This window comes from Varroa jacobsoni, unplaced genomic scaffold (genome assembly GCF_002532875.2).
Source record: "Varroa jacobsoni isolate VJ856 unplaced genomic scaffold, vjacob_1.0 scaffold_328, whole genome shotgun sequence".
Lineage (NCBI taxonomy): Eukaryota > Metazoa > Arthropoda > Arachnida > Mesostigmata > Varroidae > Varroa > Varroa jacobsoni.
Window position 1 is genome coordinate 134,688 of NW_019213230.1, and position 71,659 is coordinate 206,346.

At 39.5% G+C, this 71,659-nt stretch overlaps 5 protein-coding genes, 2 long non-coding RNA genes and 1 pseudogene across 16 annotated transcripts in view; 3 read left to right on the plus strand and 5 right to left on the minus strand.

Moving 5' to 3' along the window:
- Atac1 (Ada2a-containing complex component 1) overlaps positions 1-1,464 on the plus strand; it is a 3,936-nt gene extending 2,472 nt beyond the window's left edge. For all 4 annotated transcript variants that reach the window (XM_022831391.2, XM_022831386.2, XM_022831390.2 and 1 more), the window contains one exon: positions 1-1,464. This exon is cut by the window's left edge and continues 1,173 nt beyond it. In XM_022831391.2, the coding sequence (XP_022687126.1) occupies positions 1-281 (281 nt within the window). In that variant the 3' untranslated portion in view covers positions 282-1,464.
- A 2,170-nt stretch (positions 1,465-3,634) lies between these two features.
- Positions 3,635-9,395, minus strand: LOC111259403 (uncharacterized). 2 transcript variants are annotated; one of them, XR_015310577.1, is made up of 3 exons: positions 8,458-9,395; positions 5,396-5,523; positions 3,635-4,959 (listed from the first exon to the last, which is right to left on the minus strand). It is a non-coding gene; the product is annotated as an uncharacterized LOC111259403 (long non-coding RNA). The 2 variants fall into 2 exon arrangements; XR_002679623.2 differs by lacking the exon at positions 3,635-4,959 and adding an exon at positions 5,032-5,063.
- Positions 9,396-14,342: 4,947 nt separating this feature from the next.
- On the minus strand, positions 14,343-26,990 carry LOC111259391 (sialin). 6 transcript variants are annotated; one of them, XM_022831362.2, is made up of 12 exons: positions 26,898-26,990; positions 25,898-26,016; positions 25,176-25,338; positions 23,386-23,735; positions 22,584-22,862; positions 21,856-22,030; positions 21,201-21,337; positions 20,963-21,103; positions 20,522-20,651; positions 19,941-20,182; positions 19,585-19,747; positions 14,343-14,960 (listed from the first exon to the last, which is right to left on the minus strand). In XM_022831362.2, the coding sequence occupies exons 4-11, from the start codon at positions 23,548-23,550 to the stop codon at positions 19,592-19,594; spliced, it is 1,425 nt and encodes a 474-aa protein (XP_022687097.1). In that variant the 5' UTR covers positions 23,551-23,735; positions 25,176-25,338; positions 25,898-26,016; positions 26,898-26,990; the 3' UTR covers positions 14,343-14,960; positions 19,585-19,591. The 6 variants fall into 6 exon arrangements, with proteins under 6 accessions (XP_022687097.1, XP_022687096.1, XP_022687095.1 ...); XM_022831361.2 differs by having other exon boundaries at positions 25,855-26,016; XM_022831360.2 differs by having other exon boundaries at positions 25,802-26,016.
- Positions 26,991-27,045: 55 nt separating this feature from the next.
- On the plus strand, positions 27,046-34,278 carry LOC111259388 (uncharacterized). The gene is made up of 12 exons (XM_022831358.1): positions 27,046-27,560; positions 28,276-28,406; positions 28,549-28,650; positions 28,894-29,082; positions 29,337-29,508; positions 30,044-30,321; positions 30,796-30,942; positions 31,158-31,252; positions 31,812-31,941; positions 32,320-32,517; positions 32,747-32,860; positions 33,503-34,278. Exons 2-12 carry the CDS (start codon positions 28,317-28,319, stop codon positions 33,524-33,526), a joined length of 1,539 nt encoding a protein of 512 aa, XP_022687093.1. The 5' UTR covers positions 27,046-27,560; positions 28,276-28,316; the 3' UTR covers positions 33,527-34,278.
- Positions 34,279-35,218: 940 nt separating this feature from the next.
- Positions 35,219-52,969, minus strand: LOC111259387 (sialin). Its single transcript, XM_022831357.2, has 10 exons — positions 52,682-52,969; positions 50,534-50,599; positions 43,561-43,745; positions 42,315-42,545; positions 40,409-40,586; positions 39,767-39,903; positions 39,399-39,539; positions 38,877-39,055; positions 37,968-38,163; positions 35,219-37,776 (listed from the first exon to the last, which is right to left on the minus strand). The coding sequence occupies exons 1-10, from the start codon at positions 52,830-52,832 to the stop codon at positions 37,627-37,629; spliced, it is 1,614 nt and encodes a 537-aa protein (XP_022687092.1). The 5' UTR covers positions 52,833-52,969; the 3' UTR covers positions 35,219-37,626.
- LOC111259389 (uncharacterized) lies at positions 46,568-57,086 on the plus strand. Its single transcript, XR_002679615.2, has 5 exons — positions 46,568-46,700; positions 47,551-47,816; positions 50,558-51,348; positions 53,878-54,017; positions 56,539-57,086. It is a non-coding gene; the product is annotated as an uncharacterized LOC111259389 (long non-coding RNA).
- On the minus strand, positions 55,315-56,546 carry LOC147753642 (uncharacterized; annotated as a pseudogene).
- Positions 57,087-63,601: 6,515 nt separating the features above from the next.
- The window catches only part of LOC111259392 (uncharacterized), a gene marked incomplete at its 5' end in the record, with an annotated part of 9,093 nt that continues 1,035 nt past the window's right edge, over positions 63,602-71,659 (minus strand). The window contains 6 exon segments of the mRNA XM_022831365.2: positions 63,602-65,896; positions 66,315-67,055; positions 68,369-68,560; positions 68,787-69,647; positions 69,834-70,428; positions 70,780-71,552. Of these exon segments, the coding sequence (XP_022687100.1) occupies positions 64,703-65,896; positions 66,315-67,055; positions 68,369-68,560; positions 68,787-69,647; positions 69,834-70,428; positions 70,780-71,552 (4,356 nt within the window).

A 71,659-nucleotide genomic window follows, 5' to 3' on the forward strand; every position in this document is an offset into this window, starting at 1 on the left:
AAAGCCCTGTAGTACTCTCGAATCATAACCAGTCGAAAGACAACAAATCCTCTCAGGCCGAAATCCATTGCGGTGTGTGCCTGAAAAAGTTGGACAGCAGCCTGCGGTTTCAATGCGTGGAATGCAATGTGAATTTGTGCGTAGATGGAACGTGTCGACAAAAGTCGTCGTGTGTGATCGCGGGCCATGTTGTACAAATGGTTGCGGACACGCAGGTTGACAGCGACTACGTGATCAATGACCACTACCTTGATCCCAACTATCTCCCGTCGACCAGCTGATTAGTACGTTGACAGTAGGATATAAACAAAAGAACCAACCATTTTCGACAATCAGGTACCTAAGGCCTAGGCAAATGGTCTTGTTCTAATGTTCAGTACTTCAGTCATTTGGAAAATGAAAGTAGCGGAACACACGAGAAATATCGTGGTAATGATGTATGTTCCCCAAATATTGATAAGCATAATAAGATATTTGATTGATCACTATTTTATTTCATGAAGTTGATCGTAACGTTACATCGCTTGTTGGGATAAATCAATCCGAGTTCTCCATAGACTATGTAGAAGAACAGCCGTTTCGTCAGGTGGGAACCTAAAATCTAGAGAAAGAAAAACAGAGATCTTTCTCTATCAAAATCTTGCAAACTTTTTTCGATGACAAGTATAAATTTCACCCATGTTACGCACGGCGCGGATCAAAATTGCTAAAATTTACATAACTTTCGAGGAAGCCGGTAACATGAAAAATTCTACATTTGTAGATATAATCACTTTGTATAGAACATTTCTTTATTGTATAGTGTAAATGTTTCGTAGTAAAGATGCTAGTGACGCAACAGTATCTAATAAAAGCTGTTGATTGTTTGTTACCTCCTTCAGATTAGGAAGCAAGTCTAATTTCGTCAACGACTTTATGTAAATAATTGTTACACTTGCTGATATTTCCTGGGTCAATATCGCTGTGCTATAGTTAAAGTTATACAGAACTGTAGCAGAAGCAGGGTATTATTGTACGCACATTGGCTCGAACGTTGTGGGACCATTTTTTGACTGCAGTCTTCCCAGGACGCGAAAGCTCATCACTGAAAAATATGCTGCCGGCAATTTTCTCAGTTGGTTGAAAAATGCCTTTCGATTTTTAAAGTGTGGGTACAGCTGAATTAGTAAGGTAAACTGTCAGAAGCTATGAATGTTTTGCTAGAGGCAGAAGTGCACTTCCCGACGATGCGTGTTTGTAGTGTAAGCGCTATCGCCAGTCTATACATACTGCATAACAAACGATTGTGCCAACCAACTTCCGCTGTTTTTGACTTAATGTAATATAGAAAAAAAAAAATAACAATAGCTTCAGAGTTGAGGTAGATTTTCTAAACGTAAAGTATGTGTGTATATGTAACAATAAATTGAAATTATGCACAGGCCAAAAAAGTAACTAAATACAATATTATTAATATACGCTATATTACTCGTGTCTTCCTTGGAGGTGTTGATAGGTTATGACATCAGTAACAGCTTATGACGGTTAAAAAATAGGAATGATTGATGCATACTCCATTTGAATGGGCCATTTTTCAGGCTATAAGCGCTACCATATGAACATATGCAGAATATATATTATGCCTCTATAGGTATTAGTATGTGTTTTAGTTCACTTGTATTTTGGCAGTTATTAACTCCTATTATTCTCTATCATTATCATATTATTATACTCCAATAGGCCTGCGAGCTCGCGACAGCAACTAGTTCGGCCACTATCCATGCACACACAAAAGACGGCCGATAGTGTCACGCTATCACGTCTATTTGCTCTTTGTTCTTTTTCAATCTTCTTTTATTACAAGGTAGAGCAAATTATCTAGACCAGTTGAAACGTACATGCTGCACGCAATAATTAACTGACTAATTCAAAGTAACTTTGTGGAGTCTAGGTAATAGCGAAATTTTCTGGCTAGCAGTTGAAACACTCCGCAAGTAGGCACCTTTCAATAAGTGCAATCAAGCCCGTGGGTAGTACTGGTGTACATACAAATCCCGTCGGTCCAGTTTCCTTCAGTAAGAACTGGCCCACGGAGCCCTTTCGAGTGCTGTCTCTCATTCGGATCCATGGCGGTTTCACCTCATCCCGAATTTAATTATCTCTCTATACCCATCTTTCTAGTCCTGCTCGTTTACTTGGTATATCCAGAACAGCTAGAAGGTATGAACAAGGAAAAAGGAACCCGTTCTTCCCCGAAGCGGGCACTATTTGGGACAGCATATGTGTACACAGAGACTTGCGGTGAGAACATGTGTGATACGGTTTTCGGGCCCTGTACCACCAAGGAGACGCTTAGACCTGCTTGAACATCTACCCATATAAATATGGTTGGGTATTAAATAAATACCGCAATACCAGATAAAAAAAAATGACACGCTTCTCTTTTAAGCTAAATCTATACGTGTAAAGCTGATTGTTGGGCTACGGGTTACTGTCGGTCGTTTTTTGATACGAACATAGCGAGACTGTCATAGGGGCATAAAGCAGAAAGTTTAGTTAGGTTTCTACGGAACACGTACATACGTTTTCTAGTTTAAAATCATGATACACGTCTACTGAACCTGTACTTTCTTTAGTAAAAGGAAAATCGTTTAATGCAAGGGTATAAGTGTTTTTACGAATGTTTTCATTAAGTGTGGTAAACGAGGTCATCCTTATTGAAACTGACACAAAAACGTTTGAGACGGACAAGAATCGCGCATCTAATACGGCTGTGCTAATGGTCAAATTTGGTCATTAGTATTTGTGTACCCATAATAGTAGTGAAGTGTGTGCCTACTGAACTGAATATTTGAGTTGTTTAGGCACAAAATCGGGTATCGAAACATTTCGTGTTAGGGTCAGCTATTTGAAGTATCGCTTAATGGAAGTGTCGGACTAAAATTAAGAGAGCTTATTTGGTCTATATATATATATATATATATATATATTACACTTTGTTGCCCTGCAGAAAATAGACGATTTCCGTCCCACGTGGCTAAATGATATTTATTCATTCTCCTGTACTGGTTCAGAAATACCGTCAACGAAAACGTTTCAGATCGATGACTTTTTTCTATACAAGGGTCCGTCCCGCGGCATCGGTTGAGCGACAAATGTCTAGTTTATGAGATAATAATTTATCTAAGTTTTCTGTTTTGTAAGATTAGTGGTTGCAAATGCTTTAGGGAATATCAGCGCGAGATTACGTATCTTGACTAACATTTTGTTGGAATATTAGTTAATTACACTTAGTGGCTCAGTTGATGGCGGATGAGGACATTCCACAATCCGATCAGACGTACTTTAGATGAAAGATAGGTGACAAACGTGAAGCCTGTCAACTATTACGGCGCTAGATAACACAGCCAACCAACTTTATATTTATACATTATAGGTGAATAAAGTAGGTCGATTATGGTAGTACACCTCCCAGAATTATTTATCGTTATACACTACTATACGATGCTACGCCTCGAGCAGACTAATTTAGTCTATTCGACTATGAGAATTGACGGCTGCGATTACTTAGAAACAGTTAGATGTTAATCACTGGTAAGAAAAAGCTTCTCAGCTGCTGAAGAAAATGCTCAAGATTGAATAGGCGCTTGTTTAATCAGTGGTTAAAGAGCACTAGAGAACGAAAATTTGCTACCGAAAAATGCATGAATTCACAGGAGGCTTTCTATATACCTATTGCGATACAAGATTTGTTTAATGTGGCATTAATTACAGCATCATAAATTAATCGTATTGCTTACATATTCAATAGCATTGATTATATACGCTTGGTTGCATCGCGAAGCTTTACAATGGCCTCTACGAGAATTCCTCAGCTGTACTTACTGTTTTTACACTGCGTACACGTCAAAGTCTCGAGTGACTGGTAGGTGACGTTCCCCTAATCTGTGAATTGCCGTAGGGAGTCGTTTTGACAAGGAGGGATTTACCTTGTATGGTCGCTCCTTAAAAATCGGATCTACTCAGTTGCTATTCATCCGACGACTACTCGCCGTTCGGCGGCAGACTTTTGCGGGTAGAAAGGAGAACAACAAAAATAGAATGAAAGTGATGGGAGTAGTACGGTCTGTTCAAGCAAAGTCGAGCCTATTTTGTGATTTTTCCACCCCACCTCTCTGATCTCTTATCGCGTGCTCTACATACACCGTTATTGAGTGTGAGCGACGCTCGAACGAACAATGACGAATTCCTGCTAACGCCCTGTGCTTGGTCATGGTGATGTCGATCGCCACCGACAACGTGCTGAAGGGCGATGTCCTGTGAGAAATCTGAAAAAAAATCGTAGCTGAGGATGACGATCCGATGTGATTGGGGGCGGAAAGATGTTCGACGACGAAGACTGGTTATGACGTCGGGGCGGGAGACTGATCTGTCAAGTTCACAGTGGGTGGGGAAATTTCGATGGCGATCAGAGTTTGAGACCAATATAGACTGTACAGGGGTCAACGAGAAAAAGGGAGACAAGCGTCACTAGCGTTGGCTGGCTGCAGGCAAAATAGGACGCTATGAGTTGCCTCTATCTTAACGTCACCGCACGACGTCAAGGAAACGAAGCATTTGGAAGGTGTCGGTACTGAAGACGCAGAGGCCGAGAGGTGGGCAAGGCAAGGGCCTCCTATGTGGATATTTAGTGTATGGTTGGTATGTCCCACTTTGGGAAACACTAACTAGATATAGATGTGAATACGGACAGGAAAACCAAGAGTTTGGTGAGAAAAGGGTAACTCGATCATCAATAAATATTCAGGTATATCATACAATTATATATATTATAAATAGTATACTACTTAAACATAAATATACAAAAAAAAAGGAGTACATTGGTAAGATGCGATTGGAGAGAGTTCTCCCGTAGATTCATGTTGTTATTGATCCATTGATAGGCCCATGCTAACAAGTCCTATGTAGTGCATCGTATTCCTAACGGTGAAAACAAAAAGGGAATGCTTTATATGGCTACCTTAGTTGAAATTAAATACTGTGGAGGAAGGTGTATAATTGAATTTATTATATGTGCGCAATCGCTGCAACAGGAAGGAAGAGATAGAAATTTCCGTAAGGGTACAATCGAATACTATCGAGTGCTATACTATAATACACATTATATATATATATATTATTAGATGGTTCCAATACGTTGTGTCAGTGTGTACCTACTGGCTATGACAATTGTTTCTCACAGCATCGACAGCGTTGTCAACTTCCACCGCCTACTAAATGGACAACGCTAGTTGTAATGTTAGTGTAAAAACAGTAGCTGAAATAGTTGAAGCTGTCTAACTATCCAATGGCCCTTGGGCAATTCCAAGCGGACCTGCCAATAACAGCAAACGTATACACGGAAAGGGTATATTACCTATTGGCCGATTCTCGTCGTGATCATCATTAGAATCACTATCATGAGTATGAAGGCGCTGCTGTTGCGTTCGTGTCTGTATATACGCCCACATGAATTCGTATCTGTATGACGCCACTGTGCTGTTTCTGTAACATATAGACTTCAGAAGTTATTAATTAGAAAATGTGATGCTGTTCGGCTAGCTAGACAACTGACATTACTAGAAGTTCGATTTTGCAAGAGTTTGTTCGATCGCCGGCGTCCTTCGCAAAACTCAGAAAAAGACATGGAAAGAAATATTAAGCCAAGAAACAAAACGAACAAGACTGAATCCTTCAGTGCGAGAACTCGCAAGAGTTTAGAACCATAACTATTAGTGGTGTTCATCAGTAATATATGCAAATATATAAGTATGTTATCGAAGATACCGTTGTACAAAATAGTTGGAGGGAAATTTATCCATTGCGCAAAGCGCTGGCCTATGTAAAGCGAAAATAACTCGCGACGCAATCAGTGAGCAATCGAAATCAAGAAGCTGGGTATTGTCCGAGCTGTTCAAAGTCAAGCTGCACGCCCAAATAATCAGCTGCTACTGCATGACGTGGTAGGCCAACACGAGCATCATGTATAACTTCTTGTTAGTTAGATAAGCTGAGTATTGTTTGGTCGGACCAATTGGATGATTGCTTGCCTAGGCTTTTATTCCTCATCAAAACTATTGTGGCCGTTTGCTTCTCCAGCCAATTAACATACTTGCTAGCCAATGGCTAATGACTGACGTTTCCGAGTTCTTCTCAACAGGGACTGCACGGCGTGTCCGCATCTTTTATATTTACACACATAATAATAAAGAATCGTAGCAGACACTGGTGAGAAGAATGAACCCATCAGCAGGCTAAGGAATAAGTAAATGGGGAAGCCAAAGAGCAGGAAAGAATATAACAAGGGCGTCACGCGCAGACGAAATACCGACAAAGTCCTAATCGTGCGAGACCTGTTGTTCTTACTGGCGTTTGTAAAAACGATGACACTAACATATCTCTTAGTCGGAGAGGTATGGACCTGTGGCAGACATGCAATTTGGGTACACATACGTTGACTGAGCCCCGATCAGATGCCAGTTAGCCATCGGGATATGGCCGTGACCTTGCCGAGCGTCTAAAGGTCTAAAAATGTCTCTGATATAGTATTACAGTTACATACATGTGTGTCTTTTATACTTTTCTATTGGCGACTGTTGTGAATCGTAATCGTTTATCAATATGTGACAAGTGACGAGCGCATTCTTTATAATAAGAAAAATAGCTACGGGGTTTTTCCAGCCGGTATCAGTGGCGCTGATTTTCAGAAACGGCAAAGTTTCTCCATTGACCACAGGACGCCTACGGAAAGCATTTAGTCACGCCAGAGGAATACTAAATTCGTTTTTAGTATATCTCTAACTCCATGGGTGTCCCTATTTCTCAATCGGTCAGAACTCTGCATACAAAGCTGCGCATACGTGCCGCCACGCAAGCGCACATCGCACAGATCTATTGGGGGATGACTGAATGCTGCTAGTATCGACGGGTAACCTAAGCAAAGACCTATGTTTGAGTTATTTGACGTACAATCCTTTTCAGAGGAAATTCCGTCGAGTTCTGTTGTGTGAGAAAAATGCAATAGGACAAGCCAGGAACTCAATTATGAGCCTTTTTGTGAACGAAGTCTCATCTCTATTCCATGTAGGTGCATTTGCTTAAAAATGTTCACAAAATTCATTTGAGGTAAGAACACAATTTGAAGCGTATCGCTGTCATCAAACGAATGTACGTATTATAAGAGACTACGACATCAGAAGAGAAATCCTGGAGATTCGGCTAAAAGACAAAATCGTTTTATTGTCTTTATAACAGGTGAGGATGTTGGTTTTGTTAACGTCAGCTTTAATAGCAGTCTGTGATTTCAGTAGTCGACGTTGGTTACCCTCGACCGAATGCTTATAATAATGGTTATGTACGACCGCGTGTCGACGTTCACAAGTTACCAACGCATTATTGCCAACCTTTCGTAATCTTGTAATGTACATAACTAACAAATCTATGAGAATCAGTTCTATTAAATTATAGAGTCACGCATAACGGACAAATAACTAAGCAAGTCTATAAAACGATGCACGCGAACACACAAGCCTCGAGTACACGGCATCGACCTCAACTGCACGAATAATACGTTTTTGATCAGCAGTTTCATAGTATTCCGGCAACGAAGAAATAAAAAAATTGGACACAAAAAAAAGCTTAAACCAACAACCGAATGATGGCAGTAGCTGAAACCATCGGATTCCAACAACGACTTGTACTATCACTTATCATATTTTGGTAGAGACTGAGATGGTTCCAGTGGTGTTGCATGACACGATCAACACCGCATTTATGCTAGGATACGTCCTGATTCGGAGTGTTGATTTGACAACAGGCATAGTTAGAGCGCTCGACTGATTCCTGCATGTTCTCATTGTGAGCTGCGTATAGTAAATGTTCAGCCATGTTCTGTTTTCGTGCTGACATTACGACCAGTTGTAGCATTCAATATGTCGATTTGTGCTGTTTGTTCTGGGCCACCAAGAATCAGTCACCCGATCTGACAAACCCATGTGACTCTGCTTCTTCGCTCTCGCAATGACATTATATATACATATATTGCATAAAGCATATGAGAACGCACTAGAACCGGTTTCCACTTGATTCCTCTATCTATTTCTCTAACGTCTATTCTGATGTTTTCTAGACTCTTTCCGTCCAAAGCCTGCTGATGCGCTTGTCCTATCTAGAGAAGCTCTCGATATTGTTCAACCGAAGCTGTCACTTATCACTATCACTAGGCACCCGCATCATCGCTATTCAGGTGCTATCAGATGCCTGATTCATTTCTATGGCCGCATCAATGCTACTACATGCACCTCTACCCCAGTAACCAATGAGGCAAAGGAATCAAGCCTCGTATCTACTGCATGCATCTAGTCCCCTATTTTATTGCATACAGACATCCAAATTCGTACGACAGGGATGAAGGTGCAAAGAAAATGAAGAATAACTCACCTGTCATCCTGGATCCGATCCGATCGTCTGTTTCGTCAGAATCCATCAGAGGAACGTCAGAAATGGGCATTAGCATCACATAGATCCGTTGTCATAGCTGACATTCTGACATCGTTATCACATGTCAACACCATTCAACTATATAGAAATGGTGATGAGCAGTTGAACTGTATGGAGATGTCAGCGGGAGATGTCGGCGAGAATGATGCTACATGCTGATGAATGAAGATGTGAGCTTGGAAATTAAACAAGCAGGAGATGTATCGACTTGCTTATCACGGGTCATAGGGAGATCAGTCATGGTCATCAATAACTACCGTTCATCTGTTATGAATACTACAAGTTACTAAGAACACTCATGAAACAGCAACGGCTCGTCAAATATAGAGGTTCTACTGTTTTCACATTCGTACGCCCTTTGAGGGAACTTCAGAATATGAACAGACACTGCGTTGCACCTTCCAGGCTAGAGCCCGCGTCGCAATTTTTCTTTGGCTCGTAGGACTAAAGTGACAAGCACTGAGAGTATTCTTAAGTTCCTTTGAACACTTAATATAAGTGATAGCAATACAAAGACATCTCTATTTTACTTATACTTTATATTTACAGTGGAGATATTCTACTGAACTTTTCATAACAAAAACAAAATAGTTCAGTGCTATCTGCAAAACTGTCATTTCACCGTTTGCTAAGATCATAATAGACGAACGAACAGACGGACAGGCGCACAGACAGACAGACGGACAGATCACACTGATGCTCAAAGAGACAACAAGCAGCTTCCTTCATCCTCCGGAGATAGGGTTCTATGCAGTCGTCTTTTTCTCTCATCAATCTGCGTGAATCCGGACAAGAAGTAGACATAGTGTATAGTATATCAGCATGATGAAGCCCTAAGCAGTGACTGTCAGGAAGTTGTTCTTCGCGCGCGCGCCCTACTGACGGGACTTGATTGACAGGTGACAGAAAATAGTGTTAAGTGTGGCTGTGTATGACTGGGTGAGTGCGCGAGCGCGCAAGCGTGCCTCTCTCTCTGTCTGTTCGAACAAAACGGGCATCATTAACATGAGTAGAAGTGCTGCTGTCCTGCACTATCCAAATGTCATAGTGATAGCTGCCAGGACAAAGAGGTAGCAGCAACAGCCAGCCAGACCTGACACCGGTCGTTGTTGGTGTTGTTGAAGTGTGGTTGGTACTACTATGAGACACCTTATTCAATGGATGCCCCTATTTGACTAGCAGGCGTGTAACTGGCAGCTCGATCAGTTTTGTTCGTCGTTGTAAATGATTTATTCAGTTGTTAATGATGAGCTTGTGCTCTGTCATGGATTGTCTGATCGAGAAATATAAGAGGAAACAAAATGTATTGTTAGCTAAACTAGATCCATAGACATAATATTAAAATTAAACGTATTGCTTAATTGTAATATTACTTATGACTGTTTGAGAATAATAATAATATTATTATTATTATCCTATCATAATATAAAATTTAAAAAAGTCTTTATCTAGGCATAAATATGTATATAGCATCTATTGTGAATCGCAACCTCAGTCTGTTAAGGAATCCAAAAAGTAACATACACGGTTTGCCATACCTAAAGTGATTAGCATATGATCGGCCGAATCTTCACGATCCATACGCAATATTTAATGGTTTCCGTATACATATGAGATCGGCTGTGAAGCGTTTATCTGGTTCCTTAGTTGGAAATGGGTCGGTTTGAAGTGGTGGCAGCACCTCACATAAATTGATAGAGACGCTGCGCGGGTGGCAGAGATTACACTTGCCTTGCGGCGTATTTGCTAGGTCAGTCGGCTTAAGCAGGCGTCTTTCTCTCGCTGTGTCTGTCGTTGAACGCTTCAGTATTTATAACGGCGAGCACGACAGTGACGGAATTGGCAGCGGTTTTGACACTCTGTGAAAATGACGTTGAACAGCATAGAGTTCGGCGGACAGGCCAAGCTCTCGTTGACTGTGAAGAAATGCCTGTGCCGAAGATAAGTCCTGGTTGATCATTCGCCTCTTCTGACTTGTGAGGTCGAACGCTGTTTATCAAGCTGTTCTTTTGTTACCAAACGGACATTTGTGGGACAAGACAGATAGCTCCAGGAGTAGAACAGACAGTTTAGCATACGCATGACAGAAACTGTAGACAGTCATAAAGCAGGAAATAGCGTTGCTCATTGTCAGAACGCGGCAGCTGAACCGAAAGTATTTTGGATTATAATAATAATAATATTAGTTTAATTTAAAATAGCACGGCGGCCATCAAATCGTAGATATTCTAGAACACCTGTTCCTTCCATGACGAAACGAGAAACTCGTCATAACCGAGCCAAAAAGTTTGCCTTTTTTATATGACATTCTAGTCACCTAGTGCTAAAAATTTCGAGCCAGAAATACTGTACCTGATTTGTTGTTTATCCAGAATCGACAGTAAACCCCGTTACTCGATACCATGAGATGTCGAAAGAACGAAGTCAGCGACGCCCAGCATATTTATGACCCATCAGGCTGTTAGGTACCTTGGTTGGATAGACAGTTTGCCCGACTTCAGCTTTACCTTCTTATAGGTGAATGCATACAGACTATAATGTGAACTTTTTTACAAAACAAAAGAAGGTACATGTATCGAGGCGTACAAGTAGAACGTTGCTAGTGTCATTTCCGATTTTAAAAAGAAATACGCAAGGCGAGGATTACTATGGGCAATCTTCAGTTCTTCAGGAAGACCTCATATCAAAAATTGCCTCAGATTTTCTAAGAAAATTTTGACACTGAGTTGTGCTTCCTTTCTTGTAATAACTGTTTATGTTTCTTTATTTACTTGCAGCTGTCATGTAGTAGTATATCGTTTGTAAGGTTTAAATCAGCAGCTACAGTTGTAATTGTGTAAATATATTCGGGACAATGAACATGAAATTATCGTATTTAGGAAGAGGTTGCAGCGGCCATGAAATAGTTCCTACCATTAGTTGAATCTGTTTATAAGGAAGAAATTTTTGGTTTTTACTTTCATCGAGTGAAGTAACAAACGTATGGCATAAAGAGGCTCAAACTAATAGTTTCTCAAGTTCACAATAGACTTTGCTTTTTGAAATCAAGTGACAACATCCTGAATTCAATTTTGTCTAACTTGACGATTCATACGTACGCTATAATCATAAGATTCAAAGCCACTAGGCAACTATAGACAACGTTCATTTTTGTATTGATTGTCTCTCAATTTTAATCGCTCGCCGACAATTCTCGTTGATCAGTTTGGAGTCCGCATGTGAATGCCCAATCTAGCTGCTAATACCAAATTAGAAGCGATCATTTATCATCCTCCTTCGATAGCACGACCTTCGTCACACGTTGTGTAATGAGTTCCTGCATTTGGTTATAGCAATCTCTTGGTGCGGAATCACGTAACGTCTTTGCCTAGCTACAAGCTCGCAAAAGGTTCCCATTTTCTTCTGCTCTATATCCTCTACAGCGCCATATATGCATATAATACCAATCATCGCATCTCCCAAAAGAAGATTCCATACGCATCCTGCTACATGACGTATTCAATCAAAGAGATAGTAGGATAAGGAACGCACAGATATACGCCGAGATGCGACAGCTCCGATATGTTCTCAGCAGAGGGCAGATACAGACGATCCACTCCGAATATTGATAAAAAATTTGTAACCGATTAGATAATAACTAGCGGTTAGAAAAACGATAAATTGGGAAACCAACTGTTATTTACGTTGATAAACAAATACCTATTTCCTCGTGGATCGAGAGTCATAGAGATTAACGTATTTCATTGTATAACTGCTAGGTAGAACTTGCTTTTGAACTACAAATACATATAGTCGGCCTATCTTGTACTATTATCACGTCCGCTGCCTTCATAGTTATTTAAAAAGAAGCTTGTGATGTTCGCACATCCGGTCGACAGCCTTTGCGTTGGTCATTGAGTAGCCATCATTATTGAAACGAGATCACTGGCGCACCATTAGTCAAGCAGCATTGGCGGAAGTTATCACCAATGGCAATGCGCAACCCGTCGGACTGCTCCCGGCAGAACCGCCCAGTAATCTATACTGAGGAGCTCAGTCTATCCGAGAGGCTCATGGAGCATTCATGCACGTGTTTTTACTCGGTTCCAACAGAGCGATAACCTTGTCTGTCTGCCTACTCGATCTCTGCCGATTTTTGGTTTCGACTCAGAGGTTCCCGACCTCGTGACTTACGACGCTGCAGAGCATCGCTCCTCACCCGTCTGAAGAAACGCGTTCGCATTCTGCTTCGGAGATGTGCCTCTTCTCTCTTTCCCACTTAGGGAACATACCACAGACCGGCTGCATTGATGCGTGTGGTGCCACCCCCAAATCACACTGGATAAATCGAGATGGGCTCCAGCATACAAGCATCAATTCAGAGAGTTTGTTCGTCATTTGCAGTGCAAAACCAGTGTTAGAGCACTTACTTTGTGCACCGTATGCACTTTCGCTATAGAACGAAAGCCGCGTAGGTAGACACACCTATAAACATATACGGGATCGAAGCCAGGATGAATCGGCTAACGGCCCGACTTGGCCAGGTAGAGTTGAAGCAAACTTCTTCAGCAGTTCGCAGACTTCGCAGGAAATCCAAGGTGCACGCGTGGGCACCTAACGCTGCGAACGAGAAGATGCTCGAAGATGGATCGAGTCGCGGCTACACGTGTGAACGAAGCGACGGAATCAAAGAAGGAGAGCCTCCGGCAAATGATGCCAGTGGCAAAATGGAAGTGGGGTCAGTTGACACGTGACTCAACCGCGAGTCCTGAACATCGAACATCGAGAATTGAAGATCGCGAAGACACCTCACGAACACAAGGAACCCCAAGAGTTGACCCCCGTGCATAAGCAGTTAGATTCCTAAGAGTCTCTCCGATAGGCCATAGGACACGACATGCGATAGATGGATAAGCAGAGAACAGATGAAGGTGTACTATATTTAGACGGTATCGCGTGTAAAGGAAGAAGGATCACCGGACAATAATTCTCGGCCTGGTAGATACCCTGGAAGGGTATGTCGTTATGTAATATTACCTATCGGCCTGCAGATTTGCTTATTCATGGTTACCAAATAAAGCTTGATTTTGTCCTATAACAATGTGTAGGTTTCCTTGAATTGTCATTGAGTCTTCGTATCGAAATGGAGAAAATTTGATAATTTTTTTAATACAATTCCTCATAATTTTAAATTGTATACGCGAATATAAATATTAAAAATAATTTACAAATTTGCTGAATTAGGACATATCAGGAAATTACCAAGGCATGTTGAGCAGCAAGTCTTTGCTCAAGCATCTACTTCTACTGCAGACCGTTTTACGTAATGTCGTTTTATCTTTCCTATTTGTTTGCCTTGACACTCGCTCCGCGCACAGCTTAGTCCTCGGAGTCAAGTCGAAACAGGTTTCAAGACAAATTTTTGCTTCTAGTGTTCATTCTACTTTCTTACGGCTCCCTGGCAGTCGTGGAAGATGTGGGCGCTCTTCAGATGTTATACACCTTTACGCTCACACAAACTTGAGCAACTCAACTAACTCCCAACGATATACACATATTACGCTCATCGTCTTTCAGTGCTTAAACTTTTGGCTAAATTAATAGAGGGTGCTACGGATAATAACATTATAATAACACGCTGAAAAGGCGAGCTTATTCTTTCTATGTCTGCTTTTTTACGTCTGTTTCCGCCGTTGGGTAGTCTATCAGGTGGACGGTTGGTTTTCAGCCAGCAGGAAACGAAGTCTGTCTGTCTATGCCCGGGTTCGAACGTACGCCCCAACGTATCCTAAAAATAACGTTACCCACTAATCTACCACGGGTTATTCCAAGAACGAAACTCGAAGTAGAAATATCAACAATCAATTTTAATCAACAAACAATATTGTCTAACGGTGTGTGTTAGTTAAGAACACAATATCTTTACTATAATTTTTTTAACTGAGCTCGAGTAACGAAATAATTAATAATAGTAATAATATAAATAAGAGTACTAACAACAGAGATGATTTATAGAAACCTCTATGGATTTATGGAAAAGGGAAAATGAAAAGATATTCTAGCTTAATCTGAACGTCTAGAAATATTCCTTCATGCTCTTCGCTGTGAGTTTAGTTAGTTCGATAAAGTTCCTTGATAACGTCAATTCGTTGCACTCTCAATAGTGTTAATCGATAATCAACTCGTTTAGATAACATTTTGAAAAATAGCGCCGCTTTCCTCCACCCTCCAATATGTTCTCGGCTTTTTCTCTCGTATTCGTCCCGAGATCGGTTGAGTACCTCTGCTGCTGCCACAGCGGTGCCATTTGTGTGCGCGAGTATTTTCACGGACCAGCGGCCTGTGTATGATGATAGCAAAATCGATGATGACGTTAATGCTGGGTGACGCTATCAGGCGCTGCTTAACCACTTCAAGATGGGCGATCCAGTTTGTCCCAATCAGTGATTGGGCAGATGATTTTGCTATGGATAGAAGGAATAATAGAAACGCGAACGCCATTGAAATTTTAGAGCATAGAGAGTTCTTCGAATCGTCAGGACTTGTAAACGTTTAATCTGCAAAAACTGGCGTGCCTTTTACTGCCTTTCAAAAATACCTTTAATGTAATGCCGTATTATGTTAGGTTAAACAATGAGCTGCAAACGAACAACTGTCGTAGACACTGAGTCGTAACGGTGGATTTCTTTTTTAACGCTAAGGCGATTATCGACAATGGCAAACAGTCGAAGAGCAGCTTGTTTGAGCGTTACATAGCAGATATACTGTAAATGAGAAAAGTGAGTATATACTCTAAGATCATTACGGGCAGGTCGTTCTACGAAAATACGAAAGTTTGTTAGTGCCGCATTCACTGCACAGCTGCTGTTTACAATAAACAATTGACGACAAGAGGTGGCTAACGGTAGCGTTGTCACGATTGATCTTCGAAACACTTATTGTCTGAATAATCAAGACAAATTGCTGATAACGAAAAAATTAGAGACAGTGGAGTGGGCATTTTCCCTGAGAAATCGCCGTTTAAATACTGACCATTCAACTCATATCAATAGCTGCTCATTTTCGGGGGAATAATTGTATGGCCTTCTTTTGCCAAAAAGTGTCAAAGGCTTATTGTAAAGCTTCGAGGATAACAACCGTTCCCCTAGAGGTGATGGCCTTACTGTCTTAATTGTTCAGTTAATGAATGGAACAGGAAGATCTGTTGTATTTAGACGCCAACTCGTGTTGAGCATTTTGTTAATGAGTGAGACCTAGTGCTATTCTTTTTCAAATAATTATAATAATAGTTCCACTTTTCAAATGCTCCTCAACCTAGCCTTTAAGCTTAGCGGAACCTCCTATGCACTTTCTAATGGAAAGAGCTGTTCCTTGAGCTTGTTTCACAAATGCTAAATCTTCGGTTTACACAGTAGGTTAGCCCGCAATCAGCATTCATATTAACGGTCCCCACATAAATGTCCGCGGCATGGTGTACCTCACGCCTATCTTGCTCGTTGCGCCTCATTAAGTTTAGCTGCCTTCGAATAAAAATTTTCTATTCATGTCTGGGCTAGGATCCTTGTAAGTATTGCTTTAACAGTGGAATTGTGACGCTCATTTGCGCATTTCCGGTGTGCCTATCAGCGTCCTTTGTGAGACGCAGGAAACAGCTTTAGGATTTCAAATCGCACTAAAGTAACACCAAGAACGGATAGAAGAAACAAAACACGCCGACGCTTGGTACCTTACTAGCGTTATAATGGGAACAAACAGCCAAACACATTACACAGTATGTTAATAACACAATAGAAACACGATTGTAAATGACGGTAAAGGCATTCAGAATTTCTTAGAGTTTGCTCGCCACTGGTAAAAAGAAACCGATTTCGTGATCGGTTGTTGAGCTCCTTCCATGCTCGAGTTGTTCAAAACAATGTAAATGCAAATTGTCAATACCCATTAAGCTGTCAATACCATTAAATCTCGAAAATTCTCCCAAATTTCAATTAGGATTCGAAATATCTCTTTATCCTCTCCATCATTTCTTGTCACGGTGGCACACCTATCTCTTTCGCCAGCCAGAACTACACTCACTGCAACACAGACCCATTACTTCTGCTTCAGCATTGTGAGTTTGCCGAGTTGAGAAATGGCTCGGCACCGATACGTAGTGATTGCTGTGAACATGTATAAGCACTAATCGATCTTTGATTAGCTCGAAAGATCAAGTCGTTAAGCGCCGTGGAACTTGGGTCGTATCTAATACAGCAACATGAAGTTTCGAAAATGGCTGACGACTGCTGTAGACGGAGGAACTACTGAGGTGTTCTTCAAAAGCGGACGAACTACAAGAAATCCATCGGGTGGGTTGCCAAAAAGAACTATGCGCTCACACATCAGCAGTCTTGCTAAGGAACGAACGGGACCCATACAGCTCAACGTCCAGCAACGCCGTCCATAGTGGGAAAACAGGGCAAAGCTGTGTTGCATGTATCGAGCATTGCGGTACCCTAACCATAATCGCCATGTAACGATTACTAAATTGCTTTGCGTTGTTTCGCGCAGCGATATCCTACCCCGTCGAATTAGTAGGCTTGGACTAGACAAACAGTAATGGCAAGTGATGTTCGAAAGTTTGAATTTCTTTGTTAGCTGCTTTGGTTATTTGTATTGAGCTAGCTTATGACGATGCAGTTGTTTAGGGAAGAAGTCCGATTGCAACACTTCTCTCACAACTCGCAATGGTGGCCTAAGTAAATCAACACTATGTGAATACTAACATACATTACAGAAGGCTGGAACAAACTGGCTGTGCACTGTTCAGCTAGATACACTCAGTAATGTGAGAAAAATGTTTTGACAATCAGAAATTTCACAAGAATGGTAATCATTTAGTATATTCTGCGGACTCGTATGCATAAAGCTTTATTCAAACCCGTGAACGGTTTGAATAAAGTTGTTAGCTTGGGAACCTTATAACCAGGTTACGGTATCAATTCTTTTAGATGAATGTTGAAAGTTGGTTTTTGAAAGGAAAACAGATGCTGACTAAATAAGAATAATTCGATTACCTTGTTTGGGTGAGAACGATTTACTTTGATTGTTACTGGTGATAGAATGTTCGAAGTCAATGCCATATATGGCACTGACTAAAGATTAACGATATGTAATAGCTGAGATTCTTAGCATAATGTATAACAAGAAATACCTGTATTTTACGTTAATGGGAGTAGAGGCTTCTTGTGATAGTCGGGCAAATTGACTAATAACCGGTTGAATGAGGCCTTTTATTAGACAGATGCAACTCTAAAGAAAAGCCGCAGCTGTTCGTTCGCCCTAATTCATTAGCAGTGTTTATTTCTCTTCTCTTTTTTTCTTATAAATGACAGCAGTCTTATTTTCATGACATTGAATCGCTGTAAATCGTTTGTTTCGTTGTTGTAAAGATTTGTTTTCATTTCAGTCAGGTGCTCACATGATAATAATATGAACCCTTCTTTCCCTACGTATTTACATGTATGCATTTTGTGTCATAGTTCCATGCATCACATGGTTATTTTTGTTAATACGTGAACACCTATGAAATTGAATAGAATCTTAGTAGATGCTAAAGATACTTCCGAGCCTATTCTCAACAAAGCCTTTTAAACTATTAAATATAAACTTAGTTTTGATTAACCCTCGTTTTCCCAAAAGTATCGTGTTAGGCATATTGAATCTACTGACCTCGCTTCATATACATAAACTAGTAATAGCAAATAAACTGTAGACATATTTCCCTTAATAAGTAAATGGGAATGACACTCCAGTAAAATAATTCTTCGGTTGAGTGGTTGTATATATATCTCTATTAATGTTATATCACATTATAATAACAATAGTAGTAGTCCATAATTTTAACTATTTAGCCGTTTGTTATAACATCTTCGGACATTTAGAATGTATAATGTTTGATTGTGCGCAATGCGATGCGGTGAATGAAAATCTTACTCCAACTGAAAAGGTATATTGTGAGTATTAATACCATCTGACGGGATCTAAGTCTAGTAAATGTGGATGTACATTCGGTTCATTTGAGTGTATAATTTTCTTTTTCTAATTCGCATTTAGCAAATGATTACAATGTAGGAAATTATTACATCCGTTGACCAAGTACCAATAGGTTTCACTAGGCTCGTTCTATAAAATATAACTGTTGAATAAAGTTTCCCTCATTATCAATGTATTTGTCTATCAGAAAATAATACTTTTGTACAATACATGTGTATACAAGAGGCAAACAGCTGATCAGCGAATGCTAATACCCGAATGTACTGTCATCAAACCTATCTAGTTTCATGATTGGTGGGAGGTGCAAAAAATGAATCGGGCTAAGATTGGCGCCGTCATGTATAAAAGCCATGCACTAATTAATTTTAGTGCTCTGACATGCACTATACTCATTTATTATATATTAGTGATTATATCTAATTTATGGCGGTAAGAAATGGCGGATCTAATAACTATTTAAGCCAAAATTAAACAATACATTAGGATCATTGCGCTATAATAATAATAATTCTTAGTCGCGTATTATATTGACATAATATATGAATATTTTTGACGAAACAAGAGCTTCTATGTTAACCTAATATAGAACCCTAATCTACCTTGTTGTTAGAACTAACAAGCTACTGGAATGTTTCAAAATCTTATAATTCACTTCATTAACTTGTATCGGTCAACTATTTAGTTTTTTCTTTTAATATTTTTTAATAATAACTATAAATAAAAATGCTGTTACCCTTGAGTTCTGTACTGGCTGGTAAAATTCCGGCGCATGCTGATTTCGAATTTTTTTTATGCTAAACCACAGTAAGTACACAAGTAACAAAGTAAGTAACAAAAGGATTCTTCGCGATGATCAGCAACCTTCAGTTGGCACAATGGTAAGAACATCGTTTCTGCCTCGAGCGCCGGATACAGATACGACATAACTACTCAAGGGAATTACCGTAAGAAGAAGTTTTCAATAAGCAGAACATTTTATGCTGTTTACTGTAAAACATCAATTTCGCTATCACAGCTGCATCCGTAATAGTAAACGCGTTAAAAAATACGCCTTACCAAATTTCTACAATGGATCAACGAGCAAAGGCGCTGCTTCATCCTCTGAAGAGGTGGGCCAGTTCTGTCTTGAAGCTGAGCCTAACACGAGGAAGATGCCGGCACCCAGCATCGCAGTGAAGGCTCCTGTTTCGAAAATCACGTTCCAACGGAAAAAGTTCTCCTAAAAAATGGGTTATGTACCGCAGTCAATTAAACTTTTGGTTTATCAATCATGCAAGAAAGACAAAAAATTGTCCCCTTACCACCCGCTGACTCGACTAGTTTACGCACGTTGCGATAATCATAAATATGTGGACTCTGAATAGTACACAAATATCTGCGAGACTTAAATAAGTATATTAGTTAGCACGAACCTGGTCTGCGAGGAACCACCCGACGATGATTGGAGTCAAAACAGCAGCGAGATTGGCGTAAGTGTTTACTACGGCGCTCACAGCCCCTGAGAACTCCGCCGTGAGATCAATTGGCAGGGCAGGGTCACTGCCTCCATACAGACCCCAGAGAGTACTAGCAAAAATGATTAGACCTGCCACTAAGCGGACATCGGCTTCCAACTGAGCTAGGAGAAGCATAATAGAAGCGGGAAGCATCAGCGCTGCCGTAGGTGTTCCAGATTATAGGTCAAAAGAGTCGGGGAAAATTAAGAGAAACAAACATGAGATACAAAGAGCCATATATGAACTCGTACAATGCATTAGCTTGTACTTATATTAGAAACGCCGTATTTGAGCTTGGATATACGAGGTGATTTTTTCCAACGCTACCATATGAAAACTGTACTGCCATAGCTCGTCGAGGGTAGTAAAATCAAATCGTACGAGGTACTAAACACTGCTGAATACGTTTCGCGTATTGATTCCACGGAAAAATTAGCGTCGCCTTTAAGCTACCTTACGCATAGAATTTTACTTTGTATTAATGAAGCAAAACTTACATAAAGTTGAAAATGTCTTCCGTACTTTGTTAATTGAGTAACCGCTTTGAAGGAGGCGATCAGCCACAATCGAACAAATGAGTGCAACGATAGCCGACAACATGTTCGATATACCGTTGATCCATCCATTCTACAAGTAAAATGTGTACTTATATAAAATGTAACACAAATAATTGAAATAAACGCAAAGGTAGCAAAAAATACCGCTATTTCACATTATCTACATATCTAATATGATAAGAAACAATAAATGCACACAAGTATTATTGCTTGTATTGGTTTGGGTAATAAGATATACCACTAAATATAATGAAACAATCATGAATAAGCAGGGTAAAGGTCTTCAAGATCAATTCATGCGTAAAGCATAGCGAAGTGGCTAACTAGTGGAATACCCACACGGGAGAAGTTTCACAATGCCAACGAACGAAAATCGTTTACCACTGTGAGGTCTATGTTGTACATGTGGTCGAGGAAAATTGGCGTATACGTTGAGAAGATTGTACCGAATACCATACTACAAAACGTCCGAATGCAAAACACCATGGTGGGGCCAGATGTCAAAATCGCCTTCCAAGGAATCTGCGAAACAGTAATATATGAAATAATTGATATATATATATATATATATATATATATATATATATATATATATATATATAGGACCGTAGTCACTCACGTGACGATTCTGGTCAAAATTGCCGTCTCTATTGGCTAGTGTCATTACTCTCTCTTCTTCAGAAATCCAACGATGTTTCTCTGGAGAACTTGCAACACAAACATACCACAACAAAGACCAAATGACACCGCACGCACCTATAAAATCAATCAAATGGACAACAATTAGCCATTCTCTACGTATACGATGCTTACATATGTTCCACAAGCTTTCTAGAATTTGCCCTTAGCTTAGAGTCACTAATTGAAGGTCGAGCCAAGTATGCATATGCCCAGCAGATGTCAGTGAAACAAGACTCACAAGGTAAATCCTAGATGGTTCCTTATCATTTTCTACACTTCCCAGATTGTCCATCGTCTCATTACCCATCATCGATACCGTGTTACCAGCTACATTCTCACTTACTGGATCAGAAAAAATGGACATACAAACAGCGATTCTCTACAGATGTGCGTTCATAGATTTTTGCTCATGTTCGAAATAGGCTTCGAAGATTAGTCGGCCATTATTTAAATACGGCCAAGTATAGCGTCATATTTCCCTTATCGTAGAAGCTAATTATTGCAGTTAACTGCGCAAATGTTAAGAGGTTTCAACCACTGTTTCACAGGGGAAAACCAAGTCCATGTCTGCAAATTTTTACAAGGCTTCATACCAAAAAAATAGAATACAGATGCCCAACCAAAATGTTTGCACAGCGGGCCAGCTATAAACATTGTCACAGTAGCTCCAACACCGTAACCCAACGTGGCCAGCGTAATTAGTAAGGTACGTTCGTGTACCGGACTCCATCGTGACATCAAAGCGTTGGCACTTGGAAAAGCTGAACCCTGCAATACAAAAGACAAACCCATAACAGACACCGAACAAATACCGTAACAAAAGCCTAATAGTAATGTGTAACAGTACCTGTTGTCGTTAATTTATACTCTGCCATTGATATTTATTGTGCATTGTGTGCATAATAATTCAAAATTATGTCAGTTGAAGTTCAATTTTGAAAGGTTAATTCTACTAAAATTAACTAAACTTTTTATTATCTAGATATATTAGTCACTTATATTTTCTCTATGAAGTGAACTCATTATTACAACTGCAATTTTTAGGGTATAGCAGTTTAGTCATAAAGCCAAGCATCGATGCACTTGACTGTGCGCCCTGGCCAAGCCACTCATTTATTGCTGCGAGCAAACTTTTCATCCCGGCGTAATTTCGTTTGCATGTACTAACATTCTGTCAAATTAGGTAACTATACTCGAACACGAGTGCGGAAAATTTTCGTTTCGTCTGCCTCTTACGGCTTATCATTAGACATGCGTAGAGGTTTACCAAGGCTACTAATGACCCAAGTAATAACATTCTATTGAAGCAAATACTACTTACGATGCATAGGCCTGCAACGATTCGGAGTGCAACAAACGCCCAAACACTCCAAGAGATGACTAGAGGCGATACAAACTGGAGTAATGACATAAAGAAAACACCGTAACCTAAAACCCATTTCAGGGAAAATGATTCCACTAGGTGGCCAGCTGGTAACTGTGAAAAAAGAATTCCAATGTAGACCGAATTCAGAACCCAGCCTTGGGTGGTTGTGTTCCAATTACGTGGGTCACCGAGAGAAGTTCTGTTTTGTGGGTACCTCGCTGACTCAAAGAATTTCTGCAAGAGACGTATGTGAGACGAATATATTTATCAATGCGCTTTGTTACCAGATAAAAAATAATGCTTATTAAATAACTATCGCTCTTTTTGTACCCACTTGATTCGTGTGAACTCATACAATTTTAAATAACAAGGTAATGCAAACTTATTGCTTAAATTGAAATAAATAAGCGTAATTTAATACTGCATATACGTAGATATCTCGGAACATCATTTACCAAACGCTACTTCATCCTTACAGGATGCTCTACGCAGATATGACATCTTGAAAAAACCCGACAGAGCGCGACCACACCGAATCAGAGTAAAAGTCCTAATCAATAATCAAACGATGATTTATCGTTACTTGGCGGAAACAGTCAACGACTGTTAGCCGTCCAAACGCCGCCTTGTCGAAGGAGATGCTATTTCGACGTAATAATAAAGCGTACTTAGATGCTCGTTTTAGGATTGGCTGAAGGAACGTACATTAGTATGTGCGATATGATAAAAACGAATTATTCCGTTAGTCTATCTATACCATGTGTGTAACTGGGCCATGGAACAGAGGTTGTGCACCATGCGTCCGATTCACCATGACGAGTACTGTGATGCTCAAGCAGGAACGCAGGGCTTGGTCTAGCACGAATGCGAAGAACACCATTAGCGAAACCAGGTAACGAATTGGAATACAACATTCGGCCATTTCGACAGAATGTTCTGTTGCTTAAAAAGCGCTTTTGATGTTTTCGATTTTTCGTCGTGTCTAATGTATGATATAATAGCACCCCGGCTTTGATCTTATAAATTCGATAAAATTCGATCTGAAGACAGAATAAACAACAATCCCGTTCACGGACGACGGACGGATCACTTGCTGGAAGAAGCAACCTGAAATAACACATTATTTTGTCGTTGTAAGAGATAGCTTCTTTATTTGTAAACAAAGGCATAGTATATGTATAGGTGGGATGACGATACGAAAAAGTGTAAGTATCGGTAATATCTGCATGCAAATGTGATGCAGCGAAATGAAAAACGCTCGCTACCATCAGGACAGATCTTACACACCTTTAAATTGGTCTTCCCAAAAAAGTATATATAATGCAGCTGAAATTAGAATCAGCGTACTAGGAGGTCAAACAATAAATGGTCCCAAGAGAGGCCTTCGCCATTTCATATAAACCCCAAAGAATAAGACACTGTGTACGTATACTAGATCATACCTATCTTTACTACAGTAAGTATATATCCTCGAAGTGCTCGTAATTTATCAGCGTAGGCTCTTCTTTCATAAAAAAACACTGAGTAATTGCTTCGGTATATATAAATAACGAGTTCCTATGAAGTACAGGAAAGTGACTATATTTAACCACACGGTATCACTAGCATAAAACACGCCACATATGGAACAGCGTAGCCTGGGTGACTAATGGCATAATAACCATGACTAACTAGCATACTGCCACACCGGTTCAAATCTCAGCATTGAAAAAAATATAATCAGAACTCCATAACTAAGAAAAATAAGGAGTCAAGAAAAATAATTAATGATTATTAAAGGTTATTAGATATACAACTCCATTTCATAGGTCTGTTGGGCAAACGCCAGATATGTCGGGTAGTGCTAAGCACGGTAACTCCCAGTGGGCGCAAGGCTTCTGCACTATAATTAAAAAAAGGTGATTACGAGGACTTGTACACATAAAGGAAATAACTAAAAATTTAAAAAAAAAGACAAACCCATAATAAAACAGCTCTTGAAAAAGTAACTTTCCGGGTCTTGACGTGACGTGCTGACACTAGACAACTAAACAAAGGCGCAACTTTATATCAATGACAGGGTGGCTATTGCACCGCTTGCGATTAGTGAGCCATAGTATAAAATATTTATTGCGACTGCAAGCACTTACTGCAATTTGACAGACGATAACTATCAACGATCCAATTTTTATCAACAAAGAGTAATCGTTAATTTATACGGGTTGGCTGACACCAGACCCCAGCAAAGCAAATCTAGGATATTTCAACCCATGGTTCTCTAAACCATAAAAACCAGGTCGGAAATATCAAACATTTCCTACTCCTAATACTATTCGATTTTAACTATACCTTATATTGAACACGTTACACAGCACAACAGGTTTCACGTTGAGTTCGTACCACCACCATCAGGACACCATTCTAGTACAACCACGAAAATGTAACAGTAGAAGCAACGAAAATAATAATGTAGGCAGTAATGCAGTCCGCAAAGGGTGAAATGAACACCGATGCACATATTCAGGTTGGATAAGCTTCGATTTTATCTTTATTAGGCGATCTACATACCGTGTCGCGCGCTGCATTCACGATCGGGACTTCTTTCTGAGCTTTGTGTTCACAAATCCTTTTCTGTCATTCCATGGGGCTACGTAGATCACAATGAATCAGAAGTGATATTTTTTTAGGGCCATCGAAGACGGATCATAACATAAATAGAGGAAACGACCACCTAGAATTATATTCAGATTGATAGTTTTTAAATGCTCGTTTTTCCTGTTCTGGCAATAAACAGGTTAGATGGATACCCAGTTGTTTGTCAAGAACACTTTAAAATACAACAAAATGTACTGTGTTAAGGGGCTCGAACGACCTAGCTATAGCCGCTGTTACTTTGAAAACTTTGGAAAACTAATCTAATCAAAGTCAGCCAGATTCACTGTACGCTTCAACATATAATATTTTAATGAAAATTTTATTGCATAATCGCGTACTCTCCGTTATTCATGAACTTGAACTTCCTGACCGTCCAGGATGTTTACCTCAATATAGCCTGGGAAACTATTAGCATGAGCTCACTGACTGCAGAAGTTGTTTCATAGTAGTTGCTTCTATGCGACGTCATTACACAGACATTCGCCTATACGGATCAAGCAACCTTAATTGAATCTTCCTATAAGCAAGTTAGTTCTTACGGGCTTTTTTGCCGTCGATCTTTTGTTTTATTTCGCCATAATCGCTTACGCACGAAAGTAAAGTTTCATCGTGTGTGTAAATTTGCTAGCCATAACCTCTGTTGCAACCAGTGGGAAGACTCTCGTCATCAAGTTGGCAGCGTCAGACAGCAATTTAAGACGTAGATCCAGTAAAGACCCGACAGTGAGGGAGCGAGAGGGACCACCTGTTCACCCTAAAAAGCGATGCAGTTATGTAGTTAGCATACGGTCAATAATCATTATCAGAAAGAGTGTATACTTGGCGTTGTTAAACTCTCGATCCATAAAACGGGACTAGCAACGCCATCTAGTGACATAAAACAGAAGCCTGCGCAAGTGAAAAACAGGATTTAGAGAATATAACATTAATTGAAAAATGTTTATAGGAAGTACAAAAAGTATGCGTTACGGCAAACATATTTCAGAAATTCAATATCCTCTTACTAAATAAAATTTCGTATGTAGACAATACATTTTTAGTAGATAGCATAATTCTGCATTTCGATTTGCGGCGACTAAATGAATTCCTCAACCAAAGCTGAAACGTCTCAACCGAGTTACATATGTTATGCTTCATGAAATTCAATTAGTCCGATCGCAGACGGGGATACAGATGGATAGTAGGCCTATATATAATAACTAAATAAATATAACAATAACAGAAGCGATAATTGCATAGGATAGCACAGCCGATCAATATGTCACCTACTCTAGGGATAGGGTGCACAACTAGGGGTACACAAGACTAATTGGTCTGTGGACTTCGTAGTATTTTAACGAGTAATCACTTCATAGAGGCCAGCTTTATAAGTATGTCAATTTTGTTATGATGAAATCGAGCGCTGGATTGAAACTACAGATGAATGGAGTACAAGTAATTGTAAAATCTTAGAACTACATGCCAATTCGAATTATCCTGCTTCAAAACTTCAAGCACTAGCTATTATCTATATCATTCGAACTATACGTTCGCAAAATCATGATAATGGTAGTAACTGACAATAAACCTGGACGCGAATGCTTATGTAGGATCATTTGACTGTTAATCAATATAAATTCCAGCTTAGAAACTGACCATCATATTACTTGACTGCACTATCGGATCGGACCTGAACTTCTTTTGAGGGCGCTTTCGTACATAAACACTGTGTCCTGAGGTCCGTTAATCACAGAAGACCATTCCGTCGCTTAGTGGAATGTGTGGAAAACCTTCGATTTCAATCAACGGGATACTATTTGATAGATTTTCGTCCGTGCATAAATGATGATGAAGGTGTTTAATGTAAGTCGCGATTTTCGCTGTGTCAACAATGTCTAAAATTTGTCACGGAATCAAAGGCGTAGTGTATCTGAGACAGAAAGAAGTTCAGAGCAATTATTCCCTTAGCGAAGTACTCTGAAAGAACCTAATACGAAAAAGGTACGGCGCTTATTTGTCTCGAACAGCTGACACCGAAATAGAAGACAAGTGAGTTCTGTGCAGATGTGCTAACTCAAGGCAAGCTACTATTGAAGGAATACAAATTATATGGGGTGAAAATGTGAGAAGTAAATCTGAACTGACCTCGGACATCTGAAAACACCTAGATGCTTGTTTAGTGGAGAATCTCGCTACGGGTGCAGTATTGTTCAATGCATTATTAGTTTCCATATGAAGCAGAAGGCCTCCAGGGTGTTGTGCGTGCATTGTCAGTGAAGCGGACAGAAATACAGCTGTTCTGGGCGCGGCCTTTGCCTTGTAAGTTAAAACTATTGGTAATCGGATGAGTAAATAATTAAAAACGACACACAGGTGTAGCACTAGTGAATTTATCAAGTTGGTTCTATTGGATGTAAAATTGTACTATAGATGGCAACATCGGGATGGTATATTGGTCTTGCATGTTGACTTTGTCTTGAGTGTTTTAAAGACTACGGCATATAAAAGATAAAGTAAACGTACGTGCTATGTACAGCAACTGTGCCATGTCCCCTTTACAGTAGTATATCCGAGAAAAATAGACAGGAAAAAATGTTACGGCTGTTTTGATTTATCATTTTTAATTTATAATCGCTTTAGCGAAGTTCTATGAAAGTGTATTAATAGCTTGTATCGAAAGGTGCTCGGTTCGCCCTGTTGTTATACGAAGCAACATTGTTTTAAAAAGAATGCGTTCTAAATAGTTACTAATAATCAAGTATCGAGAGCTTTTTTTGCCTTTATAAATGCCTTTATAAATCCAGCGTAGCGCCAGTGCATAGTAAAGTCACTGTATTTAACCAACTGTCGCTGATTTTTTTGGCAAAATAAACTTAAATATTTACACAAAAGAGAGATTTCTGGATTTCGCGCCTTCTGTAGTTCAGTATAGGTTTTTACCATTTGAGCAAGCCTAGACCTGCTAACCACTAAGAAGTAAGCCATCACCGATCGGATTGTTAGAGACTCATAATATACAGTTGTTTACTTTTAGGAAAAGGACACAGGTAATTTGTGCCTTCCGATGACGGAGCGATGTTTGGTGGATTCGCCGAGGCTCTCGCCTATCATACGCCTGTAAACACTGAACTGCACTCATCAACTCTTGATCTTAGTACATTGCAGGTTTGTTTATTGTTGCTACACACCTACTTTCAATCAAGCTACTGAGTTTTACTAATGCTCGCTTTGTTTTGCTCGAGCAGAAATTTCGTATTTTTCCGGCGTCTCCGTGTATAACCAAATTTTCTGAATATGCGAGTTTTAGGGAACACTATTTTCGGCGAGTAATGAGGCCGCCCTTAGTGACCTTCGAGATGATTTCATCCTCATAGCTGAGTGTAACGAACAACAGGGACCTACACCGTTGGTAAGAACTGTTCAAACATCGAATCACACTGTTTATTGTAATGGTATACTTAGGTGAACGACTATTAAACGATCGTTATTTCCATAAAGTGATGGTAGTTCAGGCCAATATTTAGGTAGAGAGAGAAATAATGCCGAACATATTGTTTTTATTATTCCATTTGCACCGGAAGTGTGCGCTTTCAACTAGTTGTAAACTGCTTTTTGCGGTATATAACACTGAACTGTTTTGTTCGCTGTTTAGGTGATTATTCCGAATACCGCGTCTGTACATTCAGAAGAGATCTCAGCATTGTCAATCTCCCTTCTTAGCGTAGACTATCAACATGTCGCCTCGGGAACGTTTCCACGAGAGGATACACAGCTCCTCCTTCCGGAAATTCGAGACAATGTACACGTGTTCGTCAATTACACCGTCTTGCTAGACGCTAAGGTATTAGTTCTATAACACTGACCTCAAAATCACGCTTCATTTACTAGATAAAGACAGGACAGTTGGTTACTTTTATACGTGGTATTTATTTTCAAGGTCATATCGATTTCCTTCTCGTACACCATATATGTGTAATAATCTTCATCTAGTTGTGGGTATCGAAAATTCCTAATACACTCTTGTCTCTACAAGTATGACGTTCTTTCGGTGTCACTCTAATATTTTTCTCTCCTTGCGAATCTGAAATTCTGAAGGCGAGGGGCTTTGTCCGGCCTCTATGTGTCGCCTACGTCTCTCACAATAAGCACCGTCTTCTCAAAGCCGTTGGCCAGATTCGCAGCGTGCTGGTAGACGCATCAAATCTAGTCAAGACACAAAACCTGCCCTTCTTCATCCGGGGACTTAAAAATAGTCTAACAAATTCACGTAAGTAGATCATTATATACACATTTTACCTGTTAAACCCATGTTAACTTATCCTTCTTCGTGAGCATTGTATTGTCACTAACAGTTACAACTTCTAGTTTCTTTTGTGTGATTCCTGGTACTCTATTTTTTGCCAATCCGCAAGGCCGGGCTTGGTGTGGTTGAAAATGTCTTCTATCTGTCATTAATTATTTTTAATTATTTTACAACGGCATAATCGCATTGATAGGAAACATTCAAGGACGCGCAAATACGAAGACTTCTTGAAGAGCCTGAATGGCTTATTGGCGGCCTAGCTAATCGAATGATTTGAATTTGAGCGAGTGCGTATGTCAGAGAACAGCGTTTTGCCATTATGGGGTTTATGTTAATTGGAAAATGAAAAAGACCTAACATTTTGACGTTTGAACCTGTAATGCCAGCACTGTAACTATTTTTCGTACATTCTGAGCTATATAAGTGAATTTCTAATGACTAGGGAACATCTCGAATCATAGAAAAACGTTTTTGTTTCATTATGCGCTCTCTTAATTAGAATTGGAAGGTCCTGCTTTGGTGAAATATGAGTTGACGGTTGCCAACGCCTTGCGGGAGGCCGAGCGAGCCGAAAAGAACCTAGTTGGAGAAGAAAAATCGCGGTTGTTTGAAAAGGCTCTAAACGCGTTATCTTCTCGAATCGGAATCGAACCGGTAGGTGCCCCTCCCATTGGCCTCGTTCCACTCGGACACATAGCGCCCCTAGGCTTCGCCCTCGCGGTGCAGTGGTGGTTGGAGCTGCTCTGCAAAATGCAAAAATTTGTACCCAGTGATGAGGTAGGTGTTCGAAAAATTAGAGTGGTGCGTAAAATAAAATTCCGTTGATATGTTATATGTTAATATGCAGGCTAGGCGTAAACGATAACTTTGCATTAATGGCTGAGGTTATTCTGAGGTTCGTTGGCGTTTATAGCTGACTGTATTTATACCCTGCTATATGTGAATTCGTGAAAGCTACGTTCGTCATACGATATCATTGTAGCGCTAATAACGTTGAGATTGTCGTTTCCATAATGTTATTTGGTAGCAATAATGGTGAAAATATGTCCGTTCTACCTGGTTCAGGAAAACTTCGCTGTTTCTTCTGAGACCACAAGATCATATTACAGTACTGCAATACACTTGGAGTACAAATACATTAAAAAAATAGGGTAAAAATATCTAGAATACAATAGAGTACAAAATTATGTATACAAATACATATTTACGGCGATCTCCCCTATTTTGTCTGGGACGGCTGATTTTACGTAGGTAAAGCTTCCTTCAGTGATCTATGGAGCGTGCCCGGCAAACGAGGACTGTCGGAACTTCGAAGTTTATGATGGAATGTTTGATGCTTTGTCTGACTTAAGTCTGAAAGTCACCAAGAAGGCCGATCTGGAATATACTGGTGACGAGGTATGTGGCATAACCTAGCCGTTAAGATATAAAATAATATTTATTTTCTGCCAATAAAACGTACTACTACCCTATTTGTTGGCTGTATCACGTACCCTATTAATTCTAAGCACAAGTTCAGAAGATCATCGACAGCTTTGAAATAGCCGTTAGGCACACGTATCTTATCCGCTTGCCTTTTGTATGTTTTTTTATTTTCGTCTCCTTATTTACAGGTGTATTGCTATAAACATCTCAACACGCTATATACACTCCCATCATTTGTGGTCCCTCCGTCAATATTATTTGATGCGTACAAAATTATTAACAGGTAGTGGAACGATGATCATGCAAATCTGTAAATTTTATACGCACCACTCTCTCTAAGAAATCTAAACAGAAATTTCGACCAATCCTAACAAAGTGACCAAATATCGTTTTCCACGGCAAACTACGTTTCTAACTGTACTTTAATTTTTACCGTGCGAGCTGTGTATGTACTTTAGTTTGCAAGCAAAAAAACTATTAAATTAAGTAAAAAAAAACTCAGCTCCAATAATTTCATGAATACGGCTTACGTGCAAAGAGTAGTAAACCATGTAACAAATTAATTAACGTTTACGGCTGAAATTTCGTTCATACATGTAGCACAGAAGATGGCAATTAGCGAATTTAGAAAGATTTGTTAATAAAGATATAATATAATAATATTATATATATATATATATATATAAAATAAAACTTTATTAACAAGTTTTATTCATCGTCGGTTCACCCAAGGCTATTATATGTTGTTTGAAATAGCTAGAATGAAACCAATCCAATCGTTTTGTATTTTTCGTTTTCTGTTTTGGTGTTGCTCATGTGGATGCTTCTGTTGTCACATGAAGACTAGACACATCGACTTTACACAACATCTTCTTTTCATTGTGTACTAGCCGTCCTTTGGTACTTTATCCTGGCAAACGAGCCGTCAATCTCGCCAGATTTCTTGCGCTGTTTGTGCCCCGCAGAGTCGAGGTAAGTAATTCGAATTGTTGTAACTTTTGGGCGTTAAAACTGCTTGTACATAAGCGTGTGGACTAACTGGATATGTTTGGTGATTATTACAAAACACAGCATCAAGGTGCAGTGCAGAAAGCATCTGCATCACGCACTATACTAGCCTATAATATACACATAATACCATGGTAATAACCTGCTGCTCCCTTCCGTTGCTTCTATTATTCCTTATTTGCGAGAGCTAATGGCGTTCGTCACTTTTCATTAGACTCTTCGTGATTAACCAATGCCTGCAGAGACAGGATGGCTGTGCCACAGTGGAAGCTTTTACGCCTGCTCGCTGAGTAGTGATTTCACGTAGTACGCATTTCTTTGTCTTTTTTTGTCTCCTCCCAGGACAATATGCTATTATACATTGACGATCCGGTGCCTGGCGATAACTGTTCACTAGCGGCGTTTCTATCACCGCTGGACAGCGACCAAGTTAATATGATGAAGAAAAAATGCTCACTTTTGTGCGTCGACTCGTTTGATTTTCTCGGCCCAAAGTATAACGGTTACCTTCTCAGTTCACTATGGAGAAGGGTGCAAATGGTAGGAAACGATTTTCGTCAGTGTCTGAAATAATATTGTTCTAATACCAATTAAACCTAGTCAGATTTGCACCTGTTAGTTCTGACTTGCCTGTCGTGCATGCATGTGTAATGATTGTTTGTTGCTTTGGGTTGACAAATCATAAAGGATCTGTTTGTTGTCTACCAACAATCTAGTTTAACATTCAGCTTTATTCATCGGCATTTAACCTCCTACGACGATGATTCAGGTTCGCGAACAGCCCCACCTACTCGTAGCCCTACTGTCTGCATTTTTATGCGAGCTCGAATTGCATTCCCTGTCCACGCCGCCTCTATCGACTTGCGATGCCAGCATACTAAAGGTAATGATACATCGTAAAGTACAAACCGCTACGAAATGATTATCACCGCTTAAATCGACTACGATTAAAGCTTGGGTACTGCATCTCTGTTAGGGTATTGTATGTCAATATATGGGTATTATGCCCAATTTTTACTAAATTTGAGAAACTTCAACGGATAGACAACTTCGACTTGCGCCTATCCAAAGCCATGACGGACGGGGCTACCGTATACTGGCGGAGTCATCTTCCATAATAATTGGTTCTGTTGATGGAGATGAGTGCATGTTATGTAGCACCGGAATTATAAATATTGGTTACGAAGAATAGCAGATTATTGCTAACGAACTGTGTATTAAAAATGTAAACTTGAAAGATTTCTCGAAACCAAAACAGATTTAAGCTCACGCCTACTTGCATTCATATTATAGGTATCGATATTTAATAGCAGAATATAGGCCGGAAAACCACCTAATTATCACACATTACAGTCTGTGCTATGTACGTTTTCGAATCAATCACAATTCTAATACAACCTAGGAAAAACGAAATTTTATATACTGCATGCGCTCAACCATGGTTCCGTTTTCATTAACAATCAAAGGGATTTACTATTATTATGCCAATATGTCTTAGTACAAAAAGCATCATTCGTATTTTCAGAACTATGATCGACTGTTCCAGTAAACACTCCGTAGTGAGGGAAAACATTAGATGAAGCGCTTATGAGTCGTAATGAAAGAAAAAATAACAATATATGACGACGAGATGGAAAAGAACAAACTTGTTCCACGGCCCAGGAAGAAAGTCAACTATTCTCGCGAATCAATGTTTGTTTTATTCAGACCCTCGCCAAATTACCGAATGTGGCGGGTTCAAAAAGTGATCAGCGACTTTATTATGTAGAAAATCTTTGTATAAAATGAACCGTCGTTTTTCTAAAGAGTTTTTGTTATGCTAAAGCCGTGGAAAGAGGAAGGCAACCAACTTCTCAATAAATCGTAATGGATGATAAGGCATGCACAACTCCAAAAGGCTGTTATTGGACGCACAGACTGGCGCTTCGATTAACTAAACGTTTGAATAGCTATATATATGTCATTGTAAATTGTACTATCGAAATGTTAGGGCAACGCACGAACATCGATAATATTCTTGATATTGGTGATGTCATGAGAGTATGAAACAAAAACAGTGGTAATACACTATTTTTTTGTATATAGCCATACACATACGTATCTGTTTCTGCTTAGGTAGACACAGACAAACAGAACAAGTCAACCGGAAAACAAATGTGGCGTAAAGAATTTGTTTTCCATTTTACTATGGCTGGTTACTTTATGGCTTTAAATTCGCACTGTGATAGTGACTAAAAAAGCGAGTGACTTGAGAATAAAAGCAAAAATATATATCACGGATTGTCGAAAACAGAAAAGTAATTTGCTGGCTTTTTTTTTTGTTTCTTTAACCAGTTTCAGAACTAAAGAGGCTCCTGAAAGTTAATGATAATTGGTGATTTAAGCAAGTATGTAGTAGAATGTCAATTCCAGGTATTTATTTAGCGAAATATTGATACGAAATAACATCGAGCAGTGGACATCGTTTCAAATCCTGCAATTGCAGAGCAGACCAAAGCGTTTTAAAAAAGCCTCAATTAAAATGCAATTAGGGCCCTGGGGGTATCGATCAGTTCAAATTTTGATTCCAAAGCGCGTCTTTATAGGGTTATTATGGCATGGCGATCGGTACTACGCTTAATCGGCACAACAATTTGCCACTTATCCGATACACGTGCTTGCAAAATTCAGTCCAAGGTTATTTACACTGTTCTTAAGCCTAATAGCTCGTAAAAGAAAGGGACAGTTTGTATTTTTATTTTGGCGTTTATATTCCGTTTTTGGATAAAGCGTGTGAAACCTGTGAAAGTAACTTAATTTAATTTTAAGGTGCTCAGTAGCTACATATATACATACAGAGATATTGAGCACCTTCTCTTTACCAATGGCTACTTTATGAATTTCAATTGCTGTTGCGCCAACAAGAAGTTGGTGATCTAATTGACGACGAAGATACAGCAACGATATCAAGTACTATCAAGGCTATCTAATGGTGCTTCCTCCACGATTAGACTGCGTCAGCAGTCTGATACCTCATCGAATGCGAGGACATCTACTAAATCACAAAGCTGACTAGATGGTCTAGATTTGACTTCGAAAGGTGCAAGTTGTCTATCTGTACACTTTTTTTAACTTGAATAGTTTTTGCAATTCACAGATAATCGGGTAGGTAGACGAAGCTTACGTTAAAATTTTTGTCGGCATATATGCTGTTTGCCAAACCGTTGAATAGCATTATTATCTTCGAATCAAAACATTGTCATTTTTAATATTGCAATACAGTATTTTATCACTTGTATAATATACATCTTGTGGAAAATTTGTTTTCACACTTTTTTACGTGTAACTTACGCTTACTTTATAAGGAATGCGGTGAAAACTAATGTCTTGAAATCACTTCATACACTTATGCGTTAAAACACAAGTAGCACACATAGGTGTGTCAGCGTGTTATGTAGAATATATACATAGAATCAGATTATTATTATTAATAAAATAAACATGTAGTTTAACTTTTTACGTACTAGCTAGTTTTTTTTCAGAGTGACAATTCTTCTTACATTGGAGAAGCTCCTTGCAGTCGAATGTCAGCTGCATCATTTTTAGTGAAAGTATTTTCGGGCTTCTCCAAATTGAACTCGTTCTTTCTATAAAAAAATGTGTAAGAATCAATAATTTCAAGAAGACAACTATTGAGACGGTGTTGAAGTTTTACAGCTGTAATATCTTTGTCCTCCTGCCACAATCTTCTTCTTCGACTTCTAACTTCAATACTACAATATGGTTTCACATATGTAGTCTCTAAAAAAAATATACACTTCAATTTTTTCACAAAGATAACACGTTTAATTAATACGTTTAACAACAAGGTAAAACGTTACATATATCGATTGTACAAATCTTCTCCTATAAATTTAATGTTGTATATATAATAAGGTTAAATAATGTTTAAGTTACTAATATCCGAGTAGCTCAATAGATCGTGTTTATTATAGATCTGTGCAAAGCTAACTTCTAAACAAGCGAGTGTTTATCTATATATATATATATATTTTTTTTCCTTTTTATAGCATATCTGAGTGCCACATTTTCCCACTGCTTGAAATCCATCAAACAGCATATTCAAATCGTTCAAGATGGCTAACTTAGCTGTTCCTTGAGCTCTAAAATTTATCAGTTTTTGCCACTTTTTAAAACAAATTTTTAATTAGAGCGGAGTACTGCATATACATAATAGATTACTCAGATGGGATTGTAAAGTACAGGTACGCGCATAAGACTTCATTATGACATTTGCCGGGTAGTCAGTACTACAGCAAACGATAGACAACATCGTCGTTCTACTACAGGCTTCGTTCCTTGTCACTGTTCTGACTAGTTCACACTCGTAACTTGTAAAATAGGATTTAATCGAGAGGGCATTACGACATTACAATCGATTGCAAGCAAGGCCCAAGATCCTTTTCTGATGTTAAATAAGACGAATAGATTCGGACTGGTCGCTCCATCTATGCTCACTCTTGTTAAACCAATAGCCCTGTCGTTGTGCTTTTCTTACGTAGGTTGTTGTAGCGGCTGTTACACGTGGTGCCACCTTTGTCAGTAAAAATTTGGTTATTCTTGCCTAACTAAGTTAGTTTTTAAAAGATAAAATGCAATATGCCGCTATGAAGCCCACAGGTCACTTATTACACACACGCAGTTTTTTGCCACAGCGGCTGGCTTAGTAACCAGAAGCGGAAGTGGGTTCGATTGCTCCGTACGAAAACTATATGTTTTATATGGACCATACTGAAGCAGTGCTCAAGCTAAGCTAACGTAGGGCTTTGGCGATATTCGATTTGGTCACAGATGTATTGAATCACAACTATGAATCTAAATTTAACGATAAAGCTAAATATCCATTTACCTTCCATTACCTTAGTCTTTCGATACTATAGATACCCATAAAGTTTGTCAAATGCCTGAAAATATCTTCAGCTAATTGTTTCTTAAAGAATATGTTTTGTGTATGATTAATTTCTGTGATTAATACAATTATGTCTGGGGCCCGCTGTCTGCGATCGTTCTACAGAGATAGTTTATATAAGGCTGACTAGAATCAGTTGTGAGCATGAAGATTCAACACTATTCGATCAACTTGTTTTTTAGTTGCTAAACATAGTCGTTCACTGTAGCAATTGAAGCTATGGTCTTGACCATAGAAGACCGTTGGGTTGGAGCGTACACTTCTTGCCAGACGTGGAAAAAGGCAAAAGCGTAGTAAGATCAGTTGACAGTTGACTGATTTCAATGAACTTTGCGGGCCTGAGTTATGCTCACAGATTCACCAATTTAAATCTATCACTCCAAACTGTCTGAAAAATTTTCCACATGATCCAGCTTAGTGCCTTTTTACGGAACAAATGGTTGTGAATTTGATATATCAACATGTGTGACATACCACACATCAATACAAAACAGCAAGAAAGTTCTCCGTTCTTTCTTTACATTGAATATTAAAATAACAACGTCTTTCCTCGATCACATTTTGCGCCGCACTTTTTGTAATTTCTCCTAGGATCATTACGTCATCTTTGGCATTGATGATTGTCCTCAAGTTAAAGAGTCATCTTCGAGTTAGTCGTAACATTTTCGGTGTCCGTCTTATGTGTTGGTCCTTAGAACATCTTACTGGTCTGCCACAGAGCGCGCTTCTTCGCTCTTGGTCTTTGACCAGGGCTGCTCCTCGGCAGTAGCGAACATTGCAAAAGTGATCGCTCCCACAAAGCTAATGGTTGCCGTTGTGTAGAACACATTATTGTATTGGGCATAGGTTGCCTGAATAATGAAATGGACATGTTAATGTTTACGAGCATAAGTGAGTCGTAAACATTTTTATGATATACATTTAATAGACAACAAACAAACATGATGACGTTGGCGTAGCACTATTATTATTATTTCAATTATAGTCTACAGAAAAATGGCTGCGGAATATGCTTTTTTAATCGCTCTTAGGTTTAACTTACATTTTGACTTGTCATGACGCCGACCAAGAGAGGAGCCACGATACCACTGCAATTTCCAATCGTGTTGCCAAAGCCCATCACAGACCCTGCGAGATCCGGCGCTAAATCGAGGGCCATTGCCGCATTACCACCCCCACTTAGAGCCAAGCTCGTGATTGAGCAACAAAGAATTATTGCTACCAGATTCCAGTTGCAGCTGGACGAAGAAAGAGAGATCGATAAATGATTATTAACGCGTTGTTTGCGCACATGGTAGGCGAAAAATATATTCAACTTGACTATATGATGATTTACATTACTAAAAACTACACATGACAAAAAAGTAGCGACAACGGTTTTATTTTGCACGACATCTTTCTACAGTACGTAATTTCTAACGCTCTATGGCTAAATTTCTTCGCTATAATTTCATACCTTGATAAATGTCATCGGCAAATGCAATATGTTCGAAATGTAATGAAGTCGAGTGGACGAAAAATCTTGTTTCCTGCTGAGGGTATTTTGCTTTTCCTTTAGTCGGATATTCAAATATCGACGTAAATCACAAGTAAATAATAAAGGGAACATCCCCGCAAATACAAGAACCCCAAAAAAATATCACTTTCTAGGAATCTCCGTTTTTTACTAATAATACTTTTTGAACACTCGGAATCCATTCAATTTCTTTTGAACACATAACATATTACTAGCGGTTTATGAAACTATATAATATGAAATCATATTAGTTATTATTGATAAAAAAATAGTTTAGAGTATTGGAAGCATTTGATTCTAAAGACCTAGGTCAGAGAATGCTATCAAGATACGTTATTTCTTCCCATAAGTTCGACTACACCGCTGAGTATTGCATCTACGAAAATGTCTGTTGGCTCATTGTGGCACCTATTTATTACACATTAATTAACAAACCCAATTCTCGTGACTAGAAGCAGCATGACACCGGAGATGACAGCTGACGCGCATTCAAACAACTTCCTAATATTGGTTCGGGTCATAATGTTTGATTGAATAAGACGATCAGATACCGCACCACTGGAGAAAGCCACACATGCGTAACAAACAAAGAATAATGCATTCAGAGCTCCGTTCTGAAATGAAAGAAACTGATTAGTATATTTATTATCGTATTGATAAACGGAGGAGCTGAATTTGTATTAAGAAGACAACCGAAAAACTTTATCTGTATCAGAAGTAACAAGGCCTTGTCAAGCTATTGAGCTAATTTGGTACAACCAGTAGATAATAAGGGACGTATGCTTGAAAGGCGAACCATCCCACAGTATTTAAATCCAGGTTTCAAACCTTTACGACCATTAAATGCATCGCAACGTGGTTATATCTGTTCTTTCTCTCATAGACCGCCTTCAGTAATTACATAAACAGTGGATGTACGTTTAATATGTAATATACCGGAATCTGCTGTATCTATACCTTTGTCATTGAGATATGGAAGATCGTATCGATAAATATAGGCATCTGCGTCAAAAACAAATAGAGGGTAAGGGAGGTACAGAACCGAGCCGTTGCAAACAGCCAAACGGGCTTCGAGGTGATTATGGTCAGCCATGGGATCTGAAAGAAACGGTAGATAATTTCAAGATGACGCGCCGCAATTAACACTTTAAAGTGAAGGCAAGCGAAAAATTTATAGATTTTATACTGTATATGTTGTTTAGGTGCATGGTTAGATTAATATAATTTACAGGAAACCATTTTCAATGCTATGTAGCGGACATGCGATTTCAATTATGGACAACATCACTGATTTATTATCGCTCTTTGTATACATAATTAGTTACCTTTCGTGCGGGTGAGTGTGTTATGCCTCGGTTTTGAATAATATACCTTCGCTCTTCGTCTGAGATCCAGCGATGATTCTCCGGCTGGGATGTCGCGCAGATATACCACACGACTGACCAGACAACACCCAGTGCACCTGGTTGGTTAAACCACCGTTCGAGATCAATGGAACGTCGTGACAGATCACGGCAAAAACAAAAATACAACCGCTTTCAGTTTACGAACAGTTTATTACTGCTACTGATACATTTTGAGTGTACTTGTGTTACTCGCAAGACGCAACACACGTTTTAAGCTATCTGTTACAAACATTTTTGTTGACTCTTTTGGCGTCCCATTGATTGGTTTGTCCTACCCCAATTGTAATGCTAACAGTTATATTGTTACATTACTAAATAATCGCTGCGTATAGAGATCTAAAAGAAGAGGAGTTAAACCTTATCGAAAGCATCCACGGTTTGACGTAATCTAAGCTCAGCTCTAGGAGTAATCTAGGAGTCTAGGCTCAGATATATTTAATCCCTGATGCCTTGTACAAGCGTTTACACAAATTTACCAGAAGCACAAGTTAGAAAATCTCTCGGTGCAAAGTGAATATTAAGAACATCGTGGGAACTCTACAAGATCAAGTGGGTCTTTACCGGGAATGTAGAAGGCAGCAGGCCAGCCCAGTGATGATTGACAGAGCGCAGCCGCCATCGGCAGTGTAATAACCGTTCCTATGTTCGATCCGATTATACAGAGATTTACCATGGTCGTACGTTCCTGAACAGGAGACCATCGAGCCATCAGGCAGAATACCGACGGAAAGGTCACACCCTAGCATAAGACAGCCGACGTACATCCATGTAAATATGAATAAAAAATATTCAGTTAAACGATAAATTGTTGATTTTTTATGCGCAGCAAAAAATAGATCGCACAGACCTTCCATACATACTCTTGTGTGAATGATAATACAATCGAATAGGAAAATATTGAATTGAATATTCATTATCACCGCACGTGGCTAAATACGATAGAACAAAAAGTAAGGTTTCCATCCAACCCTTGCTTTGCTTAACGATGGTCACAATTTTGTCTAAGGTGTTGCGCTACCGAACCTTGTAAAGGACAAAGTAAATGATTCCAAAGAGAAAAATAATCTAGAAAATCTAAAAAATAACTTGGAAAATGCAAGGGCTAAGTGAAATGAGATTGTCGAAATGCTTCCAAAAAATGATTTTACCCCCGGACATTTCAGTTGTACCGATACGAGCCCTCTTTTCCAAAAGATTACACCCCAGACCATTCCGATATCAACGATATTACCGAAATTTGATTCTATTACTATTATATTATATTACACCGGAGGAAATTAAAATAATTTTAGGACGCTTTCTCTCAAAAAGGATCTCAATCTGAATATGGCGCTACCAAAAACCCTTTAACGCAGATTTCTTCCCGCACAGTAGATAGGGGGATGTCTGGCCCTTAATTTAAAATCTTAAGTTTCCAAGAGATTTCCAGGCATACAGATCCATCAGGGAGGCTAATCGCCTCGTATCAAGAGTAAATTATACCAGAAGAGAATATCCTGTTGCTGCAGGAGGTCCTCAGGCTTTGATAGTAGAGATGATTTTTGCACCTGTGATAACGTGCATAGGATCTCACAGTACATTGGGGTTTCCTCAATTACGATGTTAATGGCTAAGCACTCGTTGTCTATAATTCTTAAAAGCGGCGCCCTGGAAACTAAGGAAATTACGCACTGACGGATATTCCTGGCTGGCTTTGATCGCAAGCACACCGAATATGCAGCAGTTAAAGCTAGCAGAACAGCCATTGCCTTTTTGCTTAATATTGGACCTGGGTTTAATTCCAACGGGTGAGCCCTTGCAGAAACGCTATAGAGTGTGATACTTTCAGCCTTTAGGCTTTGGGAGAAAGCTACAACCTGGGGCATAATAGTCAAGCTTCTAAATAGGATACGGCGACCAGCAATAATGTCACGGCTTGGTCTTGCGTGTCGACACAATACGAAAATCGGAAATTTAAGTCATCATCTTGTGTAGCTCGTAATAAGTCAACAATAGTTTTTATATGGGCTCGTAATAATTTTTTGCCACCCATTTTTTGCTACAATATTTTTGAAAACCGGAAATGCGAGAGTTACGCGAGAGAGGAAAATGCGTCCTCAGAAAAGATATTGGTGCGTAACACGCTTTCAACCGGTGCACTGCGTTCCATAAAGGATGAATAGCTTCTTTATCCGCTTTAAAAAGACGCACTTCTTTTTTATGCAAGCTAAGGACAATGCTGTCATATAAAGAGCTAATAAGGTTTGCTCGAGACCAAAACCAAATATAATTTTACAGAAATGTCTAATAGTGATGCTTCTGAGATTTCCCCTTGCTAAAAATAAAGACGATAGGCTACAGATCACCTAAAACACCTTAAGCTCAGGTGTTGTGAAGGCAGTGAATACTTTAGTCGTGCAGCCCAGTTTCCGCCCAATTTTCTATTCTTCTCTATAGAAAAAAATGCAATACTTTTAGAATTGCTCACCTCTGTAATGCCTTCAATAGCACGCAGAGCGATGAGACCGTAGATGCTCCATCGGGCAACCCAATGTGTGATCAATGTGAACACTGACGTGAGAAAGATGCCGTAACCGAATACCCATTTAATGGAATACTTATCTGCCATAATTCCGCCGAGTACCTGAGTGCTGGTGTATCCAACAAAGAATGCATTCTCCACAATTTTTTGTTCGAGCTTGGGCCATATGAATTCGCCCTGTAGGACATAGGAATTCTACTATTAACAACGACCATAGGTTCTGGGTGATCATGACATATTCTCCAGAACCTTCCTTTAATTCTTATGATTAGCGTTATAAAGTATTTACAAGACCATCATTTTTTGAATAACTTGTTAGAGTTTTCAAGTTACATTAAGTTGTTACAAGCGAATCCGGCGGATTTCCATATCAATAAACCATTTGGGCTTGAATGAGGATTTTATATAGGTGTTAAAGGTACTCTCCTTTTTTCAAAATATGTCCCAGTGCTCTGGCAGCCTCCAGATAGCCATATATGTATTATTCGAGTTCCCATATGTAATTTAGCTATTTATGGGTTCTCAAAGTAAATATGTAGTGGGATATGCTTGCCCACTAGTGCTGTTTGGAAAGCTCTATAATCACACGGACTTAGATTGGGAGGAAAACGGGTTGAATCTTCCCTTACTCAATCAGGTTCTTGCAGTTTTCGATAAATGGTTAAAATTTTGTTAATTTTGGCTAACAGGACTCTTAGACTTCAAACTCTGCTTGTGAAAGGTCTTCAGTTGCGGTAATGCGTTATTTGTTTTTCGGGTCCCACGTCCAGTCATCTCCGTTCTGGACATGTTTACTCGATTCACGTATTGTGCTCTCGCTCAAGACCTACTTGCCTATTCATTAATCTCGGATAAATTTCCGCAGTACTGTGACCTGCAAAGGACAAAAGCTTCACAACTGAGCGTTGATTGTAAAACTGAAATATGTTTAAATATGTTTTTTCTTTTTAACGTGTTCCTTGTAGAGTAAACTCAGTTGGCTTTCACTCACGAAGATCTGAAGGACTAAGGTAGTTATCAGTCAAATTTAATCTGCTAGTAGCGTGTAGTTCAATTTCAAGATCCGCCCGATTCGCTTGTAAGGGTCTAACCTTTATTATGAAAATAAATTTGTTTAGTTAGAAATTGATATAACGAGTTATATTTTATTGATGTCCTCACTACTTGCAAGTTTAATAGATAATTAGTATACCGGCTTCGGGGCAACACTAATATTTCCTGAAGGCGGACATGTTCCATCGTCTGCGCTAGAAACGTTTTTGCCTTTTGAGCCGACCATTTGGATGATTGCGACCGACATGTTGATTCGCATTGAATACGCCAGTGCCAATCCGGTGAACACCAGAAGACAGATGACATATCGGTGCCGCAAAAGACCTGCAAGCACCGGCAAATCGTTTAGGAACAAATCCAGATTTATATAACTCCTATGGTACAAGGTTACTACATCACAACACATTACATTCGTTTCTTCAACATGTTTATGGTTTAAAAATATAAATATTGATGTGTATGAATGGTTACCACGCACTAGTCACTCTATTGCTTCTCACATCGAAAGCTAAGCGGGTATCGGCAACTCGTAACAGCTGTCGTAGTTGTTTGCATAACTGTGCCTTAAGTTTATGTGTCATAAGTTAAGAAGCGACTGATGTGTATTTAAAAAGTAGTCAATTATTTATGTACTTATATAACACTAAAGAAATACTCGATTTGGTCATAATCACACAATCGTCTGTATATTCAAATGTCGTACAGATAGTACCAACCTATTACTAATCTCGGCTAGATTTGTAAAATTACTTCCGCAGAAAGTATCAACAAGCAAAAAAGAATTGGTCCCTAAAACCTTTCAATAGAAAAAAAATGTCAATACCGGTTGAGTATCATAAGTGGTAGAAAAAAAAAGTGACAAAGCACTCCCCGGAAGGTCATAGCTTTAATTTCAGAAATCTTTAATTTAAATCTCCACCAGTTCTCCTCTAATTACGCTTCTCCGATCTCCTTCAGAATGCAACATTTCATCCTCACAGCCTTGCCTTATTTACAATTAATTTCTGGCGTCGCGCATCTCAATGTAAAGGTGACTGCTGCTACTTATCTGAGTAAATCGAATAATTACAGGCTGTCCGCCTCAGGCACCCGGTTACCGGTCTAAGCTCATGTGATGCCGTTCATCTTATCTTAATTGGACTAATGCACGTATAACAAACATTATATTAATTATAATAGATGGCTATTTTATGTATGGCCTGACTGGTTGATAAATTATCGCAGTGTGGTATTAAGAGAAATAGAAACGACAATCGTATAAGATGCGATATGATGTACTGTGACAATGCTGTAATAGACACTTAAATAACTGTTGCGGCACTCATGACTCAGGATCGGCTTCGAATCTTCATTGGGCAGTTAAACTAGTATTAGGTAACCCAACACTGATCTGCGCACCGGCTCGTACTTCAGTTGTCGGTATTATTAGCAATAGAAAGTGAGCAAAAGAAGTGTACCTGCGCACAAGAGGCAGGTACACATCTCCCTCTAGCACTCACTTTGTTGTCGTATTGATGAGTTCATCTCCTATCGAAAGTCCCGTCATAATTTGCACAAGTCATGACCGTCTATTATTATGATTTGTGAACAATAAAAACTTTGAATTTGTTCATCGGCATTTTTATCGACGAAGAAAAACTTCAACTTTATAAACTGCTCATTTGCCCATAAACAGAACAAATCTATCCTTGGTAAAACCCAAGAGAATAGGCACAGAACGCTCGCACCACAGAACTTACAAAAAAAAAGGTTACCATTGTTAAAGTTACGAACGGCGGTGCACCTTCGAGTGGCAAAAATAGGCAAACGGCCGTGCGTCTAAAATTACATGGCTACGAGACCAAGCGTGCACACTTCACGGCTCCTATAATAATGTTCAATCCGAAGGTCCTGAGACCTTCAGCTCAATAAAACATTTGTATAGAATAGTCAAATATTGCCGAAAGCTAAAAAAAACTCCACTTTTGGAATATTTTACTACGCTATCATGGCCAACTATGAAATCGTTCATTCACTTCACCAATAACAACAATGTTTTACGGTCCCTAATTAGCGGGACTTCTAAATTTATGTTAATTCATCGCTCATCCAAATCTCGTCAGCATAGAACCGGATATAAAAAACTTTTTAGAAAAAATCTTATTTGTTAGCTGTAAATATTTTTCGTCCTTTAGCTTACGGCACCAGCCCTTCACAGGTCCTATCGTGCTTTCTAAATATACGTAGTTAATTCTTATGGACCAATCGTTCAGTTAACAGGAACTGATCCACATAAACATTCTGGTCATGGCTAGTCAGCACGGATCAGTTCCTAGACCGATTGTCGGCTCCATATCGTCGTTTTTCAGTAGCTATTATATTCACCAACAAAGCCATTTCCTTATTTTTCGACACAGAAACAAGCCTTTATCCAACAAAGTACTGATTACCCACTTGTGCCGAATCTGATAAATTCAACCGTCTTCCAGAGATGATCGTTTCCATTGATTGCTTAGGGGGCCTATTTCACAGAATAGACATTAGAACTACTACGAATAACGCGATCCTTATTAAATAGTAGCTTTCACACGTCAAAGCTACTAAGAAAGCCTAAAATTGATGACCCTGGACGAAAGGATACGGTATACCGACGCTATATTTTGTATTGGTATCTCCCTGTCATATAAACTGTCATGTAAACACACTGGCCCGCTCTTTATGACGTACATATATGCACCTCAATTAGGAAAAGAGCAGAGATTCTATAGACGAGATTAATATAGACCGATTACTACTTAAAAAAATGCTCGCCTACGTTAATTAAATCTGCCGCCATTTTTACGCCAAACATACGTAGTTTAAATAGGATCTGAGAAACCGCTTTTGAATTTTACCATGATATAGATCGCATATTTGAACAAATACGAATAGAAACAGATATATATGTATATGCATTACACCTCAAAAATTATGCGAGTAGAGTACCCAGATATTTACAGACAAAACTCATTCTTCTTCACATAGAAAAACTGGTTCGTTCTGATTAAATGCAAATCGACTTTATGACGCAAAGAAGAGGGTGACCTTCGAGACAACATGAAGAGCCAATTCGATTGGGCAGAACACAAGTCTTTTATCGACATTGTTACTTCGTTGGTCCCAAACACCTGATCTGCGATCATTTCGTCTATTTGCAGTACCTTCGACTACAGGGTGTCGCGTGAGAATCTTCCCCAGCGCGGCTGAAAGCGATATGTGACGCTTCATAATGCTTTGAATCATCATATTCGACAACAACTGGTATGTTTCTTCTTAATTACATCGTAAAAGGAAAACTACTTCGTTTGCTCCATGAATATATCTCATTTTAACAGATAATTAGAGTGTGGGGCATGGTCAATGGTTGTAGTCTGGAACTCCTTTTTTGAGAATCGACGTGCTACTTTGCCTGCCGCTGACATGTATTCCTATAAAAGTTAGTGCCTTTGCAGAGAAGTACAACATGGGCATATTTCGAAGAATAAATATTTCCAGAAGACTAAAACATAGCAATTTCTTCAATACCAATATTCAAATTGAGCCATTCATTAAGAGAATCTTCCGCAACATAGTTTTTACTTGAACTTAAACTCACAACATAAGATTTATCCATGTTTTGTTCTATAAACTATCAACTCCAACAGCATCTGTGATAAACAAACGATAGATATAACTAAATACTTATTTTCATTGAAGAAATCTTCATGTCGTAATCTTATAACAAGCAACTATTCTATGAAACACGCAGCACCTGTTAGATCCTATTTTATCATTCCCATTGCGGCGTATCAACGGCTGGGGGTACGTCTAACTATATGGGTTAAATAGGTCTTTTCACGCCGGAACAGACGCCACCGAGTCGCTCAGCAACGGGTAGTATTCCACTGGTGTCGCAATGGGTTGTGTGTGACGTGGGGGACAGTTATGCAAACATCACCTTATGACTATGCACTGCCTGCGAAATCTATCCAGTTTTAAATAAAATTCGGAAAGAAACCGATTCCCATTGGCGATTATCATTTGGGACAACTACTATCTATATTGCTTTCTGTGACGTTTTACAGCGAACATCTAAGTTCTAATGTTTCCAAATGTTGTGTGGATTTCTTAGCACAAACGTCTGGATAGAAGAAGGCCTGGCCTGAACGACGAGCTCTGGCCAATGAGAACCTAGGATACGTAACGGCACGGACGCCCCCGGAACGATCATCGGTGAACTATTACGTAAAAGTGTATCGAATAGAAAGGTACACAGCACATACGCTGGTTTATTGGTTTTTAGTGGGCGAACTGCCGGGCGTCAAGAAGAAGAGAATGAATGGGAAGAAGTAAGTGTGTAAACTGAAAGAAATTGAAAATCAAGACCCAGAGCTACTGGTGAGTTCTTTTTCCACAAAGTGCATGAATAATACAGCAGAAAGCATACCTCGTGTATTTGTATCTGCAGGCTGTGTCTGCCTATGGGCAGAAAAGGAATACAAGAATGACAGCAATGACTACGTTGTCACATTTGTCGACTTTATTGGCTTGTGGACACAGCCGTAGTAGGACTGGAAAAACCCTATATTATATGGCACCCATATATGCCTGGAACATGCATATAGGTTATATGAATCAGGTAGAGGTAGTGGAGATCTGAAGAAATCTTTCTAACTGAACAAAAATACAGTTTTTCATGCATGATTATTCGCTCGTTGCATTACCAGTTGACTGTAAATGCCTGTTCAACGAAAGATTTAAGACCGCTGGAAAATTGTTGTGTTATAACTACATGATTTCTTGGAACAGTAGCTCTAGCTAAAAAGGACAACGTCAAACCAATAAAGCGGACGACAATCATTTTCTATCAGACGGAAGTGTTACCTTGATACGCTTCTTAGGACTGCAAAAAATAATTAGGGCTAAACTTAATAACGTTCTGCAATCTAGATTCTGATATCAATGGATATTTCTGCTGCAAAAATACAATTCAGCTTTTACCGATAATTAGTTCGTTTACAATAATAAATCTGTACATAGTTACAATAAATCTGTATCGGTTAAAGCAGCCCGAACATTTGAACTAGTTGAATGTAAGACCATATGAGTCACCGTTATTGCGAGCACAATCGTATGTAGTGTTCGGGTAAACTGAGGCACTCATCATCAATTCTGGCCGCTAGCTGTGAGATTCCGGATCAACTAACAGGAAGACAGGGCATCCCAGCGAAGTGATGACCTGGATAAACCCTCAGGCGGCCACCTTTACGGTTCCGGTGGCCGCAGCTGGCCCGTAACTAAACAGGAACTGTAGTTTATGATTGATTCATCACTTCGGATGTTTCGTCTAGTAACTTCGAACTATATATTAGGAGGCTAAGACAATGCGGAATATGTACTACGTAGTAATTCAGCCACTTAAGTAAGTGATCGATTGCCGCATGAATGTATTTAGATATCATAATGATGCCAAGCGCATACGCTCAGTGGTAAATCGATAGTTTTTTTTTGTCAACAATATATTACAAGTTATTTTAATGCATATACATATGTAAATACCGACCAAATTTCAAAATTGGAATAAAAGTACACGTGACTGCCACCAGCAGTGATAATAGATAGCTCAATTCAGCGATACAAGTAGAGGAATTAAGTTTCGAACAACTAGATATTTGAGAAACGATAGTTCAACGATACTGGACGATATTTGAGCTAACTTTTTTCAATTCAGTCATTAACTTTTTGCCACATTTACTTTGTTTGGTATAGTAGATAACGACATAAAGCTCTAGATCGAGCTAAACGATTCCATGTACCCAGTAAGTAAATGGCCTTGCAGATTATTGCATTTCACTATACCAAAGCTACCATTCGATGTAATCGAAATATTGTGTCATGGACTTTAAATCTGTCATCTAAAAGGAGCAGATAGCGAGATTCAATAGCACGAAGAGTATTTTTCTTTGTTTTCGAGTTTTGGCAAGATTTGACCACATTGAGGCTTTAGGTGATCTCTCATGAGTGCTTTGTAAAAGTTAAAAGCATCATGGGTTTCGATAACAATACACAAGGTCTTAAAAAAAAAGTAATTCAGCATTATCTTTAGTTTTTCAAAGGTGACGTTAAGCCTGTCGATAAAAATGGAAACGTATGTTTAAATCGAAGTAAGTCAAAACATTCAATACCTACACATATCTGCGTCAGTCATAACATTATCACTTTATTGTTAAAGCAAATAAGTATATTTTAAGTAATCGACTGAAACCGTTGACTAACCTTATGTTTCTATGACGGACTTTCAAAATAGGATACCCTCAATGGCCCTAAAATAGCAAAGCCTGAGCTGAATGAATGTAAGCGGCAGATGTTAAGCTAAGGATAGGATTCTAACAGCAGTACCATGGTTGTGAGGAGACAAACGAGGCCAGTCTAGGACCCATATAATGAATATAGGTTCTCCGATATGTTGATTTTTGAAGACCAGTTTAGGGGCTCGTTTGGTATGAGAAACTTCAGCAACGGAACCGATTATCTCTTTTCGTCTGCTTCAACATATCATTCAATAGTTCTATATCGTACTAAATGAAATACATAGACGGATTAAGTTCATCTAAAGCCCTCCCATAGTGCTGTGTAATATAATTACGGGGTTCCGATTTGCCTTTTACAAAAAATCTTCACAGATAACATTCTATTCATTTTGCAACAAAATCTTTATTTTTCTAAATGATTTGAAAATACTGTAATATATATATATATATAATAAATGCAGCACGGTATTAAATGGTATTCTAGGATTAAAAAAAAGCAAAAAAAAAAAATAAAAAGGATACAATAAGATAAAATATGACAAAAAAACAATAAGAGATCTTTGAAAAAAAATGTCCAAAGTTGTCCAGGGTCGAGCGAAAAGGCGAATATTAAGCTAAATGCGAAGGTAAGATAAATCTCTGATGTCGTACACTGAGTCATGACATAATAAATGACCTGTCTTAATTGAAACATCGATCTATCCACAATCTATTTAGTATATTATAGTTAGTATTTTCGAGGAAATGTATCTGAGTCTACTCGGTATAAATAAATAACTAGACTTCGTTAGAATAAGAACTCACCCGTTTTGGTTTCTGGGATTTTAGACGTTTGGTTATCGCTCATGCCGAGAGCGTCTCGAGCCTCTGCTACATGTTGACAACGGACGGAAAACGAATACACAGAAGAATCAAAATGTATCCGTTTTTATCTACAGACGTAATGCCAGCACTACCAAGAACAATTCAGCTTTGTCTCGTAGAAACATTACCGGTGATAAGCTAAGAGCACCATCACTTCCATATCTCATGTATCCATGAAACCTTCAACATTGCCTGTTTGCCTAACTGCGCATGCTGATCATCTGAGAAAATAGATCTTTGGCCGACTTCAGCCCGCGCCGCGGTCATTGATTTATACTTCAATGCAGGTATCGTCTTCGGCGAGGTGGACACGGTGCTGCCACTCACTCTTCGCCTTTACGGCGATGAAATCGTACACTTGTGAGCCAGCAGTAAGTAGAACAATCAACGCTAGTTAACGTCGGGCGACCGCACCGTGAGCACGGCCGTTTTCAGGTGTGCGGACACTCACAAGGCTCACCGACACTCAGATGTTTGTAGGGGTCGCTACAGGCCACGCGAACAGGACGAAAACCGCAGCAACATATGTCGCTATCGGTAGTAAGGCTTGTACAGGCAATATCTGCTCTAGTGCTTCTATCATAGGCCAACATTATAAATACGTTACAAAAGAATATTTGTCTGTATTGTTCAGAAAACGGTGCAGTATATAAGTGTCGTGGCTGCGAATAAAAGTGACAGAAATTTCGAAGTAGACATCAAAGTAAATGTGTCATCTATTACCACCTAATAGCTTATCGACTAAACGCGTAAAGGTATTTTGTATTAAGCTGAGAAAGTAGAATTGGGGCTATAATCTAGACGATTCAACGCCATGTCATCATGAAACGATGATATGCCCTTCGCTTTTAGGCAATTCTCAAGCGTATGGCAGATTGTATTCTGTGTGTTTATTGCATAAGCCCGACGTTCGAAATCACGAGATAGGTCAGGTAAAAGGTGCTCTGATCAATAACTTAACGCTGAATTCCGCAAGGCATTTAATTGATTCTGTGTGTAGAAGATAATTATAGTCGATAAGAAAAAGGCTTTTCGCGAAAAAAACTTGAGCGGGAATTGTAGTGGCTTATTATATGTAGTACTGTTCATGACGTCGCCAATCTGACAGTGTGCTTTGGAAGGTTCACAATATAAGAACTATAAGAGTTGGCTAAAGAACATCTAACCGAAAACAGGTTTAGAACTTTTCGTGCTAGAAGTTCTAAACCTGTTTTCATACATCCATAGAAATTCTAAAAGCAAGGTTTACTCAATTCAGCCAAAGATGCGCTTCGAGTGCATTAGTAATTCCAATGCAAAAAAAAGCAAGCGACTCGATGGTTTATTGTTCGTATAAGGGAACTTTTCTCTATTTCAGTAACAGTTGACTTAGATCCTTTTGCACAAAAACGCTTTAACCGTTTTCCAATGATATATTTAATCATGTTGAATACAAAGGGCAAATATTCAAAATTCGGATCTGACTCCTAAAAAATTGAAAATTTCTTTGTACATCTGAAAATTATCGCATGCTGTTGCATTTGAAGCCGACAAGCCAATTTTTGTTGACAAAGTTAAAAAGTTACTAAGTTAAATAGAAAATTTTAAATCCGACATTTAACGAATACATAAGCCAGATATTCTAGGGTGAGGCAATCGCATTTAGACAGTTTTCAAAAAAGCCCCTTAAAGACAGTGAAATAGCGTAAATTGTAACACAGAGCAGATTTAACTTTAAAACATATTTCTAACAGGCACCCCTTAAAACCACTGCTAAATGTTTAGAATGCTTTAAGATCATAGTATCAGCATATTGTTTAAATCCAACGGCTATGGTCATTCAAATGGTTGTACCGGCTTTTATCTACGACATAGAACAAGAGAATTAGTATTCCCCTTTTGTTTCAATAATATCATACGTATCTTTTGTTACTTTAAAAGAAGTGAGAGAAAGGTTCTCCATTATCAGGAGATTTTTGCTATTTGCTCACTCTGAATATATGTTTACATAATTTTTAAAAATCACTAGATAACGGTCGGTTGTGCCCACTCCTTCAAGCAGCATATCTAAGCAATGTTAATATGAATGAAAAGGAATTAGCGACTTACCACATTTGTCTCGTTCCTCAACGCGGCTTCTCTCTGTCAGACTTAAAAGTTCAGGGTCTGAATTAGAGTTTGGAGATTGCCTCGGGTCGCCAAATTCTATTATCGGGGTTTGCATTTTTGTTACATATAGGTTCTGCACGGTCCTGTTCATTTTGTCTGACTCTAGTAAGACATCCTCCGTATTCAGGACTAACCAAATATTTAACGACTTCTTTAGGTACTTGGCCACTCGATCACCATTTCAAACAAATTAGATCAAATGTCCGCGGTCAAAGGAGTAATTGTTTGGATAGCACACCGCTCCTGCAAAGGAAGTATATAATGCTCGCTCAAGATAAGCCGGGATCAACCTCTCCATCCCATGCATCGGTTAATCGCTTATGTCGAGTCAGCTAGTTACCTTATCAGTTTAGGGGTTCTGCGTCCTCTTTAAATTCTAGCCCATTTTAGTAGCCCAAGTAGATCATAAAGACGGGCGAAAAAAGTTGGCCACACATCGTTTGAGGCAAGTCGTGCTTATTGGATAAGAGTTCAACGGTATCAGACAAATACTTCAGCAGTAGGGTCTAATTTGCGCATAGTACTTTAATCCTCAACCATCACAACGAAAAAGAAGTTTTATTGAATACGCCTAGATTGCTAAAGAAGGCCTTTGAAGCCTGCGCAAGCCTGTTTTTGGCTGGACAGTTTGTTATCTTTCGTCTCGTACACGATTCATGAACAGCATGGTTTCTGCTAGATAGAACTGAAACCACTGTAATCGTTCTGCGGGTGTTCCTGATTGGCTGATTGATTCGCGTACCTCAATTGTATCGCTCGCTTTAGCAAACTGAGGAATCGGCATTTCATTTGAAATGTCAGTAGATCCATTTAGAGAGACAACGGACATCCACCATGCAGCGGAGCACTTTCGACCCATTTGCAGAATGGAGTTATATATATTTAAAAAACACCTCACGAACCAATAGTTCTACCGGAAGAAGATATTGCCGAACGACCAATATCGGATTAGCACCACCGGAACGAACCATATGGAGTAGTAACTTCAGTGATAGCCCATCTACAAAATCCTAACAAAAAAAGCACTAGCTATAACATCTATATTTTTCGATGCTGATAGCGTTTGATACAGATGAGTCGAACGTGTTTACGAAATCATCATTTCTACTGAAATGCGTACTCCCGTCGTTTTGCAGGCAATCATCTGCGACTATGCCAGCATTGGATTGTGCCAGTGTCGATAACACGTCCATACGCTGTATATCATTCATAGTTGCACACTAGTTGACCAAGATCAGCGTCGACAGATGGTTATAGTCAGACAATTATTTCATATGTAAGTATTTAATCGTATAGTTCGTTACATTAAGCAAATATCCTAGAGAGTTTCTTCTATAATTCTATGGCAAACGTGAACATATAGAAACAAGTTTCTCTATAATATAGGTATAAGCTATTGACTCAGTGAGTACATCGGCATATTCCTCTCTACACTCTATTCAGATATTATTCTTTGTCCATTGGTACCGCTCAGGGACGCTCGATTACCCTCCAAGCATACAATTGGTCCTAATTCTGTCTAGATACTTCAGAAAGTCGGTAACCTGTGCAGTGGAACAAGGGGAATTGTCTAACAGCCCGGTATGCCGTTACCCTACGGGCGTTTTATCTACGACGCCATGCTACATATAGGGACGATAACTACTGCATCGAGTTTACTATTTGCGAAAGGTGTTACGTATATCCGAATAGCTGAAGCAAATGCCTTCCGTTTAGTAACTGACACAAACACTACATACGTCGATTGTGTAAACGCACTAAAGCCTTTCGTAAGTAAGGACTCGAGCTTCCGAGTTGCCGAAGTACACCGATAATACAACTAAAACCTCCAGCGATTAATTAATCTATATCAGGTCAGGTCTTTCCAAGAAAATTTACAAACTGAATCAGGGACAGAAACGTCTTTCGTTGTCAAGTTGTCTAAAATGCCAGCTGTGCAAACCCTACGGACGCAACGAGTCGTCGTCTAGTACAACTCCAGTACAACGGTACAGGCTTGTCCACTACAGTTAGGGATGGAGCCGGGTGCCTGAAACCGGGCACACACATAGCTCATTTTGTAGTAAAGGGGGCCAGCCGTCTGAATCTAAAAACTCAAAACATGCATTCAGCTTTGAGATCGGATGTGGATACACGACGTTTAATGACCATCTGAAGCAGTGCATAATGGAAGCACTGAACGTAAAGCTATAGAAACAAAGCATACTAGAATAATTGTTAAGACCTGTTCCTGTTGACATCTACTTCTCCTTGGTAACTATGGTACATATATGACTATGTATATTCTTTTTTTTTTTAGCGAATGTGCTATATAGAATATATTGTGCGCTGGTTCGGAAGCATAGGTGTTTTAAACGTCAGTACGAAATCTTTATGTTTCCGTTGAGTTGAACTTCAAAATAGGTGGTGTTTGAATTTATAAAGAAAATGCCTCAATAAAATCTAGAATAATAAATGCCATATATAACTTTATTTATAAATCTACAGTCGGGTTCAATAGAATCTTTGAAAAAATAACAACGGTAATAATAATTATTCAACAAGCTCAATAATAGTAATAATAACGGGGCTGATAAGCTTGATATAAGATAGGTATTTATTATGATTTCGTCGCAACGTGTAAATACGTTAAAGTATTATGGCCCTGAATTGCGTTATTATATTTCTGATCGCCCTATTCAGTTTTTTTTTTGACATAAAAATGATTCCAACGATGATATACATCTTGTCTGCTATACAGTCTTATCTGATATAACATAGGTATTGAACACTTTAGCATTTAAAATTTACTAATGAAGTTATATTCAACAATACAATGTACTATTTTCTAAATATCTGTGAGCTTGTTACATCATAGACGACAGAAATTAAACATCTCGCTTTTTTTTTTTATAGAACACGAATGAATGAGACAGGAAGTTAATCAATAAAATAATGATAACGCAACTTAAGAGCGAATTTTTGCTATTTTGATTCGTCTCGTTTACTGCCATGAACCATTATGCGCGCTGACGTTGGCTTGAATCGAGCCGGAAACAATGGAAAACTAACTCCAGAGTGATGGCTGATGTCCAGAATAAAATTCATAACACCTCAAATGCTAAATGTTGTACTATTTAGAGGCTACGAACGTATAGTAAACGAAGTCGCAACTAGCGATGATCACATTGTCATTTCGTTCTGTTAGGCACAACAGAGAAAGCAGCACGATGGTTTATCCCGTTCAGCATATTTATCTTATGTTACACGTTCATTTTTTTACGTCAATTCAGCGAGCTTTTTTTTATGGCGAAGATCGTTGCTGTGTCCACACTTGCGTTTTCGGCAGTTGTGTGCCTTCGGCGGTAGACGAGCGTAGCATTTCCGACAGACCTTCTTGTTGACGTTGTACTTCTCTGCCAGAGTACGGAGGCCCGGGGCCAGCTTTATGCGTCCCAAACCACCAGCCTTCAGTCTAGCGTTCAGCGAAAGTGTTTTTCCAGCCAGGACTGACACAAGGAGCGAAGCCCTCTCATAGATATAGATGCCCCATGACAGACGCATATGATCGACCGGTACTTGTGTGATAGACTCGAGGCGTAACATGAGCTTGTCGAACGAAGAGCCTTCCTCGACCTCACACGAGATCGTCTGTCCGTCGATCGACTTAACGAAGATCTGCATGCTGTTGCTGTTCGGTTTTTTTTGACGCTGAGACCGGATGCTAGTAAGCTTAATAAGGTATCCGCAAGGGTTTACAATACGTACACTGATTACTTAGTTATGACGAGTTAGTTTGTGTTCATGTAATTTCACAGGACGCTGCGCTACGGCAGACAGATATCACTTGCCAAGACTGTCGGCGGCAGATGACCTGGGAGGACCCTTCTCGAGATGCGTTCAGTGCGCAACTAACTGGCAGCTGGCTTTGCTTCCATTGACTATGTTGCTTTGAGGGGTATAGTAAAGATAGGACAAGGTCGGGGCACGATCGGGCAGAGGCGACCGGACGTATTTGCCGGAAATCGAATCACATCTAGCGGCCGCTTGGCTAGGCAGAGTGTATAGGGCTTGCCCGAGCAACCATGTTTACCACATGCTGCATTATCAGCTAGACTTCGGTCGACAGAAACTTACGTAACGTCCCAACGTGGCACGAAACCGTTCAAATATTCGTAGACTATAACCACCGCGAGTCAATTGTTACCTTAGGTAAAGGCTGATATTTATTCTAATATTAAATGAGAGCAAAAAAAATAAAATGGTAGTAATAAAATTTGCAGATCATTAAATACTACGGTACGTTATCGATCTATAAACCTATGCATTTTGAATATTCTAAGAATGGCATTCAGACACATGTACAATCCGCTTATGTGAGCTGGGATACGAGAAAAACATTAACTTTATTCCGTCTAAATAGATCTATGATTATTTAGAACCGCGGATTCGAAAGAAAGGAGTCCGCGGTAGTAGAATTTTCAGATAATTATTATAACACTAGCTATACTTAGCTTCATCAACTAGAAAATCTCTCTGAAAGCCTAATTCGAATGTGTTTGTTAAAACGATACATCAAAGCTTTTTAGCGTGTACAATCCGAATTGACGTTGCGCATGGCAGTGTCAATAGAGAAGCCATTATCCTTGTTTCTATTTTAGTACATTTTGACAACTCATGCATACGCGCGTGTGTCATTGAATCAGAAAATAAGATTCGAAATTTACCCGCGTGGTATAGCAACTTTTCAAGCAGGCATTATCGAATAATAAATAGTATATTTGCATGAAAGATATGCCGACAGTGAAGCTTGGTCCATTTATTGTTATTAACTACAAAATCATTTTACCTGCTTCGACAAAATAAAGCTAACTTTTGCTAGCATGTGCTAAACATGGTGAAACTGGCGTCTTATCATACAATCTATATTATTACACTCTACCTTGTTTCGGCGATGAACGGATTAAATGTTTTGTTGTTATAATGGGCGTACTCGAGTTTAAGGCAATAGTAGGTTACAATATATACAATTACACTGTTAGCTAAATACGTGCGTAAGGCGTGCGTGAGATAGCGGAACTTCATTTTAGACTCGCTTCTATATAGCTGGATATATGGGTAAAGGTGTGCAACGTATTGATAACTAGGAGTAAGTCTTTGCTTCTGTAAAAATACTTCAGTTTACTTGAGAAAACATTTTCAAATACCGACACCCGTTTTCTGGGTATACTCTTGTCGTCATATCATTTCCAAAGCTCACTGGGGAATATAAACTGTTTCCTACTGCGTCGATAGCATCATACATTCTTGCCAGGACAGCTTTTCTAATGAGGAATGCCATCTTACAACTACAACCATTGTTTTGTCTACCATTACGCAACAATATAACAGAAGTAAAACACATCAAATAGGTTGCAGCTAAGAATCTTGATGATGATCAACCATGATAGGCAATTAAGTATTATTAACGAAATTAAGGGAAAAAATCATCCAAAATAATATGTAATCTCATAAATCAACCTAACTAATCCTGCCAACGATTTGCTCCGCCTGTCAAGCTTGCTATAGGCAGTCGAGAAGAAACACTTGACGTTGGACAATGGGACAACTTCAAAGTAAGTTAAAAGTTGTTGCAAGTCGAGAGAGATGAAAATCAAATAGGTTTCATAAGTTTATGGTGCAATGGAATGTGAGCTCTGGAGCTGATTGATAATACTATATGGTCAATATTGGTAGGCCTCAGACAAAATATGAGTAATATACCTCATCTATTGGTATAATGCAGATCTGACACCACGAATTGGGGACTGTAAGGTCCCTAGCTTTTCCAGTCCCCACCACAATATCTATCAATTATTCAAGTTCAGCTTACCATATGCGTTGTTTCTCTCCTTTGTAGATTTCAATTAAGACGTGTAACACGTTTTCTAATCGCTTACATTTAAAATTTCCGCAAACCACGTTACGTAGGAGCTGAGATTATTTGACGAAATAAAATACATCGGGCATTTGAGCAGAAATCAAAAAAATCACGGCATCCTACCTAGAAAGTTAGCTTGTATGAGATGGTGCAATGCGCAGAACGTATAACTGCTAAGTGAATTCGAAGTCCTACACTTGTCCTAGGATATTTCATCTATTTGCTTTTGCACACCCTCTGCTACCACAATGAAATATAATAGTTCGATGCCAAATGGATTACACTACTGGTAGCCCACAATTTAGACAATTTACATAGTACAAATATACATAAACATAATATATCTGAATACAATGAATATTCTTCTATCTGCTAACCTAATGAAGAGAAACGAGCACAATTTTAAACTCATAATATAGATTTTTGATATTTAGCACGGCGGCGCGGCTTCTATATGGACCCCTATAAATCGCTGAAAGTGAAACTGATCGCTGATTGAGGCTGAGCCGTTTAGAATCAGATGATAATATCAATGAGCATGCATTTAGAAGAAAGCAGGAAATGTTTTATTTGGGCTAGAACAATGCAGTATTAATAGTGTTTATTTTATATTAAAAATTTGCCTGCATAGATGAAATCTACTAAAGTAACTTCTGTCTCTATAGACTGTCTCTCCTTTGTTTTACATGCGATAATTGATAACTTGTCGAAGCCTTCGAAAAAAATAGAATAAGCCGACATATGGTACTCTATACTCAAGGATCTTACTAAACTCTTCTGAAGCTAGGAACGTCTTACAAGCCTGTGAAAAACTATTGCCGATGGGATGGGGAAGGTAGCAGATACTTAAACACAGAGGAGTGAGATCCCAGAATCGTCTCGTCTCCGTACATATAGTCATTGCGTGTAGTTATATTTGTAATATGCATGCACGTGTATCGAACATCATAATTAAGTAATTTCTATCTTTGTTTCCTATATTCACCATAAAAATGGAAAGATGATCAGTTTTGTTGTGTTTGCTGTGTGACTTTAGGGACAAAAAATTTCGAGCAGGTCCTGGAACTCAGACTCAGCCAAAAATTACTTACTTATGAATGTGGCATCCGTTCTCCACTATAAGCCCCTGACAAAGATTTACCGTAACTATTCTATCTACATAGCAACGTTTGATGTAGGTCCATTGGATCGGATATTCGATCAGATCAGAAAAACACTACAAGTCGCTCCCACAATATGCCATTTATAATACTATCGTAAAACACCACGCCACCACAACGAACATAATTATAATTGTGAGCATCTGCTCGTAGCAATGAAGATCTACCACTGAATAGCCATTGTTTTTGTTATTATAGATTAATTTAAAGCTATTAAAAGTCGCAACTCCGTAATAAATTCATCTAAAGGATTAACTCGGCAACTTTGTGATGGCAGTTTTCAATTGGAAAGCTCCATATTGTGTTTACATCAAGAATGGAAGTAAACGTTTCGCAAAAGGTATTTAATGGTGTGAGTTACGTTCGCTTGATTCTTGCGGTAGCAGCTGACACGATGAAGATTGTCGTCGTGCCTTTTGTTACCACTTGCTTAGTGCCCTGAGCGGTTACTGCATTGAAAAGGGAAACCAGAAGTAGTAGAAGGGACCGTCCTCAGCGAACCGGTGCTTTAACTTAGTAGATTATAGTAAAAACACCTTTCAATGGATAATGGAAATTGCTCTCCAACGATATCAAGATGATATAACGTATCACCCGATGTCCTGTGAAGTGATATCAGAGATTGTATGAATTATATGCTAGCTTTTTCCTATATGACTAATCCACTAAGTCAAATCAACCTGTTGCGTCAAGGGATCATAATTTACCAAATCTCTGTAAACTCGCTGTCATGTTATAGATACACGTCATGCAGATATACGTAGATTAGTCAGTTTTGTCTTGAGTGCAGCTAACATACTAACGTTTATTCTATTTGCCGTCCTCACTATTGGTTTATTATTGATATACTAGTTGCATTTTCAGGTTATTTAAACAAGTAAAATTGTTTGCAAAATGTTTACTGTGTAAGCCATCATTACGGACTTCTATACCCATCTGGAATTCGTCTATAGTTCAGATCGGCCGCAGATATGGCAGGTCTACTTATCGTCTTTATGAGGCAGCTGCACTCGTTGCTGTCATATGGGCTATGCAGCATTTACAAGCCTATCTTATTGTAGTTCAACAATAGATTGTCGCCTCAGACTCATCAGGCTAAATACTAGACGCCCATCAATCGTTAAAGGTCGGGCAAGCTCTCTGAAACTAAATGCAGTAGCGAACTATTGTGAAAAGTCCCAATTGGGCGCTTGTGTCAAAGATGGCGGTCAATTTGAAGACAATTAGTTTTTTTGCAAAGGTTTCTCTTTTCGTGAATGCAAGACAAAATGTGACTATCAGAGCTGTTAAGCACAAAGAATCAGAAATAATGATAACGATCACTTAGCGACAATGAATTTAAATGACAATTGATTCGGGAGAAGTGCTGAAATTCAGTTTTCTATTGATATTTGGATTGCAAACTTTACAAAAAATATATAATTCTCTCTCTTATCACAGATGCTAAAAATGACTACAGTTTTAGTCAATACATTGCTGATAACGGCGAGCTATTGATCCATAACGAGCATTTTAGTTGTCGAAGTGGCTCAGTCGGAACGTTTAAGTCAATCTGTTCTGGCGTAGATTACAGTTTCAGGGGAGTTCCATAAGAAGTCCAGGTTGGCGAGAGGAGTAGGATGTTTCATAGGGCCTCTTTGGCCAATTTATTTGTTTTTCATAAAGGTATGCTTTTACATGAATATGATAGCGTACAGATGCTCCGTTTTGTTGGCAATAAGATTTGCTATATTTATCCTCCCGAGTTAATGGTTCTTGAAGCAATTGGCAACAGTTACTGTGCTGCCAAGAAAATGCTCTAATATACCTAATGCGTACGCCTTCTCCCAGCACAGACATATATACATATATATCACGATCCACGAAACATTCTAACGCTATTCATTTACGAATTCATTTCGATGCAATTCATGTACAAAAATGAGATGCTGCTCGAAAGAATTGCAGTTGTGCGCCATAACTACAATAACAGGCGAACCGCTGAAGCCGGGAGGCCAGTCAATTCGGGGGTCGTAGCACGTAGAAGTACTACAAAGCCAAGGTTTATAGTGACAATTTTCGGCGCCAAGAAATTCGCCAGTGAAACGTATCTTCCTAACTAATAAGTGATGTCGAGATCTGACAATGTTCTGATTCGAATTAGACGAACAGGGCTCGTATTTGTTTTATGTGGTGAGTCGATCTTTACTGTCTGGAAAGATAAATAGCAGACCCGCCTGAAAGTTCATGGGCCTAACACTACGGTGTATATGAAAAAAACCGAGGTTAAATTAGTGAAGTCGAAGAAACTGATGAATGGGTACCTCATGGTTTGAACGAGGATCAAGAATAAACGAGGAGGGACTTGCTTGTCTTTGCTGTTGCGTTATAATAGTGACCCATTCTTATATCGAACTGTGACATGTGATGACAAATGGATCGTCTACAATGATCGCAGACAATCACAATATTGTGCCTATAAACTTGAACCGATCGGACATCACTCAGGATTTTGCAACTGTACATACGGTTGGTGATGTGCCATCGATCTGATTCCATACATCCACTGATGTGATTGTCTGCGATTATTGTACTGCTTACGAACGACTGAACTCCGTATATCACTATGTCTGTCTAGTAGTTTAACGTACGTATTACCCGCTGCATCTCGATGAGTCCTAATTACAACTACGGCCATTAGAGATGATGAAAAATTCTGCATTAAGCAGCCAAAATGATTGAGCAGAAGCAAATCACTCCTATTGCAGGACGACACCTGACCTCACACAAAATAAAAGTGACAGTTGAAGCCTCTACGCGGTATTCGCTCATACTCATTATATTACTACGCAGTAATCGAATCCTATCGAAACTGTTAATCTTCCATAATGCTCTAACACCCTTGAGCAAGATTTTTGAGCATTATAAGATTACGCTTGAAACCGTACCAATTCCCGGTAGTGTTCCAGGACTCTTGAGGTTTGACAAGCCTATACCTATTCTCATTTTTGGCAACAGAATTAAGCTACTGACGTCAGCTCCTACCGTAGTACACCAAGCTACATTTTCGTGAAAATGCTGATTTCGCTAGAGATTCCGTAGAGGACGTCTATTGATCATAGTTTTTTGCCAAATCGTTATTAGCTTGGTTCGTATAGAGCTGAAGGTGGGGTACAGTATTTTTAGAGAAACGAGCCGTCGGTGCTAGTAGTCTTCTCATTTTATATCAGGAAAATCCTTTAGATTTAATTGGAAAAACTTTTTTTTACCCGCCTTGTCATACCGTCCGTTTGTTTGCCAGTGAAATGTTCAATTGACGTATCTTTTATTGCTTTGTCCGTACGTAACTAAAGGTAACGCAATGACTATTGCAGGCCGCTTGAACTATACGAAAAGGGACAGTACCACAACTTCATAACCATCGACGAGAGGAAATTAGAATTGCGCCGCTAAGTTGCATCGGCTAGAGTAGAATCGTAAAGCGGAATATCTCTATGAAACGCAAGATACCCGTTGAATATAGATTCAACGGGTATCTTGCGCTACAGTTCCCCTATTTCGGGCCATCATTTGCCAAATTTCCAAGCCTATGCGGCACTAGAAACGCTGACTTTGATTTTACTTACTGACTCTGCTTTGCTTTGTACTCCGTACCACTATCCTAAGCAAAAGAACCACACAACAATGTCTAGTCATACGATTGACGACTCGCATGCTGGAACCACAAGTCACCCCTAAATTGTCATGTAACTCATGTACGTCGACTTCTATAGTTGAATGGAATCAATAATAACAATTACTATTGTTATTATATACTAATGTTTCTGTGTCAGGATAAACGTATCAACATAGTACTCATTTATTTAACATTAACATGTCTTTTTACAAAGCAGCTCCATTTCTCTACATGACAACAACCCATCGGAGTTTTGCGCGGTAACTTATAGAATAGTAGTCTTCTGTCGAAGTGCAATGTGCGTTTTGTTGTCTACTGTCATAATAAGGCGCTGAGCTACGGTAGTTTGCAGTTTAACACACAGAATTTTTTCTGACTAACGACTCAAGCAATGAAGTTCTGACTTTCTGAAGGTAATCGAATCTGACAAAAAAAAACGTACCACAGCGTCTAACTACGATTAAGCAACTGGAGTCAATGTCAGAGACATTGTGTTGGTAGTCCAGCTGTCCTGAGACACAGGCCTCAGCAGAGAGAAATTTTGTGCTTTCTTTGACCAGCTACGACCGGATTCATATGAAGTCTCATCGTGGTATATATACTGATTTCGTTCGCCACAAACACTCAGCAATGATCTTTTTTAGATTAACATACAATTTCTTTCGTTCAACTATTGTAATTATTCATTGCATACAGACAAACAGATCAACAGTTATATATGAAAGGCTTTGGGTTATACATATGTTTGTTCAAGCACCCGTCTGCCCAATGCAACATTAACTAGACGTGTGAACTCCGTTAACAGAACAAATAACATTCTATTATATATTGTCGTTCGATTAAACAGAACGTCTTTTTTCTAACAATAAAAACCATATTTTCGTCAACATCACTGTCTATAGTACATACTGATGCATGACGTACTCGTAAACAATCTATTTATATGTACACGTTATCCAATCTCCCACATGATAATTCTTATTCCGTCTACTATTTTCTAAACGTTCGCCAGTCGATATTGCCCAATGGACCTTATTAATACATGTGCTCACAACTTCTAACTTATACAAACGTACACACACACACACTATACGAAGTTCGTTCGCGAAAACTTCTTCAAAGACTACTTGGTCGTGACGCAATAGCGACAATAACATGGAGAGAGATCATTTTTACGACCATTACAAACCTTTAACTTTCCTGACTGTTAACATCTTCCGCTCATTGCGGTGTACTCTCTCTCTCTCTTAGATTCCAGTCAAAGTTTCGTCCTTTTCGCGCGCATTCGCGTTCGTTTCACTACCTAAACTGGCGGATGAAAGGGTTGTATTCGCGGCCGCCAAATCGATTGGCGTGACGTTACAATTGCGCAGAATGTTTTGCTTCAAACTGGAACATGTTGTTTCTACTGGCCCTGCGTTAGCGGCTACCAGTTGTATATAGTCCGGCAACCTGGCAGTGTTAGGGAGAGATATGGTACGTACAGCGAACGGAGACAAAGGTGATCGTGAATATCTCCGGACGAACGTAACTGGCCTATGCCTTGTGTCAGTCCGTAAAGCAGAAACTGTGGTAACTACAGTGGACTCAATTAGTTCCTGACGATTTTGTTGCTCCTGCAGCTCTAACTGAGCGCCTCCGTTAATAGAAGGTGGACACAACTCGTCCGCCGAAGCCGGTGTCGAACGTGCCAGCGTCTTCATGGAACCATCTAGTTCGAATAAAGTTGTCGCGACGGTTGTGCCATTTTGATCAGTGAATGTAACGAAAGACTTATCACTGCGTCGCTTTCCTACAATCGTACCACCTGCTATGTCTATTGGACTAGTGGCTGACCTTGTTTGATCACTGGCGTTCTGCGATTTCGCAAGTTTCGACAGCTGCGTATGCTGAGGAACCGTCAAGCCGACGGTCTCGATTACGTCAGTTCGATTGGCGCCGTTCACTGTTGAATTGCTAATGTGCCGCTTTATTGGCGTAATTATCGGAGCGCCGCCGCGTAATGGATTAGCGAATGTAACATTTGTGTTACTGGGAAAAGGCGAAAGAGCGCGAAGCGTCGGTAAATGACTATACCTGCGAGGGCTCACGCCTCGAACCCGTTGAATAGGTCGATTGAACTCGCCGCTCAGTGGCATCGATACAGAACCTACAGAAGTTGTGGCAATAGGAGCAGCCGCAGCCTCGAGTGCTGTTATGGCGGAAGAGCCTGCTTGTCCTATGCGGAGAAATTTCTTGATGAGACGCGGATGCTGTGCTGAACTAAACGATGCATCGACTGCTTTAACCAACATAGGCTCCTGTCTAGGCAGCACTGACTTCGTCACCACTGCCCTCATAGGGTTCGAAATGGAAGTAGACGACGGAGAATCTGAATTATGTACATCTACAACAGCCACTTCGTCGATAGTTTGCTCTTGCTTGGCAACTGGAGACATCATCTATAAACATCGAAAAATGAAAGAAATGAATGAAAACAAAGTAAGCACGTCTGAGTACCTATAAAGCTACAATAGCATATAATCGACACCTAATGCAACATAATTGTTTTATTTTCAGACTGCTCCGTATCCATAGCGTCCAATAATCAACTTAATGCTGTAGAGTCAACCGGATCACTCCCGCTATTTGAAGTAATATTTGCATAGATACTAATGGAAACTTTTCTACGACATCTGTTTTCATTGTCGACAAAATTCTTTAATGCTTAGTAAATAGTTGGTATAACTATTATAACTATCATAACTTCGAACTATGTTGTTAAACGCTGTTGAACCAGTTAAGCTTGACGTGTTCACATATGAGGCTATGGCATAGCCGTGTGATCGCATACACCTATCTATACTGATCGCAACCTACCAAGAAAATTTGTCCAGCAGGAATGATTGGAGAGATCGGCACGACAGGATTCGTTGACGACGGCAATCTCAGTGACGATGTTCCCGGATGAATTAACCGCGGTGACGGCTGATGTACTATAAGTGTAGGTGGTGGCCGACACGATTGTGGGGGTGATAAGATCACATGTCGAACGTTTGCGTGGGGTGCATTAGTTATACAGGGGACAGCTGGGACAATGGGGGGAGACTGAACCGAACTTAACGAACCTCTTGAAGATATCTGAGGGTCCGAAGCATAGCCAGGTTGAGACGGGGCAAGGATCTTCAGATGACTAAAACTATTGGATTCAGGTAGCAACGCCAGAACATTCGAACTGCGCGGTTTTGGCATAGGAGTGGTCCTCTGTGAAGCCGGCGAATTAACGGATTTGGGTCTCTTCGTCGGCGGATCTGCCAAATAAGATTCCTTTGACTGAAGCGGTTGCAGATTTTGTAGTTTTTTTTGTCGGCACTGTTGTTGCCGTTGCCACTGCTGCTGCTGATGCTGCTGCTGCTGCTGCTTTCGCACCTGTGATGATCCCTTTGAATGAATTTCTTGTGAGCCTTGGGGTAGTGTAACCTCGTAGATTTCTTCAGGCAACCGGTCAGCAGGTAATCCTCGGTGGGGAAAACTTTCTGATACAGTGTTACGAATAGCTCTTATTAGCATCGAACGTTTGCGATAATTTTGTAAAGATCGTTTTGTCAATTCGGCCTTTTTCTGTAAAGTAAAAAAGACGATCATTGTTATCATTACACACATGAAACGAACCCTAAAGAAAATATTTCTAAAACGTTTGTGTAAAAATATAAGAATATGCGACTACTTTCCTGTCTCAGACACATTGATCTAAATAACAAAAAAAAAGTAATTAATTAGAAATTAGGGTACATTTGCGAGCCAAACGATCATTACACGTTACCGCCCTGTTAGCGATTGTGTTGTACTAATTGAAAAAATATTGTCCTAAAATATTTGTCTACCTACCAGATGATACCGACTCCAATATTACTTAACATCTTTCTGGAATCCTAAACAATATTTTTTATAGTAAATTTGCGAATTTCATACTCTTCCTTCGGCGCTCCAAATTTACCCATAACTTAATGTAAGCCATCTGCGAAATCTATTGAGGACGTTTCATAATAATGTATGTAATGCTTTATGTGTGTTTTGACCCCAAGCTCTTTGACTTTTGCTATTAAAGCTAAATCAGCTTCGCTAACCTGTCAAGGTTTACGTTGTCTAGGATGATTGAATAACTAATTACATCGCCGAATAGGCTCGTCTTCCGTTAGGACAAGAGATTCCTCTTATCTCTACCATGATGAGTTTGTAGTTTCTCTCTCGAATAAACACTTTTCCTCTATGACAAAAAGAAGATAGAAGCATACACAATACGACAATGCCCGCCAAAGTAGTTCCAACGTATTGCTGGCATCGTATACACATATATGAATTAACCTGCACAAGAAATTTTTTGCTATACGTACATTTACATGCAAATGTGCTTTGTATTCATCGTCCTGTTCCCGCACGAATACGCACAAGTCTGGTTAAACATCCGTTCTTTCTTGCATTCGTTCCAGTATCCTTGCTATCGCTTTTCCCCCGAACTTTTACCGGTGTTGTCATCTTCGTGACAAAATGTCGAAATAGCACAGCTCATTCTGAGACGACATCTTTAAGCTTTGGTATAGTTCTCGTACATCGTACAGCCCTGTCATATGTTATATCGGTCAGTTGACTTTTTCGTCTATCAATGGCCTGCTACATTTCTGGACCCCTCTGATTGATAATTTCTCCTCACGGTCTGCTTATCCATAGAATTCACCTTGCAACAGCCATCGTTTGACCATCGGATATCGCGTAATTTGCGAAATAAAGCAGTTTATGTAGCAATCTAGTTTACTCGATTTGGATAATAATTTTCATGCTCGGAATAGTGTAGCTAGTACAACAACGATAGTACGTACATAAATGAGTTTAGATCAGGTTAGCGATAGTATATCCGAAAGATGCAATGTACTTACCAGCTTCAGACGTTGGTTTTTCCACATAAGCAGCTTTTTATAGCGCAATAATTGGATCTGGTTGCGCACCTCAATGCAGAACGATTTCCGGAAGTCATGTAGGAGTTCTTCAGCTCCTACAACGCCAGGTTTGTTGTACAGAAGATTGTTAAGCTCTTCAAGGGCCTTTATTTCTTCAGCGGTTACATCATTCTAAATAAAGAGATAGAAAAAAAAACACGTAAACAAACCGCTGAATTACCTACAAGGGTTGTCTACATTCAGACGCGTAGACTTACCCAGCTAAATAAACCATACTAGCTTCAACTACTCGCACAAAGCGAGGTTCCAATCTGCTGTCAGCAACGAACGTGCTCAAAACACGAATTCTATTAAGTACGTCATATGTTAGTTACAAGTCACACTGTACCATACCTACCACATCCGGATGAATGATCACTTTACTATTCTTAATGTCCCTGGGCAAGTCCGGACCGGTCCCCCCGTCGAGAATAATTTCATGCATTCGTTGACAATTAGCTATCTGTTTCCCGGCAACAAGTTTTTGTTGCCAAGGGGCTGTTTGGCGCCTCATTTGTTCAGGCAACCCCACATTTGCTTTTTCCGATATATCGAGGCTGGCAGATTTCGACCTACTCATATTTCGTGATTTCAATTTCAGCAGGAAAGTGTTTACAGGGAACCTCACAGGTGCGATGGTTTTTCCGTAATTTTCACTGCTACTGTTTACAGCGGTTGCTTCGTCACTGAACTCCCCCACACGGCTCCCAGCGTCCTCCCGGTATTGGTCAGTCCCCTTCTGCGGCAGAAGGACTTGTTCTGGTGCACGACCGATATCTTTATCGAATCGGTTTTTAGTGATTTCATCATCAGCGTCGCTACGGTCACCATCATACAAAGTGAAGGATCCAATACCTTCGGCTAAGGCATGCCCTTCGCTTTCACCAGGAACCAGAGGCAGCTCTGTGACCTTAATGCCGTAACCACTCGCCATTCGTTTTTGTTGAGTCCTATTGTCACTATGTAGCGTTGGCGCCATTGTGAGCTGACTTCTTAATTGGTGCCACTGTCGCGCATACTCCATTTCGACTTGACGATTTCGTGCACGGGCCCGTTGCTCGGCCTCGGCCTCATATTTTTTCATGATGCACTCCCCAACCAGATAGTCAGCTAAGCGCGAGTTGCGTTTGACAGTTCGACCTCGACGCGTCATATTCGAAGTTGCTAAGGATGAAGACAATGAATGTGGCGATAACGGCAGACCGGTTTTGCTGACAGTCTACAAGGAAAAAATGTAGGATGGACATGGAGATAATTAAAATTAAAATAAACTAATATATAGTATAATGAATATTTTGTACAAGGAAAAGAATAAACTAACCTACACAACTCTAAAAAAAACGACTAGCTCTATCTATTAAAAAAAAATATTTAATCATAATTTTATGTGGAAATAAAATGCTACCTTATTGTTTTGTAGTATAGCCGTTTGTTGTTCTTGTACTTTCGTAATCGAGTCACTCGAATCGTTACCGCCGAGGACTTTGGGCCACTTAAGGACAGGCTCCGATGGAGACTGCTTCTCCGACAGCACTGCATCAGGTAGCAATCTCTTTTTCCGCTGCAGGTTGTTGATGTTGTCTCTATTTCCATGATCCTCATTAGCAACGGCAGCAATCGTATTTAGAAGCTGCGTTCGTCGATGTTCACTCTGCCGAACGATTTCATCCGACGTTACAACTGCCGAGGCCGCATATAGAATTGAGTTAAGCGTTAACGAGAGACTTGCGAAATCCTGTTGGTACTTCGTCACCGCTATTCGTGAACCCCTTTCAATGACAAGTAGAGATTGACGAAGAAGACGCGAGGCCTTTTCATCGTCCCATGACTTAGACTTCCGTGCATCACTTGTGTGAAGAACGACAGGCACCAGCTCCTCGTCGGGCGCTTTAGGATTTTGCGATGTTCCTACTACATTGTCCGAAATGGCCGTACCACAGATTGGAATAGTCTTCACTCGATGCATCATAGATCGCTGGCGAGGCTCATTATCACCGTATCTAATTTCATGCGTTTTTAACAGCAACATAAAAATATCAATGAAGCGTAACAGGCACTACTAGCATTCGGGATAATTCTAATGCTTGCATGAATCTGTGTATTGGAATTGGGAAATATATTAATTAGATTAGTATTATATTTCATGAACAGGTGCGGCCAACGTCTTATGTTCCGTGTGCCGCCGTAAATAGACAATGATATAATTATTTCAAAAAATTGTAAATGTCTGTAGTTCCAATAAAGTCACAACGTCTTAGCACTTGCGTAATGTGACCTCATCGGTATTAAGCTGAAAATACCTGCCCTACTGTACAGCATTTTTGATACAAATAGTGAACGCTAATACGTACTCAAGGTCGTTAGAGTGGTCAACCAGCTTGTATGCGTGCGGAAAGTTATTCTTGACAGACGAATGTTGACATAAACCCTCGGGGGCGGCTTCTATGGACGTTGCTGCCTCCGAATTACAGGTTCGTTCGGAATCTCCAAAAGAAGTAGGTAGTTTTACGCAAGACGGGGGTATCTTAAGCCTAAGAGGAGGGACAAGCTGGGGTTTCAAAACATTCTGTTTCTGGAAATTCGCTTTGTCAGTAACAGCAGAAGCCGGAATAAATGACAGTGCTGCTCTGGGGTTAGTGATTGAAGGAGCGCTGCTTGTGGAACCTGAACCTATAACGGCAGTTCCTTTTTTACCTTCTATAACTGGTGGTTTGCCAGCGATGGATTTTAAGGTCTTCCTTTTTTGAGATTTTGCCTTTTCGGCAACAGCTGGCACAGATGAGGTCGTTAGGTTTCTAGTAATAGGCGAAACGGCGGGGCACGTTGAAGCACCCTCTGTGTTTGATGAACCGTCAACGATCGCTTTAATGGCTTTCGGCTTTCGAGGCTTTGTCTGTTTCGCAGAGCACGTGTGCGAAGACAGTGTCGTTGAACAGCTTGGATTCGCGGAATCGCTGCTTGTAAGGGCAGGTAAATCTGAAGTAAGCGCACCCTTTGTTGCTGAGGGACTGCTAGCCAGAACGGTCTTTAGCAGGACAGTTTCCGTACCAAGTACTGATACTACAGCCCTTTTAGGAGAAATCGCTGCGTCGAGGTTCGGCGCCACTAAGCCCAGAAAAGTCATCTATTTGGGCATAAAGAAGTTGTGGCCATGTTGACACATGTTAGATTAGACATTTCAGCTACGTGATTTATAAATTAAACTAACTTGACCCACGTTTAGCTCCCCTA

What these genes read in the sequence shown, in the direction of transcription:
- LOC111259391 (XM_022831362.2), bottom strand. Translation starts at nt 23,550, where the DNA reads ATGGCCGAATGTTGTATTCCAATTCGTTACCTGGTTTCGCTAATGGTG. An exon ending in ATTTTGACCAGAATCGTCAC is followed by an intron (nt 21,104 to 21,200) that starts GTGAGTGACTAC and finishes ACTGTTTCGCAG; the next exon opens with ATTCCTTGGAAGGCGATTTT. An exon ending in GGTGGTTCCTCGCAGACCAG is followed by an intron (nt 19,748 to 19,940) that starts GTTCGTGCTAAC and finishes CCCATTTTTTAG; the next exon opens with GAGAACTTTTTCCGTTGGAA.
- LOC111259388 (XM_022831358.1), top strand. Translation starts at nt 28,317, where the DNA reads ATGTTTGGTGGATTCGCCGAGGCTCTCGCCTATCATACGCCTGTAAAC. An exon ending in AACAGGGACCTACACCGTTG is followed by an intron (nt 28,651 to 28,893) that starts GTAAGAACTGTT and finishes TTCGCTGTTTAG; the next exon opens with GTGATTATTCCGAATACCGC. An exon ending in AAATAGTCTAACAAATTCAC is followed by an intron (nt 29,509 to 30,043) that starts GTAAGTAGATCA and finishes TCTCTTAATTAG; the next exon opens with AATTGGAAGGTCCTGCTTTG.
- LOC111259387 (XM_022831357.2), bottom strand. Translation starts at nt 52,832, where the DNA reads ATGAACAGGACCGTGCAGAACCTATATGTAACAAAAATGCAAACCCCG. An exon ending in TCCATATCTCAATGACAAAG is followed by an intron (nt 39,056 to 39,398) that starts GTATAGATACAG and finishes CTTTCATTTCAG; the next exon opens with AACGGAGCTCTGAATGCATT. An exon ending in CTTCTAGTCACGAGAATTGG is followed by an intron (nt 38,164 to 38,876) that starts GTTTGTTAATTA and finishes TTCTTCGTCCAG; the next exon opens with CTGCAACTGGAATCTGGTAG.